Source organism: Camarhynchus parvulus, chromosome Z (assembly GCF_901933205.1).
Source record: "Camarhynchus parvulus chromosome Z, STF_HiC, whole genome shotgun sequence".
NCBI classification, from domain to species: domain Eukaryota; kingdom Metazoa; phylum Chordata; class Aves; order Passeriformes; family Thraupidae; genus Camarhynchus; species Camarhynchus parvulus.
In genome coordinates this window covers 59,618,457-59,690,545 of record NC_044601.1, presented here as the reverse complement: position 1 = coordinate 59,690,545, position 72,089 = coordinate 59,618,457, and the positions used below count along the sequence as shown (strand labels likewise).

General features: G+C 40.9%; 1 protein-coding gene across 2 annotated transcripts; it reads right to left on the bottom strand.

Moving 5' to 3' along the window:
* Positions 1-27,144: 27,144 nt before the first annotated feature.
* On the bottom strand, positions 27,145-71,866 carry NPR3 (natriuretic peptide receptor 3). 2 transcript variants are annotated; one of them, XM_030968468.1, is made up of 8 exons: positions 70,861-71,866; positions 66,166-66,288; positions 62,138-62,304; positions 45,350-45,485; positions 41,475-41,569; positions 38,508-38,643; positions 36,938-37,025; positions 27,145-34,062 (listed from the first exon to the last, which is right to left on the bottom strand). In XM_030968468.1, the coding sequence occupies exons 1-8, from the start codon at positions 71,555-71,557 to the stop codon at positions 33,951-33,953; spliced, it is 1,554 nt and encodes a 517-aa protein (XP_030824328.1). In that variant the 5' UTR covers positions 71,558-71,866; the 3' UTR covers positions 27,145-33,950. The 2 variants fall into 2 exon arrangements, with proteins under 2 accessions (XP_030824328.1, XP_030824329.1); XM_030968469.1 differs by having other exon boundaries at positions 36,938-37,022.
* Positions 71,867-72,089: the final 223 nt, after the last annotated feature.

The following is a 72,089-nucleotide window of genomic DNA, read 5'->3' as shown; positions in this document are numbered from 1 at the left end:
GTTGACATGTGGTGATTCTGAGTGCATGGTAAGGATGGTTTCCAAAACCAGTTCAAGTTACTTCCAGGAGCTGGTATCAGCACTGACAACCTCTATGCTTTTGCAGCTCTCTTTAGTATCAGCTTGTAAGCTCATCCCTGAACACCTGTAAGCAGTGATATCCTTGTCATACTTTTTCACTGCTCACCTGAAGATGATCTGAATGTGAATGTCATGGCAAATACAGGACACTCTTGCTGCTCTCACAGCCATTGCAAATCAGCCCTCAAATGAGGGCAGATCAAAGCAGACTTGAGCCATCCATGAGCACTTTGCTGTGATTTGTGACTGCACACAACCTGTTCCTCAATCCCCTCAAGGCCCAAATTTGAGATGCAGTAATCTCATCTTCACATTCGCTGCTCTTCAGATGATTTGTATCTTTAAAGGTCAGGTCCTGAGCAGGAGACATTACTGTCTTACACGGAGTTTTCTGAAATTACAGCAACTCTGGCTAAAATTGTGCAATGAAAAATGTCAGGCATAGGTGGATTTCAGAAGGAAGAAGATGTTAAGATGCAGAAAAGAGATGCAGAAGATGTTAAGAAACAGAAAGGAGTCAAATAATATTCAAATAATATAATGAATAACTCAGATATAGGCATCTTTACAGGAATGTGACATATTACAATCCAAGTATCATTCTTGTGGTGAAATATTTTTAAAACACATCTTAGAAGCATACAGTTCAAAGATGTAGAATGATATGTAAATCCCTTGGCATTTTTTTTTATTCATACCAAACTCACAGCCTCTTGTTTCAGAACTAAAAATCCTACTCTTCATCTTCCAGTGACAATGAGTGTCACCTAAAAAGTCATAATTCACCATGCCCTAGGACTTGTCCTCTGTTTTTGCCAGCCTTAATGGAAGAAAAAATGGAAAAAGGGCATTTATGCTCTATCAGACCACAACCTACTTTCCAAGAACTGCTGTGAGACATACATCTCCCTTGACATCACTGCTATATTTATCCTAACAATAAAACAAAACAGCAATGCAGTAATATTTCATACCTCTGTGGTGCCATTTAGATGTTGAGATCAAATGCTTCACAGTTAGACAGTACTTGCAATAGTAGTAGCTTAAAATAACCATGAAAACCATGGATTTAATACTGGCAGTGCAAAGAGGTCATGTGTTGGGTGCAAATAGTGATTTTTTTGGACTTTGAAACTGCTGGAATGGCAGAACACTTATTTTCACCTGAAGTTATCAGATGTTAAAGTGACTCACTCTGGATAGAAGAGCAGAAGATGGCCTTGAAAAAGCTAGCAACCACGTAAAAAATCCACAGATTTTCCTGGGGATTCTGCAGAGGAAAAACTCTAAACTTCAATACCTCAATCAGTGTTCATAAAGTCACTTCATTTGGTGTGGGAGGTATGAAATTATACATGCATGTAGTAGAACTGACAGAAAAAAGAGCATTGTATAAATAACCATCAACAAAAAGAAGATGGGAGAAGGAAAATTACATTATCTCTACTTCACATTTAGAAGATTAGAGAGATTAGGGATCTTATCCAACAAACTAGACCCTGGATTCCAGCCAACAGTCTTGAATGAACAACATTCTATTCCCTTGTCTCTGTTAATGTTCTTGTCTTTGATGTACCACAAGAAACTCAGAAATTGGTGGGGTTTTTCCACATGGAAATTAATAGGCTTGCAGTATTGCATCTTCTGAGCTCCAAGACTGAAGAGTAGAAGTTAAAAAGTTTCCTAGATCACATAGCAGACCAGTGAAACTGTGGCATCCCAATTACTAATGTCCTGCACTAACTATGAGCCCTTAGGACATCATGCCTGGCTGCTACATCGTGTCATGTCCAGAGCTGCTGCTGGGTCAGGATACGGAACAGCACAGGTAACTCAGATGGTTACAGAGTGCAATTCACCATCTCATAAAAGAATAGACAATATTAAAATAAGGCAAATACTAAAACAAACAGATAAAAAAAATTAGTCTAAAAAAATCAGAGTGAAAACCAGCAAATTTTATGTATGCAAAAATAAACAGACAAAACTTTCAATTTCTTACAGTAAATGCTTTCTGAAAGTCTTAGAGAACCGAATCCTGTCAAAAGGATATGCTTTACACATGAAACCGCACACCATTTTGAATGTCAGTATTCCTTTAAATTTTGAGACTTTCTAGTGACCCACACAACTGCTTTCTGCCTGTTCTGTATTGTCCTTCACATCCCAGAGTAAATGACCATGTATTGAGCTAAACCTTGTAAAGATAATGACTGCAGTGCACAGGCTTCCTCAAGCAAATCTGTAAGGATGAACTGTGTTTTTCTCTTGAATGAACTCTCTAACAGACACCAACAGAACACACAAGCACAGCAAACACAAACAGCAACTCAATGGAATTGACTACAAAACAACTCAAAAAACTCCCCCAAGAGCACAACACCAAACACTACAAGAAGCTATACAGTCAGGTTTGGGGACTAAGAGGTGGCTGGCACGGGGCTCAGTAAAGAAAATATCATCTCATCTCTCATTCAGGAAAACAGTCTTTGCAAATGAAAACACTTGAATCTGTTGTCATTTTCCTTGTAGCTGGAAGAGCTTAACATCTGGGGCAGAAAGCAGAAAACAAAGCAGAAAGATAAAATTCCTTTACTGCAGATGGGCTGAGGCAGGAGGAGAGTAAGCTCATGGTTTTAATGTTAACTGTGATGAAAAACTGCAGAGCAGGCACTTTTTCACTCATGACCTGACCAGCAGCTCCTCTTCCATGGCTGCTAAGCCTGGTGTTGCACAGACTCACCCACAGGGCCTAGCCTAGGTAAAATAGTAAAGCCCTCTCATAAATACTCTAAAAATTCTTCTAGACATTCCTCTAGAAAAGCCACAACAAAAATGGGAATAAGTCCATTTAGATTTCTTGTGAGCTGCCTTTTTTAAAACCAGTTTGCACAGTACTTTCTGAGAATCCTCAGTGGTTTAGTGTACATTAGGCACATTGACGATTTTAAATACAATTACATATGCTCGCATTAATTCTTATATATGGCATAGGCTTTGGCAAGTCTATCAAAATTAGGTTATTTATCAAAAGTTATACAATATTAAGGCACACTCAAGAGACATAGACTCCAGAAGGAAAATACAAATTCACATCAAAGTTATAATGACTAAGTCCAATTTTGATTTTTTCACTCTGCTAAATCTGAACCTTCTGATTACTCACAAGTCTAACAGCTGAGCCCAAATCAGGGTCAGCTTTATACTTGGAAATTGCCAGTGTTTAGTGCTTTTTTTTTTTTTAATTGAAGAATATTTATCACAAGCATTAAATATTACAAGCTCTCTAATATATAAACACTGTTCCAGGTTTTTGAGAAGAGCTTAAGTCTCCAAACAATTTCTGATTTCTTGGTAATACATGGTCCATGGTTACGCTATCTATTTCTGTCATGGAAGGATGAAGGGGAAGAGAGAAAAAACAAGAATCAGGCTAATTTTTTTAAGATGAAACAACACTTACTTTTTCTATTGTTGTTTTCCTGTGCCTTTCTTGGAAAGGAAGAATGCCAGATCATGGAATGAATGTCACTGATTTAAGCAAAGTTAATCCTGCATATACCATGACTTATGCCATAAATCACATGTTCACTGAAGAAAAGGAATGCATTAACAAAAACAGTGGTTTCCATCCCTGGTAAGTGAGGCAGGCAGAGTCTGAGTGTTACTATCATTTCCCTGAAAAATGACCAGACCTTCTGAACAAGAACACATCGCTCTGTAGAAGACCCAGCATAACTTACCATGTGTGTGGTACAGAATGCATGCACGCAGGCAAACCTCCTGAGGGGGCTGCAAAAAATCAGATTATTACATCTAGGGCATGGGATTTAGGCCAGAAGATTCTCTGTAATGGGCTGAATTCAGAACTGGGGGTATTGGCTCAGCCTCATTCATAGATTATGCACTGCACTAGGGAAATTGCCTTTGGGGACAGGATGATTTTTGAAGTTCCTGAAATCAAAAATATATATATATTGGTATACTTGTAAAATGTTTGCCATACTGCTGCTCTTCTCTGTTGACTGTTATGATGACAGAAGGTTTGGGTATACCTTGGGCATGTTGTTTGTTAGGCACTTTTGGGCAGCTGAAAATGAAAGATCACTCTGAGTTAAGCTACAGTAGATCAGCTCTAAACAAATATTAGCCTGTATGGGTATCTTTGAGCAAAATTTCAATTTGCTAGCCTTATAAAATTTGGGTTATTCTGTAAACTCAAATATAAGTACTTAAATTTGAGAAAAATAAAATGTTTGGGTGTACGCAAAGCCCTGATCTCAATCAATTACTCTTGAGGCAAACCCAGCATCTTACAAGAAGAAGCCCTAGCCACTTCTTTGTGAGTTCTTCCATGACAAAGGCTAGGCTGAAAACTCAGTTCCATTGTAAAAACTAGGAGTTCCACCATTCATTCTCTTGAGCCAGGGTGGATCTGGCTTCCATCCTGGTTCTTAATTTGTAATCTTGAAGAGTTGGTGCTTAGAAAATACCACAATGAAGTGTGGGATGTAGCTGAAAAGATATGTTTAAAAAGAAAAAGTGTGCTAAATGCTCATCTTTCACAATATATGTTCATTCTTGAGTAGATGTCACGAGGAAACATGAACACCTACACCTTTCAGAATAAACTAGTAAAGCGCTTAGGTAACCAGCCTGAGCTTAAGCTTGGGTGGCACTCCCTTGCAAATACAGCACCAATTGGCTGATGTTTCATGGCATTTTTGTATCACACAGCAATATTTTCATTGGGAATATGATCACCATTTTTGAAAGAGGTTAGATTTCTCTTTTACATGCATAAATTAACTTGTCCAAAATGATGTGCAGCCACTGAAAAAAGACTCAGGGATGTTTTAGTACTTGGATATTGAATACAAAATTCTTTAGTAGATGAAGCTCTAAAAACCCAGTTTGGGTCTTTTTAAAGGATTAATTCTGTTCAGCATGTCTGAAACCCTATGCATCCTACACAGAAAGCTTAATGAGATACAGGTAAAAGATACGAACTCCTGAAACAATTAGTAGTTGTTTATGTCCTGCTATGGGCAGAGTGGTAGAGACAGCACTCAGGATTCCCAAGCCAACTGATAACACAACCTTCCCATGGCAGTTCTAAGGCTGAAGATACGTCAGCATGGAATTGCTGAGGTCACTTCTCTCCTTTGTTATTCCCCTTTTTGGCTCTCTCCTAAATTCGAAATTGTTTTAAAGCTAACAGGATTTAGAATCATGTAAATAAAGGACATTATATTAGCTTGCATATCAGATACGCTTGTTTATTCTGTCCAAGGAAGAGCTAGCAATAGCATTTTCATGACATCAGAGGCGAAGCAAAGGAAGCCATTTCAACTAATTAATCTCAGTATTGTTTATAAAGAAATATAGGCAGCTGATTTGTGTAATTGTTCTAAGGAGTCACAGTTTGCACACTATGTTTAAACATTGTATGACTATTAAGGGCAACTTTGAGGATGGATTTTTAATTCATAAGTACAAGATAATTTTCAGAGTTTATCAGAAGTGTGAGGTCCACAATGGTGGAGATACAGAAAATTTTCAGACTTGTCTGTAATTAAAGCCCAGGTGAGTTTGTGGAAGGAATGACAAGCCTTGTCTAACACCAGTAATTTGTGAACTACATAGCGGACAGTTAACAGCAGGCACCAGGATTAAAATATTAAGAAACTAGAGTTCCTAGTAATATTACAAACTTTTGTGTAGAGACAGTAAAACCTAAATAATAATTCTGAGATATGTTTCTCATTTTCTTCTACCTGATTTTCACCTGAATATTTGAAACTTCCTAAGGGATTTGTTGAAACTGCAATACACTGGACATATACAAACACTGAAAGCATCACTGTGGTTAAAATGTGAGTTACATATGAGAATTAAATGAGGTAACACTGTTTTATGAACATCAAGTATTCAAAATTCACCCTTTTTCTCTGTAAGATTGAGTTTTATAGTGATTTGGGAGAAGATTATTTAAATTCAAATTAATTTTACCAGCCTTCTAAGAAATTGCATGTCAAAGTTTTGGTTTGTTTATTTAACAGATATGTTTAGTAATCCTTCATACTTCACTTTAAACTTCATTGAGAATTTTAGAGGAAATTGAGCTATAAATAGAGCAAATTGATACCAGCTAAGACCATTATGATTGCAAAAATTTTCCCCTCCTGTATTTAATCAAATAATCACTGCATCTTTTCTCTAGCTTGCTTTCTGTCAATACATTAGATCAGTGATTTTTACATGTGCACTGGGTAGTTAGTAGTATCTAGGTCAATTTGAGTTTAATTGTAGTGCTCATGATGCTGCCGAACACAGAACTAAACTCTAAATAGACTGGGGAACTATGGTGGGAGAAAGATAACTGGTTGTTCTCCACTGCCTTGCATGCTGTTTTGCAAGCAGAAAGCCTTTCCATCTAATAATTTATAAAAATATGTGTCTTTCACCCTCTGTACTGAATAAACTTCTCCCTCCATACCCCACTGCACATCCCCTCAGCCTAAGCTACCTGGGAGTGGTCCCTTTTCTCCTCAGTGCCTGCAGGTCAGGAGCTGAGCTCACCTTTCCTTAATGCCCCTTGGGTTTGGTGGGAACACTACCCCCACTTGCAGCTTCCCATGGCTCCTTCCAGTCGTTCTCAAGCCACATTCCACCTCCCCTCACCTGCAGCAGTTCCCTGCGTCCTCAGCCTTCCAAATTCCTTCACCAAAACAGTTGTCACTGCCCTGCGAGAAGAGAGGGCACACATCTGAGACAGCTGATTTCTTCCACCAGAAAGTAAGAAAGAATATACCTCTTTTCAATTCCAAAGATGCAACTGAATTTTTTTTATAATGTTTGAAAGACACCAAAAGTAATTCAGAAGAGTCGCACTTTGCTAGTCAGCATCTGCCAGCATTTAAAATGGCACCGCTCATTGACCTCAGCCAGGCGCCCAACAAACAGAAGCACACATCAAAAATCACTGTTGATACTCTAAATCTACTCTTAGGGCTGTTCAGTTGAAATTAAGGGGGATGGTACTTCCAAAGTGCCCACTGGCTTCTAAGGTTAAAATTTAGCCTTGAACAGCCACCCACAGGAGGGGCGGCCTTCCCTCACGCACTGCCAGCCCAGCCTCAGTGCCCCACTCCCGTCCATAACACCTTCCAGCTCTCACCCTGCTGTCTCCTCCCTGCTGTCTCCTCCCTGCTGCCTCCTCCCTTGTTCTCCTGCGCTGCACTCCACTTTTTCTTATCATGCACCGTGGGAGGACAGGGCAGTCATTTTGTTGTCTGTCAAACCCCAGGCAGTAAGGGGAGGTGGCAGACATTTTGTGTGTAACATAATCCCGGCCTTGAAAGCTTTCCTCTAGGTCCCCATGAAAATCTAAAAAAATCACTAGATCCACAGATGAATAGTAAATTCTGCTAAGACTGGCTGTGTTGTAACTTTTCAGAGAATTTCTTTCAGCTGCCAGCTGAGCTAGGTCAGAAACCTGCTCTCAGTGACCTGTGGCCAGCATAGGGCCACCAGACCTGTCACCCAGCCAGTCTGTCCTTGCAAAACCTGCTGAGGACAAGGAGCGGGGATGACAGTGGAATTCCTGTGTTTACATAGGATCTATTTAATAGAAATAAAGTTTTGCTGTCATACCTTCCTGTTTTCAGAAGTTATCCAGCTGTGAGCTTCCTAATCAAAAGAGATGTGGCAGCATGCCATGGAATAGCCTCCCTTCCACCCCAAAGTATTTCCAAACCCCAGACTATGCCTAGAAACACATGCCTTGCATGAAAATTTGACTTTTATGCTATGTGCATCAGAACATACATTCATTTAAAAGAAAACAGAGAAATAGCAGGCACCAATATCCACAGGCCACTTTGGAGAAAACCCCAATGTGGAGTGAAGCCAAAAAAAAAATCCAAGGGTTCATTTGTTTTTCAACAGATAGGTATCTGTCCATGACGGATACATCTCACTAAATTGCACAGCTGAATCTTCATATATTTAAATTAATGTCTGAATTTGCTTTCAGCACACTATAAATTCAAAAGCCTCATACATATAGCATTATAAATCTTTACTGGATGCAGTGAAAATGAGGTAACAGGTCCTCTGGGTCCTTTGGTTGGTGGCATAAGTGATCCTCGTCCTTTCATGCTTCACATGAGGTCAACATGAAGCAAAATTCCAAGAACATTGGAAATCTGACTGGCTGGCATTACTTCCAAAAGGAATTTTTGTTCCTACAGCATGGAAGCATAACCTATGGGGTTATGGTCATTTTTTCACACCAGCAATCCATGCCTAGATTAACTCCAGATAATGCTAGGGCTGTCCCGGGCCCATACTCAGTAAACTATACTTGAAATTCAAGATCTCTTCATCAATGAGCATATTTTCCATGAAAATTTTGCAATAAAAAGCAATAAAATTTTTATGTAGTTGCTAAAATTATATCAGCTCACTGAACTCAGTGGTACATTTGTTTTAATGGTATATAAATCAGATGATCACAACCTCACTATCCTGTTACTCAGGTGTAAAGGTTGAGGTTCAAAGGAATCCTTTCCTTGGCATCTGTGAATCTACAATGAGCTCATAATTTATTAGATTTAAATGCCATGCAAGTGTGGATTTGACTTAATCCCAGGTAAAATCTCTAGACACAACAAGGTTTTGATGTTGAAGTGAGCTCCATGCCCAGACATACCCTAGAAACTGCAGCTGAGCTGAGTCACGGGCACAGTGCTGGGACTGGAAAGCACTTAATCCTGCCTTGCACTCAGCAAGAGCCTTGGATTCCCATAGTGCATCTCCCAAAACTCTGCTCAACATGATTATTAAGGAAATTTCAGGCTGCAAAATTCCCACCCTTGTCAACTACCTACAAGCCTCAATTCAAAACCCTTCTGTGAAACTCTTCTGCTTTATTTTGTATAGAAGCAAATTGAAAATGGAAGAAATGGTCATGTGAAATCTTTTACCAAATCACAAAGATTTATCTACTCTGAAGTCAAGCATGATCCTTTTCTCAAAAGCCAGCATGACCTTGATATTGAGATCATATCTGGAAATTGTTGCTACCTTATTTATGAAAATGTTTTCCTTATAGCTAAAAATGAACAGTGCATGCTTGTTCACTTTCTTTCCTGATGCACATCTGGACATTTACATTTGCCAGCCTGGGCAGTGCTGTTTTAATAAAAATGTAAGTGTGATTTTTTGAGGCCTTGTCACACTTTCATTGTGTTGTAACAAATCTCCATAACAGAGGTTGTGGGTTATTATTGCAAGAGACATCAGTGATGTGGAATCTGTGTATGAGCTCATTTATCATTTTATCTCTGTAGTTGTTTTTGCCCAGGAAGAAAATGATGTGGATATATTAACCTAAACATGAATGAACTTTTTCTTGAAAAATTTTCTTAAAAAATGGACCACATCTGGACATACCAAAGCTAAGACTACCCACAATTGCTATCTTTCACATCTCTCCACAAATAAGCCACATTGAACATCAACAACACAACAGTTTTCAAAAATTAAAAGCACATTTGTAAATCTAAAAATAGAGAGAAACAGAATCTTAGATGACTAGCTAAACCTTACCTCCTACTCTAACTGTATCAAGATATAGTCTGGATTATTTATAGGAGTCTTTGAAGTACAAAGACTAAGAAATATTTCTTCTTTCCATGTTAATGAGGAGTCTGTATCTCCTCTGGGTGCTCAAGTGAAATCAAAGAGAAAGCTTGGCCTAGCCAACTGAAAAATCAATTACTTACACAGGGCTATATGCAAATATCTACAATTGAATTTTTCACACCTGATTGGTGAGCATAATTGCATGCATCTTCAAAAGCCTGTGAACCTGAGCTCCACTTTGTGCAGTGTTTACGCACATAAATTGGACAAGTAACTTATTAAATGCTAAGATAAATTTTTGCCTGGTTCATAGTTTGGTAGTGGGAAATTTCCATCAGTATCCATGGGCATGCCTGCATCAGACCATTTGCCAGGTTTACTCTTTCTGCCATTTTTCTTTGAGAATTTACTTGCCAGTTGGTGTGACTTTTTCTGACAACACAGATAAAGGTTCCAGTTCCTTGTGTTTTGCTGACTATTATTTGCTGACTAATCTTTGCATGTATGTATCTGTCTTCCAGAGTTTTCCATTCTCTGCTCTCTCTGGTTGGTGCTCTGTGCATCCCAATGATTCTTCTACTCTTCTATGCATGGCTGTTCCCTCATCCAGGATTGTGGAAGACAGTGATAAAGTGACTAATGAGGTATGGCCTAGTTATTAATCATATGCAGCTTCTCTTGAAAGCCAGGACTTCTTGTTGATGCAGTGACTCCCTCAAATGTTTACGACATCTGTGTAGAAACCTGAGCAGAATGAGTGTATCTTTAGCCTTCTGAAGAGCCAGACCAACTCTGTCTTTCAGTGCACAAGACAGACAGCATGGCAGAACTGCACAGCAAGAGCACAAAAACAGGCATTTCCCTTCCAGCACAATTTTAGAGGAGTTTACTTGATTCATCATTCTTGCACATTTCTTCAATCTTCTTTGTATTGCGAAGAGTCTTGTACTAATGTTAAATCCAAATATTAATACCCAAAAATGTAAGGGCTGCCTGCAGACATGCAGACATAGTTACAAACCTGTCCCCACACAATCCACCCTCCCCTTGCCTCACACTCAAGTCTGCTTCATGGTTTGATAGCTAAATATGTCCCACTTCACACTGTAAAGCCAGATGCTGTTGCCCTTTTGTCCAGACCATTACTTCAGACAGCCACTAACAGTATGTGGTTCCTAGTAGGAAGATTCATATTTTGGCCTGGAGAAAATTCAGCCTAAGCAAGGAAATTTTGACACCCAGAGACAGGGCCTTTCCTTCTTTTAACCATTTTCTACAACCAATACAAACAAAATGCCAAGACACCCAAGGTGAGCTCAGTTATTATCTGTGAACTATTAGCCTAGTGAGATGGAAAAAAGAAGATAGGCCAGAAATCTATCAAAATCACAGCAGAAAGTGAAAACAGAGGATACCTTATTCAGGAGGAAAGAAATAAAGTCAAGAATCTATGTGATGGCTTTGAGCAGCAGAACTCTTATATGAGAGAGCATTTACCTGCACTACAGTAGTGCCCACAGGGCAGAGGCAACCAGAGAAAGCTCTTGAAGCTGATGAAAAGCCAAATGATTTTGCACAAGTGTACTTACTACAGCTGGTTTCTCTGAGACCACAGCAATCTCAGGCAATGAAACGATCCAGCCAGAAACATGAGGTGTTGAGAATGCTGCCTGCTCAAAAGGGAGATTTTCTATGCAGCACCTCCCTCTGTGTATCTCCAGCTCCCTTAGTGGCAGACAGAGCTTCTGGGGATGGTACATGACCTGCTTGAAAGTTAAGTTTACAGTATGCTGCTGAACTCATCAAGAAACAGGTAGAAAGTTGGACCCTCCCCAGATCTTTACTCTTTTTCAGTGGTTATGTCCACTGATACAATGTTTGATTGATAAGAACATTGTTAATATCTGATTTGATTCTTGTAAGGCAAAGCACGTGAGTGGCTGATAAAAGCATTGATCCTCACACACATCAGCAAAGTAATGTATTGTGAATTACAGTGATCTCCACTGCCAAAGCAATATATTTAACCTATGCTGTTCTGTGAAAAATCATTCTATTTTCCATAAAAGCATAATTCCCATGCATATGATGCATCTGATGAATAAACTTTATTTTGATGTTCCATGCAGGAACACAAATGCTCTCTGAATTTGTTGTCATTGCCAGTTGTCATCTGGGAACACCTCTTGTTCTTTGACTCCATTAAATATGGTCTCCTTTTTTCACATCAATCTGAAGCAAGCAAGCAGGCACTTACAAGGGAGGTAGTGTTCACAATCAGTCGCTTAAGCACTCTTTTCCTGCTCCAACTCTTAAATACACTGTCTCCACTGTCAATCTGTAGTTTCCCAGGAAGAACGAATACATCTTTCTGTGCAAACTCTTGTTTAAGAGCAAGGGGAATGGCAGGGTTTTTTTCCAAAACAGTAGCAACAATTTAAACGCTGCAAGTATCCCCTTTGAATTTTGGAGCAATGCCTCTTTTCTGTTTATGGGTTTGTGACTGTGGTGTTGGAGAAGCCACCATACTGAGCAAGCAGGTCATCAAAACCTATAGAGAAATTTCTGTTTAACTACATTTCTTTGGAGTGTTTTGCAGCAGGCAAAGTACAGGTACACAGGTGCTATTAAGACATAAAAATCACATGGAAAAAACAGTAATTACACCAGGAATCTTCCATGCCTTTTATGTTTTATGGTTCATTCTGCTGTGCTTTTGACATTTCTTAAGATTGACATGGCAGAGATCCAAAGAACAGAAACCATCACAGTTCTTGTATTGTTATTGTCCCCACTCAGCATTACAGATCTGCAGTACAATACAGTTCCCCAGCATGTTCAATCTTTTACCTGTGTTCAGAAAATTAATTTATTTCAGAAACTGTTTATTTCTGCTTAGTATTCCCATCTTCCTCCTGATATCATCACCTTATCTGAGCTGCTAAATGACCTGTCAGAATCCTGTGTGTTTTCCACACAAAAATCCATTCAGCTCTTTTGTTTGAGAGGCTCCTAGGGCCATGGCAGAAGGAAGAGTTCCCTGATGGCAGCTTGAAAGTGCTTTCATTCACCAAAAGAAGATGAATCAGTGCAAATGTGTAGCTTGACCACAAGTCCTGCAGTTCTGGTTGATTCCAGCTGGCTCTGCAGTGCAGTCACAACACGCTGCAGGAGAGGATCCAGAACACAAACAGCTAGCTCACCATCTGGAAAAACAGCACAGGATTCCTGCCCAGAATAGGCCCCTGCTGTCTTTATGCCATTGTTATAGAAATTAAGTAGGAAACAGCTGGCCACGTGGACACAGTTATTGCAGAATATCACTCCTGCAATAGTGTAGCAAGAAAGGTCACTGAAAATGTCCATGTGAAATGAGATTTTCATATGCACATTACTTGGTCAGCTTGCAACATCTATTTTAGGGGTGGGGCTTGACTCCTTTTGCTGCTGTCCTTTACCTTCCTGCTAGGTTATACCTCAGCAGTAATGCCAAGAAAGAATTTTGGACTCATTACAGGGATAAGAATGGAAGATAATATGTTAAAGTTTTTTATGATTGTGCATCCAAATAGCATTGCAGAGAACTGTTGCTCAGGACAAAGTACTTCATTGCTGAGAGCCTCAAGACAGATAAATTAAAGTTAGATATCTTGTCATGGTAAAGTAAGTCTTTAAAAACTGCTCTTTTTCACTAGTGGACACTTGAAAAGTTTAGGGAAGAGCTTGTTTCAACTCTGTGCTTTGGAGCAACAGTCAAAGTATAGTAGGAAGAAGAAAATGCTAAACTCCTTAGAAGAGTAACTTAACCCAAAAGAATGCTTAAGCATGAGGAAACTAAAACAGGCAAATGTATACAGACGGCTTATTGTGTGTCTGGGTTTGGAGATCTCTTGTGCTACCAGAAGTAAAGATTAATATATTTGGATCTTTTTCAAGGCCTGTGTCTGCTTCCAGCATTGTGCATCCGTGAATGCATTAAGTCTAAGTCAGATTGCCCATGAAATGAAAGGTTGTGCTCAGGCACAGGGGAGCCTGAGGCTGCTGTACTAATCACAGTGTCTAAACTCAGGGACCATGGCCTTACAGCTCTCAGAAATAGGTTATTAAGCACCAAAATCAGAGGGAAGAACAGAATAAGCATTTTACTATTCTCAGCAACCTCAGAAATGTCAAAAGTGGTGGCTTGATTATTTTCTTGAGCACAGACACTTTGCAGAAGTCCCCTTTTGACATAGCATAAACCCCTTCAATTTTTCTATTCAGATCTTTTAATGAAAAAGGATGCTTGCAAATATACAAATATGTTGTCCGGTTTGCATTACCTGAGACATGGAGTTTTTCGTTCACAATAGAGTAATAGCTTTTGATCAATGCTCTGTAAATCCCTGCATGAGAAGTAGGTAGGATTTTTTGTTCTTAATAGTTTGGTTTAGGGTTGATTTAGATCAGTATGCCTACAGACAGACAAGTCTGCTTAATTGCTATAGATTGCATTTTAAGTTTCATGGATGTATACACAGAAAGTCTGATAAACAGCTATACATTGATATCTGTGAACCATAAATAATGCCTGTATATAGTTCCACTAAATATGTACTCCATGCATATGATATATACTTGGGTATTTATATGTGGAGTTAAACTAGCATTAAACTCCACATAAGTAGAAATTAGGGAAGGTGAGACAGAGAGGAAATACTGAGGAATATAAATGAGGTGACATTAGAATGAATGACAAGATGCTTCCAGGTAAATATGAGAGAGTAAAAAGTGATTTTGTGAAAGGGTCAGAGAGTCAGGGTTGTTAAAAGGGTAACATAGCATAATTCACAGGGCAACCAGCATGTGTTAGTTTTTCCATTTATGAAACTTTTTTTTTAAGCTGAAAGCCACACAGACCTGTTTGGATTAACTTCTGTATTTTCTGCTATCTGATAGCAAATGTTCTGTGTTGCATTTATACAAAGCTAGCCTTCTAGACACATAAGGTTTTTCAATTACAGCAATATACCAGCTCTCTATTAGTGCTGTGGGAATACATCCAGCAGACAGGAAATAATTTCTATGAGAAATGATTTGCACTTCAGCTTGATTAAGGGCAGCACCATCAGGGTCAGGTTTCTGTTGCATGACTTGCTGTCCTGACTATCATCTTCCTTCTACTTACATGAAAGTGAGAAATATTTTAAAACTGTAAAATTATGTGAGAAACAATCACCTCCAAAATTCCTCCTGGAATGGCTAGACAGTTTTTTTTTTTACAACACAAGGCACTGGGAAAAATCAACATGCATTTCCTCATGTCCATGTACTCTTGTGGAAGCTCCAAATCTTGTGGAAGATGTGCCATGGGACAGAGTTACTCTTGTGGCTTCTTGCTGTGGTTGTTGCAGTGTTCAAGTGCCTCTCTCATGAAAGCTGTAAGAGGTTTGCACAGCCTGCAACTTTCCTTTAGTTATTCTTCATGTTAGGTGTGCACCGTACCATGCAACTTTCACCAAGACCCACTGTGGTGTTTTAGCACAGAAAAGAATGTCCAGAGAGCCCATTTTTTAATTGTGCCACATCCCATTTTCACAGATTCAATATAAAATGGGGTTTAATTTGCTTTTTAAAAATACCCAAGGCACAGGAGTATCTGACAGAAATATTCTGGAAACGCATCACAGAAAATGCTGTCTTTTCACAGACAGATAACTGCATGAATTCAAATAGGAATTGTAGCTTATGTTTATGTATGAATCCTTTGCTTCAGGACAGAAAAAAAATCACTAATTTATACAGACTGGAAGAAATTCCTCCTCTGGGAAGGCTTTACGTGATGAGATTTTTCTCAACTTTCTTTAAACCATCTAACCACTGCAGAACATAGGGTAAATGCAATGAAATTAAAGATCCTTGGAAAATCTGAGTTCTTTCTCATTAATATTATTCTCTTGAGTAGTGCATATATTTCTCACTATCAAAAAAATAATAATATCCCTCATCAGAAAGAATCAGCCTCCCTGGTTTCTTTTTCCAGCTACAGCAATAGAACTTCTTTTATATTAATCCAATATCCACATCCAGACATAAAAATGAAATCTTGTTTCAAGTTAATTGAGACCTTAATTACTCTACAGTATTTTAAAAGGGAATAAGTGAAACCCAAAACAAATTTATGTTCCTTAGTTTTGTGTTTAATGCTGACTATGAGTGGTCAGAAGTTTGGCTGGCATGTTTTCTTTGCCTTTAAAAATGCTAAATATCACCCTCTTTAAAAGTTTTCCTCCTGCCTCCCTCTCAAGATTTCTTCAAACTAGCTGCTAGAGTGAATTCTCTTACCATTGCAAAGAAGAAAATAACTAAAGAAGGGTCTTTCTGTCCAATGGTCAGTAATTATTCAACAGAGAAATCCCATAAGAGACCTGATTCAGCAACTGTCCAGGACAGCTGCAGAAATCTGAGGCAGCAACTGAATTTTGCAGGCCAGGTTACGTTCTCCACGTCAGCAACATAAATCCTAAAAATTGTTTCAACTGGTAATACTTAGAGATTTCAAAAGCTCTATCCCTTCTAGAAGTACTGAGCTCTTTTAGCATGAACTCCTTAGGACAGGAAAGCCCATGGGGTACTTGCTTCTCCTGTGACTGCAGTAGTACCATTTCTAAAACTAAAGATTTGTGTTCAAAATCTCTCAAATCTGCAGGTTCCTATATGTGCCTTGATAAGTAAATCAAATTAAAGTGATGATTCCTCTCACATGCCATGTTACTCCACTCAGCTCCATCAGATTCATGGGGAGAATGTGGATAAAAATAACAGTCAGCACTGTGCAAAAATCAGTTCATAATATGTGTAAGGGTTTCCCCCCTAATTAAAGAAGTTAATTTAGTTAACAATATCCCAAACATTTTGCACCATTAAATTACTTATTTCAATTCAATTTCAAAAATCTCTATTAGAAACATCAGCTAGTATTTCTCAAGAGAAGGCTCTAACATAGCCACAGTTTAACTTAGCTAGGTGTTACTAACTTCCCCTGTGCTTATGTACTCCAGAGAGTAATCCTATGAAAAAATTCCCTGTTGGGTACTTTTCAAATCTTTCCTTGCATCACTGTATCAATCCAGCTACAATGCAAATGAAGGATTTTATTTGTGAGTTCCACAGAGGTGCTTCTCTGCTTCTCCTTTATTTTAACATAGATTTTGAAACTTTTCAGACCAGAAAAGATCAGAAAATACCTCTTGTAAACAAGAAGTGGTGAAGTATTTTGCTTGGAGACAGAGTTCCTACGTCTTTGGGAACAATGTTCCTTGAAACATTTGTTATCATTTCCTCTTTTAAACAGTTAAATAAAGAGACCTTAAACCAAGGGTTCACAGCGATACTAGCAAAAGGTTAAGATAATATTTGTAGATTATTTTTTCATCAATGATTTCAAAGGGGAAAAGCAGCATAATTTAATTTTAATTGCTGCTCCCATTTCTACAGAATGGTGCGTATTGATAAAACAGATGTAATCACACTGCCTCTGGACACTCTTACTCACTGTGGATGTGGACAGGGTAAATTAACCAGAACTGAATAGGAGGAAGTATGGGTTACATGAAAACACTTTAAACTAGTATGTAAATACTTTATCAGAAATGTACTTTGTACAATGCTCTTTGAATAATTTGGCAGCCAGTCCTCCAGAGGCTGATTCCACAGTTGCTCGTGGTCCCAGTGAGATAGAGCTCCAGGTGTGCTGGAGCTCTGTAGGGCAGCAGAAGGATCAGCTGCATCAGTAAATCACCATCTCCTCTCACCTTGGGCAGGGGCAGAGCTGCACTGCAGGGTTTTGCCTTCTTGTTGCAATAGCCCAAGGGGTTGTTAGAGTACAGCAAACCTGTACACTAGCCATGTCCCTAAACTTTCCCAAAGTGTCCTCTTTCTGCCATGAATTACATCTTACACTGAATGCAAGCCCCATCTCTGTGCTGAAGGAACCTGCTGGAATGGCGGGGGAAATAATTTGCAATTTACTCCTGGTATTCGGGAATCAATCAAAACTTGATGAGTCTTTCAGAAAAACAATTTGTATCTATGGCTTTAATACTACAAAGAAAAGGTCTCACAAGATGAAGAGAGAAAAACATGAAAGAGTAAGAGAGGAAGACTGGAAGCCACTGATGTGAAGAACAGATAAAAGATCCAGCCAAGCAACCCAAGCATATAAAGAAGCTATAATCCTGGGGAAAAGTGTAAAGGAATTTAGTGAGCTAAGTTTTCATACTACTGGGGCTCCATGCACAATCTGTCATCAAAAAAAAAAAAAGCAGATTCTCTTTCCTCTGAAGAATTTGGATTTTAACCTTTAATGAAAGAGTAGAATTAAATCATCTTGCAATATACGGCCCAGTTAATGTATTTTGTTCATTAGTGATTAATTAAGTGGCCTGAAAATATCTGAAGACAGAGAAGCAGATTCAGATCAAAATTAAATGAAACCAGATTGTTTTCCCAGCCAAGAGCAAATAAAACCACGAAAATATTTCAGGTTACCTGAAGTCTACTGCTAAACAGAAAATAAAGGGTTTTTTCTGATGATTACTTGGTTCCGTTCTTTTGCCCTTTTGTCCAGCTGCACAGCTGATAGAGGCATTTGACCTGGAGGGCAAGAAGTGCATTTAGAAATAAATCCAAGTAAAAAGCCAAGAACAAATGCTGCAATGTTTTTTGTCCTGTCTGTTTTTCTGCATCTCAGACAACAACCCCAGTCTTTAAGGAATTCCACCTTGATATCCAGATCTGGTTCAGAAATCTAATCTGACATATTTTTCCATGTTTCAAACTTCAAGAATGACAAAGAAAAACAATTATTTGAAAATCCCTATTAAAAACCTTATAATGAAACTGTTCTCATAAGTGAATGAATTAGGCTTAGAACTGGCCTGAAAAATTCCTTATGGGTTTACAAGTTGCAGCAAGTCTCCAGGGAGCTAGATTCTGAGCTATAAACCTGCCAAAGTACACAGATCTATGCAGTGTAGACAAGGTTTGGGAGCTGACAACTTTCCACATGTCTTCTGTGTTAAATCACACTTTGCACAGACTTAAATGTAAGGTAAAAATGATAAAGCTAGGAAGAAGGAAAATTCCAGATTGTAGTAGAAAAACAAAAATAAGAGTAGTTGTTCCCAATGTAACAAACTTAGGAGGGTTTCTTCCTTGTTTCCTTTGATTTGCAAACTCCTGTAGAAATGATTTAATGATTTAATGATTTAATGTTCCTTAGCGTTTTAAATGTGCTTTGCAAAAATGTTTATCCTTCCCCTTCCTTGTCTTTTTCCTCTGTTTATTTCAATGCCAAATGAAAAGTAATTACTCCAACTTACACTACCATTCAAAACTGTTATTGTGAAATGAGCCTGGGATGGCTGCTTGACCACCAGCCCAGCGCTTGGATTTGGCCTGGCTAGCAGCAGGACAACAGAGATAATAAATGCTGAACCCAGCTTTGATTCCTTCCATTAATAGACACCTTTAGCTGTTTCTCTCTGCCTCTCACTCTTATTACCTCCCTGAACTTAGCATTTGCATGAAATCTCTGAACCCCAAGTATCTTTAAGACTCATCCACCCCTCTATCAAACACAGTTGAAACTAAAGAACTGTTTCAAAACTTCCCACTGGTGGACAAACGACTGGAGGGCATAACCCCATTCCTTCAGTAAACAAGGTAGGCACAGGGGAGAGCATACCTACAGAAAAGCTTTGCTACAAAACTCTTGCTTCAACCTCTGATTCTTTTTCAGCAAATAATGTTGAAGGCAACATTTATCTTACCTTTTAGTAACTCCTATGTGTTCCATGCTTGAAAACAGCTGTTTATGGGAAAAGTAAAAGGACTCTTGCAGAAAATATTGATTTTTTTTCAGTGGGCTGAAAGAATTTTTTTTTTCATTGAAGAAGTAACAGCCTTTCCAAGATTTTGAAGGAAAGAGTGTTAAGAGCAGGGCATAGTAGTGTTTCCTTTTTTCCCTGAATATATTCACATATTTCAGGCAAGCTCACACATAAAACTTTTTAGACGTGATCGCCAAATCATTAGTAAGAATGGCAATAAATAGAAAACAAAGCAAGAAGTTTCATAAGCTGAAATAGGCATTGAAAAATTTTTAATTCTTGAATGTATTTCATTTTGATTTCACAAGTATTTGTGAGAAATCTTGCACACATATCTTAAGGGTGGGACAGTGGAAAAAATTCTATCAGAATATATGTATTTTGGTAGATCAGACCTCGAATAATTTCTAAAGCTCATCTTTCATTTTTAAAAGCTGTGTTTTCTTTTTCTGAATACTTTAAACTCTGAAGAGAGCTGTGCAAAGAAGGATGTTCCAGGAAAAGAGCCTTCATTTCCATTAAAAACTTGTTTCTTGACTATTAGTTTTCTCCCCAACTATTGGAGATAAATCTATATATATATGGAGGAGGAATGATTTTTATGGCACATGAAGCATTTAGGCTTGATATTTTGAAAAAAAAGCACATTGCTACTCAACCTGGCTCTGTTTCCACTATGTACTTAATGCGTGCTTGTAGTGTTTCCAATATTTATGTGGCACAGTCAGACAGAGGACAATGTGTTGTGCATGAGAATGCATCAATATAATTTGCCTACATTTAATAAGTTGCAGTTAAATACATTAGTTTTTAACTAACAATGTAGTACAACATGACCACCTTGATTTTTAAACTGGAACAACAATAGGAAACAATTTTTTGCAATACTACCCAGCTTCCTGCCTCCCACCTAGGATACTAACCTTCTTGAAAATCATGAAGTAATCCAGTTACCCTTGCAGCCACAAGGGAGCCTAAGCAACACACGAAACACAGAGCACTGGAGCAGTGTAAATGTAATGTAAATATGTGGGCATTTAAAGCAACCAGAGCTGCAGACCTGAAAGGTGATTGGTTTTGACTGAAAGCCCTGCTTCAGACTGCATTTCTAATGCAGGTGTTGTCAAGGTTTGTTACATCCACGGGGCTGGTGGTTCCTCATGTTTTGAATTTTCCTATACACTTTTTTCTTGCTATTTCAGTGTTTTCTCCCATATGTGCATTTGTGAAACTACTACTAAGAAGAAACATGTTGCCAAAAAAGGCCATAATATTTTTTTAATGTAGTAACTAAGGATTTGGGCATTTGAGAAGATGTGAGAAATTACCCCTTTTTTTAATACTTCTGTTTTCCAAGTGATTAGGTGATTTTGGATGCATTGTTTATATATGGGCCTGCTTGAGTCATCTAAAGTAAATGTGATTTTCTAAGTCTTTGACAAAGTCAAGTTACATCAAATTATCTCACAGTAAGCATCCTCTGCATGGAGAGATTTAAAGCCACTAGTTCTTTCTCAAAGCCTTGGCTACTACATTTGGAAGCATTTTAACCCAACCATGCTATTCTGATGCAAGTAAGTTGTAGCATTTGCCCCATAGTCAATTTCAATATTTAGCCAAATCAACAACAGAAATGCAAGGGCTGCATCAGATGCCTGATCTGTCATGGGGCAGATCAACTTATGCAGAGTTTCAGCTGAAGAACTTATTCCACAAGGAAAACCACACTGGCATTCAGCCAGAAGATTAAAACATTCTTTGGGAGGCAGCCCTGCTGATTGTCAAGGCAATGTGGTGTGTGCTGGTTGATGTTTCCATAGGATTTTCCTAACCTTGTGAAGCCCTGTGTAAGGAATGTTAGTTACTGCCAGGGTCTGAAACTCTTCTCCTGCAGTGCAGTTCTCCCTGCTGCCCAAACACAGAGCTGTAGCTCTACAGATAATCTCAGCTTCAAATTTTATAGGCCTCAGGGGATAAGGAGGATTGTGCTGGCACCATGGGCAGTGTAGGGGTGTGTCTTTGCCTCCTCCCTCTGTGATGGCACTATCCTGTTAACATTAGTTTGCCAAGTTAGGTACATCATGTTCTAGCAGGACACAGCCTCCTAATGATCTTTGTTTGACAAACAACAAACGTTGTTTCCAACAGGTGGTCTGTATGGGATTAAAGGCTGCTAATTGGATTTTGGTCATTCTTACATTCTGAGAAATCAGAGCAAAGCCACTTATTTCTAGTAAAAAGAAATTAAAAATCAAAATGCTCTAGAGAAAGTTGTGTTGTTTCTTACAGGAGAAAAAAAAATCATGACACTGTGTGGTATCCATGAATCCTGAAGGAATGGAGTTTTTTGTAGTTAGTTTTACTTCTGCTGGGGCCAGAAATAAAATCAGAGTCCCATAAAATTAAAGTCCCTCAGTATCAGCCCCTGCTGCAGTTGAGGGGGTAGAGCAACACTCAGAGCAGGCCAGGGAGAAAGGAGCAGGATGGAGCACCCCTCAGCACAGCCTGGGGGACACAGTGGAAAGAACGCTGCAACCGAGATTTGTTGTGTCAAGCTTCCAGCTTGGCTGGTGCTTTTCTTCCAGGAGTATGCAATCCGGGGGGCTCTTAAAAGTAAGTCAACAAACATTTTTAAAATGGTATTGAAGGAAGAGAAAGAAAGCACTTAGGAAAACTGGCAGGCAGAAGGAAGGACATAGGCTAGGTGTGGAGTAGAGGAATTGGAGAGGATGATGAAGGAAACAAAGGGAAAAAATAACAATGTGAAAACAAGTAATGAAAGGAGTGACTATAGAAACAACTGACAATGTAAAGGAGTGAAGTAAAATATAATCTCTTACTCAGACATTCACGATTAGGAAAGGTTATTTCTCTTTCATTTTTATTTCTTTGGCAGGGAACGGGGAGCTGTAGGGAGGAGGAAATTAAGTGTTTGGTACTGGTGCCGATGAAAAATTTTGTTTCAGCTTCAGCTCAGGCAGAGAAAGAATTTTTCCTGGTCAGACCCAGGTGAGGGGTTACAGAGCAGTAGTATCTCTGTCCAAGGCAGAAACCCTTAATATCTGTATTAATTTGTCAGGTCTTGACTTAGGAAAGCAATATGAATGAGACTTTAACATACTTGCCAATGACATGTGACATGTGTCTATAAATATTTAAGGAATGATGGGATCACTTAACCACTCTTCATTTCAGCCTCAGTTCCCATCCCAAACTGAACTGGAAAATTTTTTATGCACTTTGGCTTCTCTCAGTTAAATTAACACCCCCACCCCTCTTTCTATACCTCCTTTCCTGTCTAGTTCTTCTGAATCACTCTCTCGAGCTATGTCCAGGCTGCTTTCAGCTCTGGTGTTGAACTGCAGCTTGTCACTAAAGGCACCTTGGCATGTACATAAAAGAGAACTGAAGGTGGAAATGACCACCCATTAAATCACCTCATCCCTCCAGTCAGTGTGGGATTGTTCCTACAGTGCACTCCCCAGGGCCTGGGGTTTTAATGCTTTGAGCAACAGAAATTCTACCTCCACCCCCTTTGGGAGGAGTGCATGAGGGCTCTTAGATCACAATCTTATGCAATTTTTCCTGATACATAGCCTGCATTTTCCTTTGTTTGATGTCTTCACTCCATTATTCATATTTATAACTGGTGCTGGGTGAATCCCAGGTGATTCTAAGGTTTATTTCTGTTTAAGAAGGCATGCAAAAAGCCAGAGACTACTCCACATTCTTTAAACCTTTTGGTGCCTTCCTGACAGGCTCTGTTATTTCTTCCCTGACATTGCCCAGGACCCAGCAGAAAGCCCCATTTTTGTCTATCCCAGAAGGGTAGAAGATTGGATACTGGCCAGTCCTCTGCTCTGGTAAATCTATCCTTAGAACAGAGACTAAAGCCCTCATCTCCTCAATCTACAATATGCCTTTTTCTCATCATTACCCAGTAGCCTAAGTCCTCCAGTTTAATTTCCTGTACTCATCAGGCTGTTGCTGTGCTTTTTGTACTCCCTTACCTAATTGAGGGGTTTATCAACCTGTTTTTATTGCACTGCTTCCTTTGATGTCTGAGCCCAAGTGATACATCTTTAAGTATTTTTTCTTAAGAAAGAAGGTATTTCTTAAGCTGTTATTTCAGTTGATACCCTATGAAATGCTGCACTAATCAAAGGGGAGCAAGTGGGACCCCTTCATTTGTTCTGAGGAAATCTTGCTCAGCAGGATTTAGTCAGGGGCTGTGAATTATTCCTCTGGACCCTCCGTCCTGCACATGGAGCCAAATACTGCAGAAGAGTCTCAGGGTACTCCATGCTTTAAGCATGCCAAGCAAAAAAGTCCAACTTAATGGTTCCTAGCAATCCAGTTTAGCAGGGACACATTATACATGCGTGCAAGGCAATGACAGGACTTTCTCACTATCTGAAATTCTTCATTATGGGAGCAGGCTCCTCCCTCTTTAGATCCTGCTCTGTCCCTTCAGCCAGAGGGACTGCTCCTAACACTGTCATTTTAACAAATACCAGTCACCAGGGCTGCAGCAAGTGCCAGATCATACCTCTCTTCTGTAAGGGTTGAAGAGGGATTTAAATCCATGTTGCTGTCAAAATGGCTCCTGTGCTACTGCGAAGTCTGTCTGCTCACTCTTCCCCTTTGAAGATTAAATAATGATAAAAATTGTTCTGCTGCAGCAAGAGAAACAAAAAGTGAGAAATGTCTGCTGTAGTCTGGTAGTCTAAGCATTCAGATTATGGGAAAATTATTTTTAAATGCCTTTACCTAAGGCATTCTCATTTTTTATGCAACAGTAAATTGAGTACACACTGTTCCACAAATAGCATGTTTTATCTCTTAGGACACAGGAAGACTGCAGTTCTACACCTCATCCAAATGCAGGATGCTGGATTTCCTCCAGTCACGCCACTACTGCTCTAACGCCAGGCAGGACAGGAGGAAGAGACACAAGCACCACTTCTCCTATATGCTTTATTTGGTTAAAGTGTGCTTTTAGGCTGCTAGACCCCAAAAGGGGAAGCTTGCTGACTTACCGGCAGCACAGTGGTGGTTGTTGGCCTTTGGAGGTGCTCATGTAGTGAGCAGCTGGGGACCTGGTCTGTTTTCATACCTCAGAAATAGAGGTGGGAGAAAACCAGAGCTTACATAGATATGATCTTCCTATGTCCCTGTCCCGGACAATTATAAATACATGGTTACATTTTTTGCCATAAGCTCATTTTTGAATTATATACACAGGTATCAGAAACCTGAAAGCTGGGATTTATTGTCTAAATTAAATGGCAGTATCAAAAGTAACTGACACTGATAATAAACTGCCATGCTGCCAGAACAATTAACTGGGAAGAGTACTTATTTATAGAAAGGGGAATATGATTATTTTTTTTTCTGAGGCAGAGGACTAAAGGCCATCAAACCAACCCTAAATGACACAGGAAGACTTACCAAGAGTAGCATATGTACACAGAGAGACCCTTTTTGGCTCATATAGGCTTTACAGACTGTAAATTATGGTTATTCCTAGGAGGAAAGAAAAGAGGTTCTGTCAGTTGTACAATTACTTTTTATGGGCAGTGCTCTTTCAACTCAAGAAAACATTGGCTGAGGTTCAAGACCAAGATTTGGCTCAAATGCCACCACAATTTTTCAGAAATGTGATGAATGTTCCTCAAGAAATAGTTTCCTAAGGAAGCCACAAAAATGTGTCCAGCTAGGTTTCAGGATATCTAAAATGATATCCAGAAGTTGCTACCACTGAAGATCAATTGCCTTAAGTAATTTCACCAAATTACATTTCTACCTGTCAGACTGGCTGAGGCTCTCTGACAAAGGGATCTCTGACACATTTGCATGAACAGTTTCATAAACTTTGATGTATGTACACCTCTACACAATTCATCACACCTATCTCAAGCATTTATTTTGAAGGATAAGCTATTAAAAAAAAAAAAAATTACCCATCTAGTAACAGTGGAGGCCAGTCCTGTCACTGTGACATGTTGGCCTGAGGGTCATATACCAAACATAAATTCAGTCAGTGATCTCTCATGCCTGAGTGAAAAAATTCCCAAGCCTGAGTGAAAACTTCATTTTAGAAAAGCTGCTGAGACTTTTTTTCAATTGCGGTCAATGAAGGCAAGATGTCAAAAGTCTGTCTGCCTGCTGTCTGCCCTGAAGATGCATCCCTATGATACAGCAGGGTTAAAGCATTAACTACCCTCAGTTCTAGAAAATTTAGAAAATTAGCAAATACTAGTAAACTAATCTTTAGATTACGCTGACCTGAATCTTAAATTGCTAGAAAAGATGGGAAATGTTTCATTTATAATATCCACTTTTGTTCCCAAAACACCTTTAATGGTTACTGCAGTAATCCAGAAAAAAAAAAAAAAGGCTATTTGTACAATTTTTCTATGATGCTTTATACAGAAATACTGGAAAATTTCTCGGTACTTCCAGAGGATTCCTGTCTGTAATGGGATGAAGATATAAAAACATAACCATCAAGCAAAAGCAGGAGAAAGAATAATATTTATTTGTAAAACATGCATATAAGTATATCTATAAGGAGGCAGATTTAAAATAAGCTACATTCTAACAAATATTGGGAATATCTTTTACAATTTCAGAAGATTAGTATCTTTGGACTTTTAATCAGCTATACAAACTGGCATATTTTTTTACAGCATTGAGTTAATTAAATGTAGTGACATATGTAGAGATTTACCAGTGAAAAGCACTGCTGCTAAGATATTAGTTCAACCCTCCCCTAACTGAATGGGCCTCTCCAAATATGTATTTTTACTCTGTTTTTTTTTTCTTTTCTGCACTGTAGAAAGGTCCATAGTTAACCCAGAGGATTTTTATCTCTCCATCAACTCTCCAGTGAATTCTTAATACTTTGATACAAGTGTGACCAGATACTTCTTCCTCACACTCATTTCCAGTTATTTCAGAGTGTAAAGGCCTGGCATACTATCAAACACAGATCTTAAATCTGGCAACATTGCTCCAACAGACACATGCATACAGAAAGCAGAAGGCTAGACAAAACAGGATAATGTGAAGACTGTATTTAATAACACAGGAAATCAAAATTCCCCAAATTTGGTGAGATTGCTGCTAGGAAATGAACTTGTAGCTTAGTAAAATATATAAATTTTGCCCCTCTGCAGGCTATAAAAATTAATGCTTGCTAGTTACGGTTTCAATGCATTTCAATAGTTTGGTTCATAATTACTTGCATTTCTAGACAACTGAGAATAAATACAAAAATATTCAAAGTTCATTTGGAGTTCAATGACTAAAACCTTTCCCAGATCTTACAATGCAGTGGGGGAAATTTTTTCCCAAGGAAAGGTTAGATTGATTTAAGCAGTTGCTAAGCCTTATTAAAATCAGTGGTTTATACAGTTTCTTAGACCAATAATAACCCTCCTGTTATTAACTCTGTACTGTCTGACAGTACCTTCTTATGTGGAACAGACCAAGGATGTAGTAAATAGATGACAAAAGACACCATAGAAACAGGTGATAAGATATTATTATGTCTTTAATGGAAACATTTTGTTACAATTTAGGTTATGTGATATTCTTGCATTTTTAAAATGTGTGAAAGAAAATGCACAGAATAAAAAGTCAAAGGACACCAATGAATGTAGATATTTTAAATGACCAAGTCATAGAAGAAATAAAATACATTACACAAATAAACAAAGGTTATATCCACAGTCATGAATATGCACTCTCCTCTACACAAAAACAACAATAAATAAAATCACATTATATGCAGATAGTTCTACTTACATCAGTACAATATACTATGCAGCTTTCCATTTGTTTTCTGCTCAACTGGCACTAGGTTTCTCTTTTGTCCAGTATTTTTCCATTAATAGGTAACAGCATCACCGCAAAAAAGGGGACAAAGTTCCTTATATTGTCTATCCTGAGTCCTGTCAGTTTTTGATTGTTACACCCTATGCACAAGAAACACAGCAAATTCTACCCATTGCCTTCATCCTGCCTCTCCAAGTTTTCTCAGCACGTTCAGACCTGCCCAGTAAAGATTCTTTTCCAAGAGAAAGAGAAGTCCAGACCATCCCCAAGAAGAAAGCAATGCAGCTGTGCTCCCTGTGCCTGCTGCTAATGCACAACAGCAGTGAAACCTCTGTTTGTAGCTGGGGCATGGAGGGGGCAGAATTGTGTGCTCCCTGTGCATACCAGTTGACATTACAAAAGAAAGCCCTAAAATAAGATATTTTTTTTTTTAATACCGATTTTGGTACATTTTTGTTCCTTGCTCAAGTGTTCTCTAGAAACATTCATGTCACAGAAACACCAAGGAACAGTTCACACCGAGTGAATTTTAACCTTTCGAAGATTCGTCATCTAATGAATCCACCCAACATTTCTGAATATAGCTTAACATACAAACTGTAAGAGTGTCAGATTATTCAGAGTAATTTGTCTTTGATGCAGAATATTATTTTAGTGAGAGATTTTGAGGGAACTGTAAGCCTCTCCTTTTTGCTAGTTTTTTATGCTGTAAATTTGTTGTATGTCAGTTAGGACCTTCTAAAAGGTAAATTCTGGGAGAAGTAATAGCATAATAAAAGTCTCTATAGTGATACACTGGACACAATGAAACATTAACCCGAGAAAGCCTCAAAACTGTGGCAGCCTTATCTTCTTGATCAAAACCAGCAGTAGCTCCATAAAAAGTCCAACATTAACCTTTTTCCTTTCTTCCTCTATGCATGACATAAAGGGGGAGCTGCATTTACGACAAACTTAAGGCTTCACTGGAGCAAAGCACAGTGCTCAGGCTTTCTGCTGTTACTCTTTAGAAGAGAACAGACACTATTAATGTCTGCTGCACAGCTTGCTGACCCTGCAGACAGCCAGGTCTGATGTCTCTCACAAACAGCTATTTGTTTTAATTTCAACAATCAGTTTTCATCAGTCTCAGAGCTCAGATGTTAAAAGGTATCTGAGAATGGAAAACAATTCAGCCCTCAAGCCATTTGAATTAATTTCTGCCTCTAAGCAGGGATATGCACAGTGCAAACTCTTCCATTTCTTCCACTTGAAAGTTTTCACACACACGCAAATCTTTTTGTGCTTTCAACAGCGAGAAGGAAAGGGGAGGGAGGAGAGGTGACACACACACAACATATCTGAAAGCAGAACTTTTCCCAGCATGTCCTTAAAAATACATTCCAAGAGCAACGCCTGTGTTCCTTTGTTTCTAGAAAGGGCTAAAACTGACTCCTACAAAACACGCACTTTGAGATTTACCACTTTACAGCTCACTGTTGTGAGGTGAGTTACTAGGGCATGTTGCTAACGAACAGAAAAGATAATGTGCCATTAGAAACTGGTATTTCTGTTCCCATGTGCCCTGCCGTGGGGAAGGTGGCTGCTAGACTTGACATCATTTTATAGCAATAACCATAAGGATGAAAAAACCCAACAGGTAATTCTAGGTCTATAACTCTGATAGTGGCTGGTATGGCCATGCTGTGATGACACCACGAGCTGTGTTGACAGCTGAGCAGTGTTCAGCAATGAACCATGTCTGAAATGGCTCAACACATAAAAGCCAAGACACTCGGAGAGGAAGGAGCATTTCTGACTAAATGATAGAAAATGGCTGTCTTCAAAGTACTTTTGAACCTAGACAAAAGACTGGAAAAAAAGGGTAATTAAAGACTGTTCACTCGACTCTTGGAGCAAACGAGGAAAAATAACCTTTACTGCTTTACTGAAAGAACCAAAATGCCCACATGGCTACACTCTGAAGCACAGAGGAGGGCAGTGAAGGATGTGGAACTGTCTTGAGCTCCGGAAAAGGTGGACTGAATTGCCAAAGAAATTTATGACCAGGACTATTAGCTTCCTGTCTTTGATGTCTATTCTTGGCTTTCCAGAAGCATTATGGCATTCATGAGGTGAAAACATCACTGGAGCCAAGGTCAGCTAAGGCTGATGCAGCCTGTTCTACTGCAAAGCTGAGAAACTCACTCTGAACTGCTTCAAGCCTGCAGACACTCACTGAGGGCCTGAATTTACTTCTACTGAATCAGTAAGAGGGGGGTTTTGTCAGTTTAATGTGTGATTGTATTTCTAAGCCAAAAAATTAATCAGAGATCAACTTCCCAGTAAAACACATTGTCAGGGAGAACACTCTTTATTTTGTCCAGCACAAATGTTTTCAAAGCATTAGCTACACCTTAATAACTCTCCACTGAAAAACCCCAACAAAATACTTCCAATAATGCAATGGCACGTTGCTTAAAAACAAATTGAAAATAGATCAACATAGTTTATTTTCAGAAATTAATTAATACAACTCTTTAATAAACTGAATTCTGGTCACAATCTTCCAAAGTGCTCTCAATCACACTCAATCACAAGTTTTAGCAAAGACTGAATGTTTTCAGAGCTCAGCTAGGTGTGGTCTTCAGTGAAGCACACAAGAGCAGGAACTGGTGTTGGTAGTAGTCACAGACAACTCAGAACACACAAACTTTCCATAAACAAACATTTCAGAACTACCAGTGTCCCAGGACAAAGCACCTAGACATCTGACTCTGAAGCTGTGGGTTTCAGAAAACTAAATACCAGATACTTTTTAAAGTTCTTCTTCATCTTTGTCACTTGCAGTACAAGCCCAGGTGTTGAAGTTATGAGGGTAAAAAGGCAGGAAAACTGTCCATAGAACCCTCAGGAAGAGGATTCTGAGGTCAATCAGATATTAAGCTGACCATTGTTCAGTAATTTTAATAAATACAAAATTATCAGAATTTGTCAAATTTTAACAGAGTACGAAGCCACTGGTTAAATTTCAATTTAACAGGCACAACTTTAAGAATTAGCAATAAATATGGCCTACACAGTCAGCCTTTCTTAAATTCAAGCACATGGCAAATCTCCCTTTGGTTCAGCCACAGCCAGGATCATACCCTTTGGTCCCAAGTGAGTAAAGCACTTAGAAGCTGAAGTTGAGCATATTTTAAGTGTGTTCTGAAGTGCTGAGCTGAGTCAAGGGTCTCCTTGTGCTTCTCTGTAATACAGATGTATGTTTGTAATACGGGCAATTTGTTGAAGCCAAAAATGTAGGTTTTGAAACCTCTTTTGAGGATCAATTATTATTATTTTGATTAGACATTCCCTTACAGAGTTCGGAGCCTAAACATTGTGGCACTGAGCTAATGCAGATGAACCAGAAAGGAAAAGTGCAATAGCCAGTAAAGAATCTCTCTGCTGAATAATCTAAACTCAAGGCAGCTTCTGATCTCTGCTCCATGGAAGACTTGGGAACTATTAGCAAGAGGCCTGTGAAAGGCAGCTAAGAAGAGCAAGTTTATTTATGCTACGAAGGAATCTACTTATGTGAAATGTCTTAAATGATCTCCACACTTCCATGGGAAAAACACATATATTTGTGTGCATCAATTTGCAAACATTAAAGCCCATTGATCTAAAATGCTCTAAGGTGCAAAAGAAGGTTCACCTTTCTTGGAAGGTGCTGGGATGCACAGTTTTGGCTAAGCTAGGTCAGCACCCCACCAACAGACATCTCACAGGAACACCTCCTGAGGTCATGATTTAAAACCCTACATAAAGGTTTTAAAGCATTAAAATTAATACTCTTTTAAAAAAGTGACCTTTTACGATACTTTTTTATAGGTATCATAAAATGACATAATAAATAAACTGTCATGAGAATTTACTGTCCCAGCCAGATCTCCCATCTTCTGGTGTGACTCAACCGTGCATGGCACAGGAAAAATGGACATCTACACAATTGTCTTGATTCCAACCCTACCTGTTTGAGTACTAGTTCATACTGCAAAACAAGTCACAACAAAAACAATTTCCAAAAGAGCTTATGTTTCAAATTATAACCTCTTCTCTACACATTTAAAAATCTTCCTTGCCTTTTTTTCTGAGGCAGAGTAGTCAAATGGGTAAAAGAAAGGCGTATTTGCAAAACCAGAAGTAGATCAAAAATATCTTTAAAAAATCCCAAACTTTAAGCATGCCCAGGGGCTAGACAAACTCAACTGCTTGGGGAAAAAAAAATCCAGAAACTGATCAGGAAGTCTTTTTTCCTCCCCAAGTTAATTTAAGTATGAATACTGCTCTAGCCTACTTCTGGTGCCATGAAATAAGCAGAATACTTCAGAAAAGTGTCCACTGATCGGTGCTGCTTTGGCTAAAGCACCTTTGTAGAGGTCACACAGGCAGACTGGGAAATGGGATGCTGGAAATCAATTTCCTGTAGTGCAGCTGCCCTGACAGTCAGGAAGCTTTGCCCTCTGGCTGCCTGGGACATGGGACAATACATCACAAGGGCAGGTGATGAGCCCTCCATATGCTAAGAACAAATTGAAATATAAGGGAAAAAAAACATGTCCAACAAAAAATAAAAGGCAGCAGAAAGCAGACACGGTGAGTTTTTGCTCTTCACTCCCATGTATCCCAAAGTGGTTTCTCAGAGTTGGAAGTCTGGCCAACTGACTTTCAGGGCCTAGAAGTTTTGTAGAAATCAGGCTTCAGAGCCAGTTTTGAGATTAACTTGCAAGTCTGGCTAGAACTGCTGAGATCAGAAAGCTCTGTTTATGAAATCAGAACAGAATAAACCAAAATATTTAATGGACTCTTAGAATCATAGTCATAGGTCTGTTTCCCCACTAACAATACTTTTATGGATCTTCTTCACTACATTTGCAGTAAGCATGGTTCACTTCCATTTGTTGACTAGAAAGTGCAAAGCTCTCCTTTGTCTAGTATAAAATAACCTGTCAGTAGCTAATTCAACACAGATTCAGTTTTGCTCCTGGTAAAATAAATGGCAAAATTTCCAGGGGATACTGATGGCAGCAGGATTGAAATCAGCCTCAAATAAGGTTTTAACACATGATTTCAGAAGGTATTCCTGGGTGTTTAATTGTACACACATGGATATTTAAATCTCTATGACTTCTATAGGACTCTTTAACATGTGAAAAATGCATTATTTACAGCATCAGGGTGATCATCACATAGACAATTCAATAACTGCATTTGTGTTGTTTAAGCAACTATTTGAATGTTGCACATGCCTGGAGAAAAAAGTTGGGCAGAAAGTCTATTACCATCCACAAAATCATTTCTCCTCCCCTGAATACTGGTTCTAAAATGTATTTACAGCTGTTGACTTTCCCTGCATATTACTCCTATCATACAAAATATGTCTTCAAAACATCCTCTTCCTTAATTTTTAAACCTACCAAAGCAAAAATAGATACTTTAATAGAAAAATACAAGATTAAAAATATCCTAAAAAATAAAATGGTTGCATGGAATGTCATTTTTATACACACAAAAAAAATCCCCTTTTGAATTGCATCAGCTATACAAACACTTTCATATTTACAGTTATGGATGCAGTCCTGTGCTCACTGAAGTTAATGGGATTTTGCCATTGACTTCACTAGGAACAGGAGAAGGCTTGACAGGACTACATCTGCCCTTCTGAAAAGTCATGGCAGTGGACAGAAAAGAGTGTGGCAAAGCACATATAAGACTGAGGAATTAATCAGTCCTCTCTAGAGACCTGATTGTCTTCTCTGTCACTATTTCACGTCTATGAAACTCCTCATTCTTCACTGGAGTTTTTCCTAAGTCCCACCAGCTAAGAGGAAGAAACAGTGCTTTGGACTGTGGCACCACACAAACAAGGAAAGAATGGTTTGTGTGTTTCCACCTGCCTGACTTTCTCAGAGGAATTAATTAGAACCAAGTGCCAGTTCTCTCCCAGAACTAAGGCCCGTACACCAACTTTCATATCCCCTGTTATCAATATCAGTGATTCTGTGATGCAGGAACATACCCCAAACCCTTTTTTCCTTTTTTCCTTTTGACAGCAACCAGCACCTGTGCTTCTGAAACCATATTTGATACTCATGGGTGAGATGCAAATATGGAAAAGGTGGTAGAGGCTGGGCAAAAAAAAAAAAAAAAAAAAAGAGAACAAAATGAGGCATTCCCCATCAACTAAACCAAGATCTGCTAGTCTTAATATATGCCTTAGGAAATACTGTCTTTACATATTAAGTACATCCTATAACATCAAACTGCATAATTTTCTTTTCTCATGAGATGAAAGGCCATGCGGCATAACATGATTAGTAAATCATTCCTGAGCTTCTGAAAGAAATTAAGACAAAATTACTGCTTAAAGAGTGAGTTCTTCAAGAGCCACTTCTTTTTACACTGATGTCTTTGGTTGTGTCCTTTTCTCTAATTCTTTCTTTTCCCTAGGAAGAATGGGATTCTTTTTCATCTTCTTCTTTATGCAGCAGAAAAATGAGATCTAATGGAGTCTTCACGTAACTGCCGATGTTTCCCCATGTTACAGTCCTCCTGTTGAGTTCGTCTCTCAATAGTTATTCTGTATTTCTTTCTGCATGAAAGGAGAGGAACAGAATGAGAAATCCTTCTCCAGCTACAGGCTAACAGACATCCCTTATGAAGAATGCCTGTAGGGGACAGCTGGGTGCCATTTGAAAAATGAAACGTGGCAGAATGTGAAACCCTGGTCAAAGATTAAAGTAGTTTGCCTCAGAACATTTTACCCAGGCTCAAGAATGCCTGTTAATTTCTACATGGCAGTCTAAAAGCACTAAGGCATGGACATTTGCTTCTTTGAAAATTTCTGATCTAATGATTAGGAGTTTTTGTGAAGTGTCATGTGAAAAGTGTTACTTCACTGCTTTATATTGATCAAAGCCAATTTTCTTTTCAGTATGCTGGGTGGGGGGGAACCTTCTGCAGAGTTCAAACAACAGCTCTGACTATTCAGCTGCCTTTCTCACTGGAGCTATGTATTAACTAACTAATCTTCCCATTTCCCTCTGAGAAAGCTATGATGTTTGTAATGTCAGAGGAGGTAACATGATGAATTAAGAAGAGGGATGTAGAAGACAGATAAGAAATAAACACAAATGCTCATGTATCAGACACAGCTCTTCCGGTGTATCTTCCTCTAGGGCCTTTTGAAGAATTCTGTTATGCTTTGTATGTCAAACAAACCCTCTGACTGTCTTTTAGCTTCCCCTTTAGTACCCAAATCTCCCCCCAAAAATCATCAGATGATTCACATTTACATTTTATACATTTAGGTTTCGACTCTGTTTCAGGACAAATTTTTCAGAAGGGCATTACTCCAACCCCCATGTGCTTGTACTGCTGGAGGAGATGCATGGCAAAAACCTTGTATGCCAAGGAAAGCCCTGCTCCACCAGCACAGAGAGCAGGAGTCACAACTAGGTATGCAGCAGTGGAAGAAAGATTTTCACAACACCAAGGTTTTGATTCAAGCAACATGGCTGAATAGAAAGTGACAACCTAGAAGTTCTGAAAATATTCCCTCAATACTTGTGTCTGCATCAGTAAGCTCCAAAATAACTTGAAAAACCTGTGTTGTTTAAGTTCTTTATGTATTTTCAAGTCAGATCCTTACATGGGTCAGAGCATGCACAGTAGTAGCTCTTGCACAAGGACAGGTCCAGATTTTAGATATACAGGTGTTTTAAGTTAAAATCTGGTCAAAGTTACATGTCAGCACTACTCCCCAAACCTTTTAACTGTTTGCATGCACACTCAAAACTGTATTTGTATACTCATTTGTGACAATTACACATCCAAATGAAAGGTAATCAGACGGTATATTTACAGTTTAAAAGCTACAGAAGCTGCAAGTACAAATTACTTCAGGCACACAAATGCTAAACCTACATTTTCTGAAAATCTGACCCATACACCCTGACCTGTTAGGTTTCAAATATTTATTCTGATGGTGGAATAAGGAGGTTGTGCCTCCTCCTGCTTTGAGCAATTGCAATCAGATCTCCAGAATGAAATTCACCCACAGGTCTTCAGACATCTCCAACATATAGATCCATCTGACAGCGCCTGCAGATTTCTTCAGTAAACAGAGAAACAAGCACTAAGAGACCTAGTTTAGCTTTTAGATGAAGATGACGTGAACTGCAGAGAAGAAGAGTGCTCATTTCTCCCCTCTGAGCATACATAAAAAGACTGGGTCATGTTGAGCTCAGGTGTATTACATCTACTTCTACAGATACCCACCTTTGCTCACATGGATTTCCAATCCAAATCTTTGTGTCAGATGATAAGGAGCTGTTCTTACAGTGATACTTTGCACAGCTTTATACCAGACCAGAATATTTGTTGTTTTATTTCTTGTCCTTACAAACCAATTCCTTCCCAGTATCAGCAATGCTACAATCCATACCTAACAACTCTGATATCTCTGGTTGAGAATCTACACAAGATGCAAGAACCTCTGATAACATAAAATATGAAGACAGATTTTTATTCTCTTTTTCTTTTAAAGATAGTCTTTATTCGGTCCAAGCCAACTTAGTTGTATCCCAAATGCAAAAACCATACTATATAAGCACTGAACATGTGCAAGAATAAAATCACCTTGCAGAATTTCAGTTCTAAGTACCGGATGAATAAGCTTGGTTCTCTGAAACCCTGAAAGTGTCCTGGTGAATTGAAGCAGGCTTTGCCTGTTTCATTTTGTCAGCATTTTTTATAAACAGTTGTTTTTTAATGGATAGAATTATTTGATTCTTGTATGCAGAGGTTAACTCTACTCTCCTATCTGGCTTTTCCATAGCAGGAGGATAAATTACTGTACATAAGGTGCTGAACATGTATAACTAATTTATTCCATCAGTATAGGATCAATTATCAAGACTTTACATTTGCTGACTAGCAGTGTAAGAATTATTTTACTTAAACACGCATAAAACACTGATCACCCTGCACTGACCTCAGCTTATTAAGTTAAATGCACAGCTTTGGAATCCAAATGCTCTATTACACCAAAACAGAAATCTCTTTCTGTTCTCCAGTACAATTCCATTCAATACCAGGCAAATGATATAAATCTCTTGCAGATCACAGCCTGCACAACTGTGCTGGCAAGGAGCAGCAAACAAAGGCAGTTTTCAAGGCCAGGGCACTTTACTAAAGCAACTGTGAATGTCTGGAACTCACTGGAATTACTTCCATGAGTAACATTACTTAGGGATCTAAGTAGTTACAGGATGAAGACTCAAGTCAATAAAATTATTTGGATAAAAACAAAAGGACAATCAAAGTGTGTTCACTGTCTCTGGTGAAAATATTACCACACACTATTATGGTGCCTCTCTGTCTCCCACCAAGGATGTTCTGCCAGGAGCTGAGAAGTTTGGATGACAAATAAAAAGTTTACAGAACTTTCAATGAATTGGACTAACCTGAAGAAGTAAAAAGCCATTAGCAATCCTGCTCCAAGCAAGGCGCCCACAACTATTCCTGTAACTGCTGATTCTCCTAGACCACCTGCTTGAAAAGGGAAAAAATAAACAATCAGGGTTTATATTGAGAACTATCTGCATTCATGTATTGGAAAATACACACAATTAGGAAATTCTGACAAATATTAGATAATAACTAAAGCCTTTCAGAGCTTGGGACTCCATGGGAACCTGTTCCAGTGTCTGCATGTTTACTTTTGTCCTTGCTTACCTCGGGGCTGAAAAAGCCTCCAGATCAGTGTCAGATGAAGGCACAATTCTGGAGATGTGATACAAGGGAATATTGTTAGGTAACTGGCCTGGACAGCTTGGTCTGAATCATAAAACTGACCGTGGTTACAGTGACACACATAATGGGAATCAGCACTGAATATGCCTTGAGTCACTGTAACAGAAACAAGCTCATCTTACCTGGATTAGAATCATTACCCTCTATCACCCAGGTTTATTAAAATGACTATGATTATCCAACAGTTCCTCAGTTTTTTTCTAATTTTTTCTCCATTCCTGAAGATATGTAGTTTCAAGTTATGACTTTTGACTTGCTTCAAATCTCAACAGAAGCAGAACAGGGATACAGTGGATTAAGGGGAGCCCAAACAGGAACTGTCTCTGGGAAGTGCAGGGCTCCTGAAGAACAATGGCATTTTCATGTGCATATAGTCTACTCCCACTTCCATTCCCACCTGGGTTTGTGGAAAGGAATAGAGAAGGAAATCAAACTGCTCCCTTCTTTTCCTTCATCCCTGACCCTTCAAGGGGATTCTGTCTGTACAAAAGGAAGAAGACACATAGCTACACCACACTGAAGCAGGTGGTCTGTGTTCACACCAGTTTTTCAAGGGTTCAAGAATTCTCAGGCTGGAGTTACTTTTTCACTGCAGGTCTAGCAAGTTGTCTCCTGTGAAAAGTTAAGGCCACCTTTTGTCACTGAGGCACCAGTATCCTCCTACCCCAATCTTCCTGCAGTGTCCTATGCACTACAACACGGTCTGTGATTCAAGTGTGCTGGAAAGAATGGACACCTGTCCTTTGGAGGGTAGTCTCAGCCTCCTGAATTCACAGATTCACCCCATTCAATTGTCTTCACTCCTCCTCAGCCTGCAGAGCCCCTCAGAGTGCCTTCTCACAATGCTAAAAATCATTCTGCACTGGGAGAACACTGCTCCCACCAGCACAGCTGCTAATTATCAGCATGATTATTCTTCGCTGGGGTTTCAGTTACATCCCTCTTTCTGACTAAAAGGCTCCTGCAAAGACCTAAAGCCTCCAGGGCTCTGGCCTGTGCATGATTACTGTTACATTTAAATTCAGGGAAGTGATTCAGACCATGTACTACCCATGGCTGTCAGACCTTCACCTCCCAAGCAGTGGGGAGAGAGAGAGAGCCAGTCCCCATGTCTCAGCTGGACAACTGCGCTGAACATTTTAATATGGCCCATTATGTTGCAGCAACTCATGGATTCTCATTTTTGGAGCTGGTGCAGAAGCATTAAGTCACTAAACTTACATGATTTGCATGGTGTATTGTTCGTGTGCTCTGAAACCCGGCTTTCATCGAGGCGCAGCCTGCCGTGGTTCCAGGGGTATTTCACATTCGGTCGAATTTCAAACCGCCCCTCCTTTCCAAAGTAGTCCCCGATCACCTATGCAAAACAAGAAAGGAATGAAAATATTTTCCTATCAACTTAGAGAAATGAAACAAACAGGAGAGAAGCATCACTCACTGGACTGCTGTGGCATGATGTTGAATGTCAGAGAAGAGGGCTGAAGGGGTCTGTGGGAGGTTATGCAGTGCACAGCCTGCCCTAGGGCAGAATCAGCTGAACAGAAGCATTCCTGACAGATGTTTATCTAATCTGTCAATGAAAGCCTTCAAAGATGGAGACTTGACGATTTCTGCACCAATTATTCTGGAATTTAGCTAGCCTTACTGTCAGTTGTTTTCCCTACCATGGAACATAAAATTCTTCTTTTTGTAATTATCCATCACTTGTTACCAAACTGTCAGTGGTCATAGGAGCCCTTCCTTTTTGAAACACTGCTTTACATGTTCACAGGCTCTTATCTGATTCTGCCCTCAGGCTTCTCTTCTATATAAATCCAGTTTGTACAAGCTTTTTAACCTTCTGAATATTTGTCCTACACTCCCTGGGCTTTTATTCATTTTCTCCACAGTGCTCAGGATAGTCACCCAGCTTAAGCTAGACATGAGTCCTGACTGGGCATGAAAGGACCCAGAGCAGCCCTGCCCAGAAGGACCTGGGGGTGCTGGTGGGTGAGAGGCTGGATTTTTTCATGCCAATTCATAAAAGCACCTCAGAATTTCAGTCCTGTCTTCAGCAGTTTCAAGATAACCTATGTGGAATTTACTGCAGCAATATGTCTAAAAACATCTATGTACAGCAGCAGGACCATATACTGCGTCACTGAAGTGGTGAGAAGCAATAGCAGAAGCACACCAATAGATCTATTTGTCCTCCTACAGATAAAAACCAGGTATTATTACACTAAGTTTATAATTCATGGATAGCCTCTTCAAGTCTTTCACCCGAGTTTCATTTTGAAGCCAATGACTTTAAGGAATGTTTGCTCTGCCTAAACACACAAAGGTATATTTTACACTAAATAAAGGTATTTCTCTCACAGTTGAAACTGGGGATATAAATCCTTCGTAGAATGAATGTGTTCAACATTTGTCCAAAACTTAAGGCAAATGCAGTAAACTGGGAAAAAATAGAGACCATTCACAGGCATTATATTATTTATTAGGAGATTGTTCAATTCATCAAGCAGTGGGTGAGTCCTCTACTAGCACAACTTACTAAATAAGAAATAAGCAGAATGGTTTCAGAACAAAAAGCTATAAGCAGGAGCCACATCGATTCAGTTCAGAAGTAGGATATAGATTTTAGAAGAGCCGGAGTCGTTGATCTGTAGAACAAATATTGAGGACACCAGCAAGGCAGTCCCTGTGCTTTCAGTATCTCCAAACAAAAAATAAGTGCCTGTTCCAGCATGAGCTTTAGTCACATGTAAGCTAGAGGGCTCCATAAAGGTTAAGAAACCTGCCTGTGTCTAATATAGCAGAGGTCAAACTAGGAAATCCAGGTTTTCTCCTAGCTTTAAACTCTGTGAATAGACCTGGGAAAACAGCTCTGCCCAAACACCCATCCATCTGTCACAGTTCAGCTGAGAAACATTCTTGTACACAGAAAAAAATCATCCAGATAATAGAACAAGTTATCAAAGAAACAACGTTTTTATAGAGAGGTGTGAAGGTAGAAATTATATGGCATACAAAAGTAGTAAGTAATCACATGTAAAATGTTAATTGCATGTATATTTATGTACCTAATAAAGCAGAGGGAAATTCCACAATAAGTTAAAAGAATAAATGGAGCATTGAAAAAAAAAACTAGTTTAAACTGCAAGTGAAAGAACAATGGAGGGAACAGTAAGAGAGGGAAATTAAATTGATAAAAGAGATAAAAAGCTACTGGGCTGAAAAAACAGAAAAAACCACAGATTGCTCACACCAAAGTTATCCCAACTATTTTGTACTCCTACTGCCCCTGGGAGTGTCTGCAGTTGACTGGTGTAGTTTTTCTATCACTTTTACATATTACAACACACGAGACATCCTCACACTTTCAAAAGGGCTCCTTGAATTTTTCTCTGCTGCAGTACCAACAATGTAACTTCACTGGACTCAAAACCACACAAAGAAATGTCCAGCTCAGATATTGCTACTTTTTATTTGAGCTTGTTGAAATCAGGGAGACCAGCAAAGCTGAGGCAGATGCTGATTTTACAACTAACAAATGCATCCACTGCAGGTGGACTTAGGGCACTGCATGTATTAATAAACTCAGCCCAGACATGCTACTCTGTGTGCAGCTGCTGCTGTTTCTCACAGACTTTTTCACAGTCCATCTCTTCCAATCCTTCTACATCCAGTGGAATAACCTATCTGAAATACAAGGAGCTATCTGAAATACAAGGAGCCATCTGATTAAAATGTTTCTTAAACACTGAAAAGAAGGCACTCAGGAATGTCTGCCTGACCAACAAGGCCAGGCAAGGTCTGCACTCCTGCTTGTGGCTGACCACAGCATAAGATTTAAACACCGGTAGTTGCTGTAAGATTAATTTTCTTCCCAACAATAAATAAAAAGTCTTGCTCATTTCTCATTTTTAAACAATAATTTATCATATTCAAAATCAGCGGTGCTTAGCCAGTTTGTGAGAATTCACTCTTTAGTCAAAGGCCAGCATCATGTGAAGTTCTATTGTTAAAGAAAAGAAGGAAGTTTAAAAAACTTATTTTAACTACTTCAAGATAGCTATTTTACAGAAAAGATTTGGTCTTTGAATTGATAAGATTAAGCCACCAAGTAAAGAGACAATATCATGTTACTTTACACAGAATTACTAATTCATCAGTGGCCAATTGCAATGGTGTTTGTTTCCTTACCTCCTGTGTGCCTGCCTCCGGGTCTGTCATTCCAATCACAGAGAAATCCCCATATCTGTCTCCATTGGCATCAATGGACACCTGCCCTGCAATGCCTAAGGAATGGCATGTGAGGAATCAGAAGATTAATTAGTTAAAATACTGAGCCTTTCCAAGCAAAACATGAAAACAGTGGACAGGTTTTTACAGACCGATATGACAGGAAATCTCATCAGTCTCCCTGCATTTTTGTTGGCATTCCAGAAGAAATTGTAATTTCATCTCGGTGTCTGCATTCCTGAATTCTTAACATTTCTCCTTTTTAAATATTAAACGTGTGAAACTGGAGAATACGTGAGAAAAATCTAATCCAAAAATGAGCATGTAAGACTAAAACACAAATACATTTAATGTGAATTATTTACAGAGAGCCTAATCCTGAAATATCTGATGATGCCTCATTGAAGAGAGTCCAGCTCATATGCTGCAGAGGACACAGAGGCAGAGATGTAGATCCCACAGGCTGAAGGGGCTGCTGCACCCATACAACCAGTCCAATGCTGATTCCACAAAATGGGATACTGGAGATGGAACAGACAAGGGGCACCATGTGCACTACATACGCATATGGTGCATATGTACATTAAGCCCTGCATTCATCTACTTAAGATTAACTACACAATACGTTCAGTTTGGTTTATATTCTTAGAGCCCCATTCCACTTCCCTGTTTTACAATTTCTAGAAAACTTTGAGGAAACTGGGATTCATTGATTCATAGGATATGTCAAGTTTGAAGGGGCTTTGGAGATCTTGAGCCCAACCTCCAGCTCAGAGCAGAGTCATGCAGGAGACTGCTCAAGGTTTTATCTGCTCTCCAAAATCTCTAAGGATTTTGGAGAGCAAAAACTCCACAGCCTTACTGGGGCAACTTGTTTGACCTGTCATGGGAAATGAACACATCCTTGGATTCAATCTAAACCTCTTTTAAAACCTCCTTGTGTACAAAAAGCTTGGCTTCAAATTCTCAAGGTGTCAGTCAAAACAGATTCTTAAAATCCATCAAACAATACTAATTAACTATGGTGAAGACTTCTTAAGACTGCTTTTTCACCTCAGGTATTCTCAAACATGATCCTCCACTGCCTGACACCAAACACAGACAATTACACCCATGCAAGGCAAACAGGCATCACTGTACATCCATGTTACACCAAACACATGCCTAGAAAGCCAGGGAGATTCAGGCTCTCAGTGACAGTCAGTCAGAAAAGAGAGGTCAGATATTCAGAGTATCAATTTCCCCCAACATGCTTAGGGACAGTGAATGTGCAACAGACTTAACACACCTCCATTTATTCTGTATCTGTTCAGATTTAGTGATGTCAGGAACATTTCAGCTTGCTGTGGTTTTCAAAATACATAGTGATGATCAAAATTATTGTCAAGCACGTATTTCATTCCAACCACACAGTAACCAAGCCATTGTCAACTCAATTACTGCAGGGAAATCAAATTGGTGTAACAAGCACTTGGCTGAGACACTGAAAGAAGAGGCCACTGAAGAACTGTGATGTCCCTGTTTACACATCAATTTGGATTCTGGATCTGACAGGAGGCACTAACTGGAGCAGATACTTTTGTGATCTAAGAAAACCATAACTGTTTTTGGGAAGAGGTATTAAAATTGAAACTTGGAATTCCTGTGGGATTTTTTTTTCAGTCAGAAAATATTTATTTTTCAATTTTTTATCTGAATCAGAAATACAAATTTTAAAAGTTGCCATTTCCTGTGATTTCCTTAAGAAACAGAGGTAGGAAATTTTGAAACTACCTTAATGAAGAATTGCATTTGCAGGAAGGTGGAATGATTTTATCTCAACCTTCTTTCTGTTTTTTTTTTAATGTGAGATACCTACCTACAAAAAATTTTGCTACTTTTCCAGAGGAAATGTCAATGAATAGCAAATATTCCTCACCACATGTACCCTGAAGTTATACCATGCTGTCTTTAACAACCCAATCACTAAGAAATCCTTTGATCACCTCAGCCTTATCCTCTTCTAAGCCCATAATGTCTGTGCAGCTGTGGCAGGCAGATGGAATTCTGCAGAAAGCAGCATCTACATTCTGTTGGGAGTCCTGATAAGTCAGAGCAGGCTGTAAAATGAGGTGCCAAGACAATTAGATATCTACATGTCAGAAGTTAAATTAATGTCATTAGTGAAACTGGAGTTCTCATTATCAAGGCCTGCCAATGTCAAAGGGAATAAAAAAGCTTCAGTCCTGCAGCAGAATCTGATGGGTGGGCATGAACCATACTCTGTGATGCTTCATCCACTGCAAAGAGGGGCTCACAAACAAAATAAAGGGACATGGTCTTCCTTAAGGGACTGCATTGCAAGACACTGAGTTTAAGGCTTCTTTCAACATCAATTTTTACGTCCAGCAAAGTACTGCTACAGGGAGAAAAAGGCATATTGCTTACAAGAATTTTGACCAACTGCACCCTCAGCTGTAGCCCAACTCAGCTACATTTTCAGAATAGGTGGAACAGGTCAGCCACCAGCAACAATCTGGTTTTCACAAGTGGGGGAAGAGAACATTGTTCCCTCCTCCCAGGTTTTACAAGTAAGGTGTGAGAATCAACCATGGAGCACATGGCACTACAAAGGAGGCATGGACACACCAGTTGGTGGCTTCCTGGAGCACTGGAACAGGAGCAAACACAGGCTGTGCTGGGGCATCTGCTCATGCACAGCACAAACAAACAGAGAGGCAAATCTTTAGACACCAGATTCCCTCCCTTTTAAAGCAGAGTGTTTTGGCGAGCCACAGATATGAAGAGATATAGTGGACACCAAGTACAACCTACAGATGGTGCAGGGTTGCTTATGGGATGATTGCAACCAGCATAATTTAAAGCAAGCCCTTGCTTTAAAGTGCTTAAGTGTTCCCTTAAGCTGCCCCAAGTACTCTTTTGCCTCATGTTCACCCCACAATTTGAGAACAGAAAATTGGTTTGAAGCTGCTGCCCTTCTTGCCTCCTTACACAATGTCCAATGTGTTCTTAGAGCTGAGAACCTGGCCACTGGGGTTTTTCTTACACATGCAGATGAATCATTCACTTTTTATCTAGGGGAAATGTTTCCTTCTCTCCAGCATTCCCACAGGAAACCTTGCCAGTCCTACAACAAATGATTGGACTATCACATGAGATGGATGGAAATATTTTAAAAAGACGACAGATGAAAACAATAATCTTCAGTTTCTTTTTTACAATTCCTACCTGGCAAAAGCATCTGCGTTGCTTTGCATCAGCAAGGTGACACACAAATGCCAGTTGCAGCCTTGAGGATTAGGCACAGAAAGGCACAGTGGTGTTCAGCTGCTGCCTCTGAGACACCACACACAGCTCCTGAAAGGAGGCTGGGGGAAATCCTTCTAGGGCCCAAAGGAATCCCATTGAGAAACACAAAATAACCCCAACCCTGGCACCTGCTTGCTTCTATCCATTCCCAGGCTTTCAAGATAAAAAAGTGAAATGGAAAAAATGAGGCAATCTGAGAGCTAATAGATGAACATGAGCAAAGCGAGCAGCTGTAATCTTTTCAAAAACAAAAAAGGAGCCTGAGAAAATTATTGGTATTTCTTTACAACATCAGTGAGGGTCATTAAATTGTTAAGAGTTTTTCAAACTGAGTCAAGACCTCAACAGTTGATGCAAAAAAAAAGACAGCCTGGTGAGATATGTGAGCCAGTCTTAAAGATGCACATGGTTTCCTATGTTTGCTTTCCTCTCTCTTAGGAGTGGAGTAGGCATGGGTCCTTACTTTACACAGAACAAAGACCTGAAGGTTTTTACTCTGAAAGCTGGAATTCCATATTCACTCTTACCTTCGTATGTTCTGTTCCGTGTTTGTTGAACAATTTTTTCCCCATCTTTTTTACTGAAACCGATTTTCAGAACTTCCTGTAAAGCTAGAGCATAAAGAAGAATAGCATCATGGAATCCTTCCACAAACATGTTTGCCTGAAAAAAAGGAGAAAAAAAAATGGCAATTGACACGTAACAAAATTTTTCTTTCCTAGGTAATTGATTGACTAGAGAGAATCTACAAATTAGCCAAAGTGACTAATTTGGATAGTTACTTTCTTAGCTGCTGGAACAGAAGGGAATATATCTCAAAAAAAACTCAGGGGAACAAGGGGAACTTCTGACCCATTTTTAAAAACAGTTAACCACTATCTGCTACTCTGGACATTCATAATGTTGTGTCTGAATAGCTCTGCAGATAGGGGTGAAATTTGCAGATCCCAGTTCCCATGCCCAGAGGCACAAATTCTGCACTTGACCATGTGAGATTCTGTTAAGTGCTGAGCACCCTCATCCCACAGCAGCAAGCATAACTCCCACCCTTCGCACAGGGCGCTTAGCACCTCTCAGGACTGGGAAGTATGTTCTCTCATGATTTTTTTTGGAGAGCACAGCTGGTGGATTTGCTTGTTTAATGATTACCACTTCCACTTCTGGCCCTTGTTCAGCCAAGCATCTCTCCACGAGCAAATGAGCAACGGAGAAAACTACTTACCATCTCCAGTAATGCATTCTCTGGAACTGCCAGGAGAACCTTTTCCTGTCCTTTATAGTCTTCTCAGTAAGTTACATGAAACAAATGAAATAACCCTAATAACCCCAACCCTGCTTTATAACCCTAACACAAAAGAAGATTGCTGCCAATGAACCTTTGTAAGCAACCTACAGTTTTTGGTCTGTGAGTTACATTAACAGTTAACATGAGTGCCGCATAAACATCACAAGTTTGCTCTCAGTAGCCTGATGTGCTTCAGTGGTGAAGCAGTAATTATTTCTGGAGTGGAGTTCTAATGGAGATGCATCAGCAGAAGCTGATGCAGAATGACCAGAGCAGCACAGGTATACCTCTTTTGTAGGCAGCAATGCACGTTTCAGCAGTGCAAAGCACTCACTAAATGCACAATAATTCAGAATTAATTATCTTTTCAGCTGCAAGAAAGATGTTCCCATCCACTCAGAGTTTCATTACAATTAAAAAAACTCCTGACATCCTAGCAAAGGTGTAACCACATTATGGGGTCTCTTACTGCCACTTCCAGTGAACCACTCACCTCTACAAATCCTCCTCTGGACAGAAGTAACATTTAGCTTATCTTCTACTTCACTATATCTAAACAACTTTAAATGCCAGTAAATGAAGTCCTACTCTAACTCTCACACGTTTAGCTGGATGTTAAAAAAGTTACAAGACAAAACATGTGGCCAGTTAACTAAATAACTGTTCCGCAGATAAGAAGTATTACATAGTTGATTGGCTAAACTGAACTAATCAAACCCTGATAGTGTAATTACTTCCAAGACATTCCTTCACTCTTAAAGCAGCTGCCAACAGTAAGGAGAATTTCGGAATTATTTACTGATAATATAAAAGTTTACATTGCTCTGACATTTAAAAGTGGACTTTCAGTAACTCCAACCTATGCTGCAGTTGAATGCATCACATTCATCACAGGCAAGAGCCCATGGTGCTACAGGAGGGGCAGAACAGCTCAGCTCACTCTGACAGTCACTGACTACAGGGCAGCTGCAGTTATTCTGAACTAAAGAGAAAGCCTGAAAGAAGAGGTGAAAGACAGGCTTTTGGTGGAATAAAAAGAGCTGATGGACAGAGTGCATACTAGGACAGGCTTTGCCAGCAGGGGCTTTAACTTTTCAGAATTTAAAAAAACCCAACCAAACCAAGAAACCACAAAGCTCGACAACTGCTTCGTGTGCCAATGTTAGAGTCCAAGTGGCCTGTGGAAGATCAAACTTCAGCTTTCTTAATGTGACATTTTTTCTCTCAGGAGAGAAATTAGACTCTCCAGTAGCTATACCTCCCTGCTGGCTGATTTACAGTTTGTGGCTGGCATTTGTTTCAAGGAAAGCCATTTGTCACTTCTTTTGTCCATGGCAGAGACCGCTCAGTGTAACACGGCAACCTTCAGAATCCATTTTGTCAGCTAATTTGCTCAACCTGAAATCTACTCATGCCACCAGCCTGAAAACCCTTCTGTAGACACTGAAGATTTGCCAGATAAGCCCTGTCAAAATTCACTTGGCAGTTTGGAAAGTTACTGCCACAGCACCTTGCCAAAGCTCCACTTTGCCAAAACCCCTTACATTACATGAAAACTCATATTAAAAATTGTCAGAAAGTCATTTATGCCACTGCTCAGTTACTCACACACAAACCCCAGCATTTTATCTCATGTTGTCAAGGAAGTTGAAACTATGGATAATTTATGCCATTCAAAATCTTCTGAAAGAGTTGTAATTACTGTTTGCAAATGGGATTGCACTTACACTCCCCAGCCAAACCATATGCTGGCCACACCTGAGACTTTTCACATTAATCCAGGAACACATTTAAGCAGCAGTTCTTGAAAGGTGATACAGGATTCCATGAAGGGAATAAGGTTTTCCTGCATATCATCTTGTTCAATCATTTGTACGTTGCCACAATTCCACACAGACCACAGGTTGCATGGCGTGTAGGACAGAGGAATATTAAAATGTGAAGTAACAGCTGCAAAAATTTTTGAAGGGTTTGCTCTTTACTTTAGGAAAAGCATTAAAAAGGGCTAGACTAAAAAGTTTATATTCCAGGAATGCTTCAAATAGGAATGAGAATAACTGTAGAGATGTCTTCACAGGCTGCTTGATGGTGTCCATGGTAATTAATAATGTGTTAGTTCAACCTTAGACACCTGCAGGATAAAAACTGAACACAGTATAAAATCTATTAAAGGCCCACTAATCTTATAGGTAATTAAAAATTCTTTTAGCTGAGCTCTAATACAAAGCAGAGTCTTTTTATTGTAGCCTTTTCCAATTTTATTTAAGCTGCCTTTTAATTACAGGTGTGAGCAGAGCTCCAAATGCTGTGATCACAATTTTCACGTCAGAGCTACTGAAATGTTGCTGTCCAGGGCCACCCCCTCAACGTGGCAGCAATGCCACTGGCAGCAGAGAAGCTGCCAGGTTTGCTGAACACCTTTGGAAGCTGCAGTACCAATATGTGGAAACCTTTTTCTGAGCTATCTTCTGTATTACTTTCACATCCTGTTTTAATACCATACACCTAAAAAGCAAGTATGCCAACTGTATGCATAGGTGAATAAGACATATACCCCTTTTAACTTCCTGCCTTTCTACTCTTTAATTAATCATCTTCTATCAGAAAAAAGAAAGCAACCAAAACCCAACAACCCCTCTCAGTGGAAATCACATGCATAAATTTTACCCAGTTCGAAGTTATAGTTCCCCAAGCAGCTATATTGTGACCACACTGTTCATATATACGAAGGTGTTAACAGCATACACAGCAATGCAAAATACTACCCATGTGGAAGACAGCCAAGATACAGCTATGCAGGGCCCATAACTTTCCATATCCTGCCTACTGACTGTAAAATAAGATTATTCTCCTGCATCTGGAGCTGCCCAGCTCTGAAACACCGCAATTACACCAATTCATACCACTTCCATGCTTGGTGGGGAGCATCAGCATCATCACTTTTTTTCTATCAAAAAGGCAAACAACATCTCCCACACTTGGTCTCTGCATCTACTTTCCAGTACATCCGTAGTGATATTCAAGTTGACAAACCGTGGTTTCAGCCCCAGTCAGCAAGGACCCTAGGGAACTGCAGAGGGCTGCACACAAACATTTCGAAAAATGTTACCAATTTGTGTAGGTGATGTAATGCTCCTACTTCTCACACTGTTACAATGTGTCTCAAGAGAAGTATTTTTCTAAGCAGTTGCAATTTAACTGTCAGTTCTCCCCTTTTAATCCTCCTTAACCAAGCCAGTTATAATTATGGTCCCTTCTTTATGAGCTTTTCTAAGAAGCCCTGACATAACTAACTTCTCTCACATGCATTCCTGACACGCATCTTCAGTTGTCTTCTGCTGACTCAGTATCCAGCCCTATTCACTTAACTCTACAGCAGGGATTTCTTTCTTTAATACCACTTGTTGATGCTGCATATTCCCATTCAGGACACTGCCACAGCCCACGCTGTTTTAAGTACTTATTTACAGTCCTGAGATGGTCAGGGGCCTTCAGCATTTCTTCGATGAGTTGCCACGACCTTGCTCTGAGCAGCACAAGCCTAGAACAAGGTGCTCATGATTCCCATACAATAGATGATCAAAATATAGAAATGATTCATGTTTAAATTATTTTTAAGATAAAATATCATTATTACACATTTATTTTAGAAGTGTTAAACTTCTAGTTTAGGTAATCCCAGTGAGAAACTCTGGGTGGAACTGACGTGTAGATTGAGAATGTGATGCTGTGGGAAGAATATTCTTACACCTGATCATTATCTGAGGAAAGGTGAAGTGCATTTCAAACCATGTGAAATGCATTTCAAACCACATCTAGTTCCAGCTTTGCAGTAATGTATTAGTCCTACTGCCATAACACTACCACATATCATTCTGCATGCTACCACCCAAGAGTATTATCAAAGTTTTCACTAACCCACCATACATCTCCTCAGATCCTCACAGGATTTCTTCATTTGATTATGCAACAGAAACTCATAGAGCTCCTGAATATCATCTGTGGATAGCAGCTGGGTAATGCTAACATGCAGTGGGACTGGGATTTGAAGGACTCCCAAGCACACCAAATGCAAAGCTACAGGATACACCAATAGTCCGCTGTCGTAAACAGCATATCTTGGGTGCCTGCAGACAGGGATGCATCACTGTGGAAACAAAGCAGGAACTGGAAAGGAGAATAAAGCTAAAAGACAGTCAATCTGTACGTTTAGATGCCTAAGACTAAAAATACAGACTGTTTGCTAGGGCAACCATACTGCTCCCCTACTGGACCATAGTGCTTCAAACAAACAGTAAGAAAAAGGAAAAAACAATAGGAAAAAGCAAAAAATAATAGAAACACATGCTTTCTTCTGAGAAGGTCATTTCCACAATATTTAATTTAAAACTAAAAAGGAATATATGGCATTACACCAAGTTCTGGGCAACACAGCCGTAGCCAAAGAGAGCTTCGCACTCTATTCACTGATATCCAGACTCTATAAATACATAAATGGGCACCTACTCAAGAACACAAGGCCAGGGCTCAGGACTTGGTTTCCTAAAGATATATCCAAACTCACTTTATTATCTGGGGCTGGAACTCACATCTCTCCCTAGGAAAAGAGGAAGAGCATAACAGTAAAACCTTATGCATATATAAGAGAGATTTATTCAAGTACTGTTGCATCCATTTTCATGTTTCACAGGGAGACAGTGTTTATGTGGAAACCCCTAAGACATTTTTCTTATAGGAGAGCATGTGACTTTATTAGTGGGATTCTGCAGACTGAGGCTTATATTCCACTCTAGAATTTATAGCTTAAACATTCAGTTGAACAAGACTTCCCTTAAAGGAGGCTTCTTCCAACAAGGCTGCCTGCTTGTTTTCAACTCCTTGACACATACTGTTCACCTTAATAATTTAGCATTCCCTGGAGCAGCAGTGATGCTGAGAGCAGAGGAGATGGGCTGTGTGCTCCACCCAAGCACCCTGCACACCAAGCAACATGTCTCTGGCCTGAGGAATCTGCAACTGAAGCCCACATTTAGAGAGTCTTGGGCACAACATTGCTTGCAGCTCAGCACCCATCTCCACCATGAAAGAGCCTGCATGCACCATTAGAGAGATAAGATGTACAGTGAGACCCCAGCTTTTTTCTGCCCTTCCTGTTTGATTTGGACACAAAGATGCTGTGCTGCAATTAAACTCATTTCTTCGAGGGTGAGACCATGCCTCTGCCTGCCTGCACTGTTCAGCTGGTACACGAGCTGATGTGCACTCCAGGCATGCCAAACCACTGCTGCCTTTGTTCCACTCAGACAAGAGGATGCTTATTCCAACAGGACTGAAGTACCACCAGGGACAAACTCCAATCTACTTTAAAGCCAATTGTGGACCAGAAGCCAGCCCTTTGTTCCAATAAAAGCTCTGCTGAAATAAAATAAATTAACAAGAAGAAAATAAAAGTAAATTAAAAATTAGAGCATTATCTGTGACTCACTTAAAAAAGGCATCCAAATCCAGGGAGTTAAGGGTTTTGGCAGTGAAGGTCATTTTCTTGCTATGGAAAGAAAACTAACTGCAAAGCCAGCTTCTTTGCTATTGTATCTCATCTCATCTCATTCTTCAAGCCTTCTTCCTTGTTTTTCTTAATATCCCATTTTTGAACAACTAGTAGATTTACCCATACTCATGTAGCTGGGGCAGCCACAAGGTGCTCGATTGTCTCAATGGTGAACTGAAGCAAAAAATCTATTCAGCCCCAGACTACAGGGCAGCTGCAATGTGAAATATCAGCTAAAACACATCAGGCTACAGTGGAAACTGAGACACAAAGGTGTGGAGAAAACCTTCCACTGCCTGCAAAAGCTGCCCATTCTTTGTTTATTGCTTGCAACACCCTCCTCATGGTTATCTAAAAAATGGCTGTAAACTCCCAGTGCTTGCTGCTAACAGGCTGGGCAGAAATGTCCAGCTACAGCCAAAATGAGCTCATTCCATTGAACATAGAAAGAGGAACTGTCAGCTCAGCAGAGTTAGAACCTCACCCACAGTCAGTTCACATCAAGGGGCTCCAACTGCTGCACTTATCCCACAGCCTTACAGCACTGGGGGCTCAGACACTCCCCAGACCTCCACTGGCACGGCCAAAGCAGGGGCAGGCTGAGCTGAGAACTGCCCTGCTCCAGGAACAGGATGCTCTTCTAGACCAGATTTTCCCCCTGAAAACCTGTGTGGGATTTATTTCTGGCTCTATCCATTGTGTCCACTGATTCCTTTTGCAAACTGCTCCCAGCCACTTTTCCCCTCTGTGGTTTTGGCTCCTGCATTACCTTTTAATGTTGCCCTTAAAGGGGTGCAACTGATGTACCTAAGAAGCAGAACTGTTTTGTACCAGAACTCAACTACCTACAGAACAATAATTTTAGAGAAATTTCTCCTTTATGTATGATTTACACAAATACTATTCACCTTAATAATTAGCTCTAAAGGGCCCCAGGTCACCTATCAAGGAAAAGGATAGAATCACAGAACACATTACTGTGCTCCTGCAGCCAAGGTGAAATATCCCATGTTTATACTACATCTCTAACATCAGATAAACAGCTAATGCAAAGGATCTCTAGCACATAGCACTGTACTGTGACTGCCTGAATACTGAACAGATCTTAACCATAGAAGGTACAGCTGTCATTTATAAAATTAACCTTCCTACTTTTTTAGGACTTCCTGCCTTCTAACAAACTATGTGGCCATTCACATGATGAGTTCCAAAACTATCTCCAGAAATTACACATCTAGTCATAGTGGTGAAACACAAGAGATACTAAAGAACTTATTCTTTTCAGCTGAAAACACACAGACATACAGAAACTAAAATAAGCTTGTTTTAAATAGATTTTTCTAAGAATCCCCATTGGTAGTCTGATAATCTGTTACACAGTTGTAATGAAGGCTAACATTTTAAGCTGGCATTTAAATTGGAACATTTAAATTGCAGATAAACACTTAGAAGCAAAAAAATCACCACCCCCATCCTTTCATTAGATATTAAGTTTTTGATGTCAGCAGGCAAGAATGTTTTACAAGCAGGAACATCTCAGTTTTCAGGGTGACAGTCACTCATCTGAAAAAATCAGTTCCACTTGCTAAAGTAAGTTAAATTGGTTTAAATTAATGCAGAGATAGGACAAACAGGAAGGACATTTTTTTGTTAAATGTTTATCCTTGTGCAACGTGCAATTGTTTTGCGTTCTGGATTACTAAAATTAGCACCAAACCACAAAAATCACAAACATATTTTATTTTTTGTATTAAACACTCTCAAGGTCACATCAGCTCTCATGCAAAACTCAGAGAAATCACTGTATCACTTTGGAAACAACTCACATGTTCAAACTGAGTTGAACATGCTATACTAGCTGGTGGGCTGGTAAAATCTTGGATGGGGTAAAAAACACATCTGATGAAAAGGACCTTTGCAGCAGATTAGCAAAGATTACCCACCAGCGCATGTGCTTTACAGTCTTAAAGGCTGGATAAACACAAATGATTTAGACACAGCCAAAAGTGGTGCTTAGCTCAAAAGTATGCTTGGAGCTGGGATTAGTAAACTAAGATCTGTATTCAGTACCAGGCAAAAATTAGGCACACAAAACCAGGATTCATAAGAACAGTATCCCACCTCACCTTTGCCAGCAGAGGAGGTAGAAAATGAGGGATGATGTGACCTCTTATTCTCACTCAAGCAGATAACAACTTTCCACTGCATGAACTTGTACTAAGGCCTTCACAAATCCTCACAAGGCACCAGTGTTTTTAAATTCCCTGCCCCTTTCACCTAAAAGCCCTGGGCCTCCTGCTACTGAGTAAGCATGGGAGATTCAGGTCCAATCTCCGCTTTCAGAGAATCTGAATTCCACCTTTCCCCTGCTCTGTCTGCAGGCCATCCCGAGGTGGAGGCACTCCTGGAACTGGGATCCAGGTGCTGAGGGAAAGGTATGACCTGCCAAGACCTGGGGGACCTCTGGGCTGGGAGTAAATTATTTGCTAAGAGAGCCCACCTGAGGCTGTGGTTGCCATGACAAATGATCCTTTTATTAAATACCAGGCTAAATGGGCATATGAACTTGTAAATTTTAATGGCATGGAACTAATGCAAAACCTCAGGCTGCTATTAGTCATGCTTCCATTCCAAACAATTTAAAATTTAACTATTTGGTTTTGCTATTTTCTTTCAGATAGTGAATATCTGATGAAAGGTATTCAGCTGGCTGATTAACCACCCCTTTGCTGGCATCCCTGCAAGGATCCCATTAGCACAGGAGGGGCACAGCAGCTATCTCAGCAGATATTTGTGTGTACCTGTCAGCAAGCAGTAAGGTTCCAGCTGCACACCTGAAACACATTTTCCCGCTCTTCAGCAGCAGCATGACAGTTAATACCTCTAAATCTGAGGATTTGCAGCCACTCCAAGAAACTAAAAACTCACTCTTGTAGCTCCTTGCGTGTGTATTGACTGTCTGATCCCTGAAATCCTCCTTGGTTTTGCTCTTTGAGGTATTTTGTAGTCTGCAGGCTGATGGCCCAACTGGATGCATTGCACACATGCGCTTCCCATCAATGTCCTGTTCAGTGAATGTCACCTTGTTCCCAGCCACAGAGCAAAAGGTGTCCTCACCTACTCTCCTCCCATTGCCCATGCCCCTTCTCATGCCCCCTCATTAATTTGCTCTGGGACAGAGGCACTCCTTGTCTTCTCAATATGCTTTGATATATTCATTCTTTTCAGAATGGGCTAGACCTTCTCATTTTTGTCCCAGACTTCTCTTCCTAATGAAAAACATATCTACTAAAGAGGGAAGGAAAGTTTTAAGCATCTTCCTGCAGGTTCCTACGTCCCCTTGCATGCACAAGAACACCACTGCCTCTATTCACACAGCCCATTCTTACTGGATGACTACATTACCCCCTCTGCATTAGCAAAATTGCTAAATATCCCCTGGAAAAAATAATAAAAAAATCAGAGCTGGCACATTGTACACTGGCCTTTTCTTACAGCCCAGCAGAGTGGAGCACACCCAAGCCCTGCTGCCTGTCTTGGTTCTGCCAACATTCATACACCAAGGTGACCTGACTCACCCACGGGACTGGCCTGCCCTTCTGTTAAAAGATTTTTTTCCCTCTGGAGAATGAGCCTTTCCCAGAGCCAGGTTCACCTTAACCTCAAGCACTCAGCCATAAGAAATGAATGTGATGACACAGCAGCAGATCTCAGACTTGAGGTGTTCATGATTGCCACTTACACTGGTTTTTTTAGAAGACTTGTCACTTGTGAACATCACAAAGTTAGACCCTGCCCTGCTGTTATTCAGGATCACCTACACCAACCAATACCCCAGATGAGTGCAAGAAAGCTTTCCTGGACCACCTCAGTCTGGAGACAACAACTCTTCTGCCCTGGTGCTCTCAAACAAGGAATTCACATTTCTTGCCTCGAATAATTGCTCTTCCTTTACATCCCTAAAGAAAAAAAGCATGGCTCCTTCCCCACACCTCCTGCCACCTTCATAATCAAACCTTCTGATTAAACTGCTAGGCTCAGATAGAAAAACCCAATCTGTGTAACCAGAGTGTGAAGGTACCAGCACAGGTGAGGTGAACCCTCCACAGCACCCAAGCTGCTGAGGCTAGAGCATCACATCAGCCATCCAGCAAGAGCAAAACAGCTCCCAGCTGCCTGCCCAGGACCCTGCTGCTGGCTGCAACACCATCCTGATGTGGGACAGACTCACCCAAACCCCCTCTTCATGCCTTGTTGAGATGAATATTCTTTCAGTAAAGAAGGAAACTTCAAATTCAGTTATATTTTCATGAGATACCCAGAGAATAAGACACACAGAAAAAGAAGGTGACTGCTAAAAAGTCTGTTAGGCAAAGGTATTTCATTTTTCAAGTGACATTTTATACAAAATGATAGTCTACCTTTTCCTTCATTCAAGCATCTCAGAGCCCAGCCTGAAGATCATTCTATACCAATGTCAAAAATCTTACAAATTTACATTAAAACAATACCTTAATGGGACAAATTAGCTTTTGGTTTGCTTGCAATGCAAACAGCATAGAGAAGCACTAAAACCAGAAATAGCCTTTGAATTTTGCAGGAGGACATATTTTTCACCCTTTATTAGTGAAAAATAAGTTCTATTTCTAGCAAGTACTTCAAAGAGCGCCTTACCCATAAATTCCTGAGTGCCTGTTTAGTAAAGTGGAATGTGAATATCAGTGAAATCCAAGTTAAAAACATGTGGCTATGGAAAATATACAACATAACCATGAAGACCAACTCTAAACTTTTACATTACCAAAAAGTTCAGATGTTTCTATTTCTAGATATACACACAGTTTTACACTATCTCCTCTATGGTTTAAGACAGCTTCAAAAATATGCTTAGATAGGCTAGAAAAACTAAACAAATCCACTGGAAGAGAGAAGAATAATTTCTTTCTTTTACTGGCTTTTATGACATCTGTTACTGGCAAATAACTTTCTATTACACTGTAGTTTTGCCTAAGACCCGGATGTGGATGACACTGGTCTTTCATACACTGAGAAAGCATTAACTTCAGGGGAAAGTGTAAAAGTGTCTGCTGTATTCACCAAATTTAGCAGTCCAGAGGTCAGCACTCCTCTTTTCCTACAGAAAATAAAGACAGTCTCATTAATTCCAAGGGGTGAAGGGTTGGTCATGAAAATCCTAAATATGTTTTACTAATAGAATTCATCTTGTTAATAAACTGGCATGTGAAACCGTTTTTTCCGGCTGCTGAAAGCAGCTTGTGGTTTGCCTTTATTCTTTCGAACACAATTAGCAAAGCACTCCAGCAGCTGAATAGAACCATTCATTTGAACAAATTATTCCCTGGCAGGGTTTGGGGGTTCTTTTTTCCCCCCCCCTCCCCCTTAAATCTCCTCGAAACTCTCTCCCATCCTTATGCAGTCAGAAGACACAAAAGACTGCCTGACATTAATCTCGCCTGCCTGTGCCTGAAAAAGACAAGTGAGAAGGACATTGCTGAATAAGTTACATTTTCAGCATCATAGCTACAAGACTGAATTGCTCACTTCTCCCAGCCTTATCTTAGCTGGTGTGCAATCCTAATTAAAAGGCTGACGTAAGGAATACACACAGGGAAGAGTCTGGCACGGATGTTATGGATGAGATGATAAACTTTACGAGCACAGCTACCTCCCATGAAGCTTTTGTAGTTAACTGCTGGACCTAAAAATGTTGCTCTAGAATGCACTTTTTCTCCTTTCAGAGGGCTGAAAATGTTAAATAAAACAGAGCTCCCCTTTCTAATAGGGAGTAGCATCTTGCTGATCTAATTAATCTACATAGCTCATTCTTTCATTGAGATAACTTTACTGGCAAATCAGGCTCCAGCTCCCTTCTCCCAGTGCTCATTTTCAGGGTGAAAAAGGCTCTGGGTAGGAAAAAACCCCATGCATCCACCTTGTGAACAATGCTGTCGTGTAGTTAACACAGCAGAAATATTTGTTTAATTAGTTACATTTTCAGCTTTTAAATGAGAAGAAAAAACAAGCCATGGGTGGTCTGTAACCTCAGAAGAGCAAATATTCCTGGCTGTAAACTCATCTGAGCTCAGAATACTGGGTTGGACATAAAAAAAGCATTTATTGAATCCTAGGCCTGAGTCAGGAACAGAAGGTGCATTAAGAACTTCCAAACTGCACCCTACCACCAATTCATTAAGTGTTCAGCATTATTTAATAAAAATGGCTTATGCATATACTTCAACTGAAACACTGTTTATTCATAAACATTTTTAACTACAGTATGTGTTGGGAATTATTCACACACCCCTTTAGAGACAGTTTTAAATTCTTCCTTCAAGTAATTGCATGCAATTCCCACTGCTGTCTGCCTCAACTAGGCTATAGGTCTGCAAGCAGAGCTTGCCCTGTATTTTGCAATTAAACCAAGGATGTTAGTTGCTTTACAGAGAACAGGACTCCCTGCTGTTAATGTCTTGTTAACGCATTAACATTACAAAAGTAAGAAAACTGCCACCATTTGTATAAAAACATTAAAGCAATTCTACCACATGCTTGAAACCCAAATTTGATTGGATTTTTGGAAATATTCTTCCTTTTATCAGAGAAGTCAATCTTCAGGTAGGCACAGAATAAAATGGTCAGACTTTCTACAAAAGTACAGGATGTTTCTTGAAAAAACGTGAGACACTTGAATGCTGAAATGATGGCTGAGCAGATTTATTGCTTCAGCCCACAGTTCTTTGGGTTATATTAACATAACAGTAGCTGCTTTCACACTCAGACTGGTGAACAAGCAAACTAACAATATTTGCTAATGGATTCAGGGGCTGCTGCAATGGGACACTGCAGACAGGGAACATCACCATTGCCCCATGCTGTGCAACCCAAATATTTCTAAGATGCTTTCTCAGAACCTCTCTACCACCCTTGCTTTCAATGCTGTCTAATTAAAAGGTGCTTAAGGAAGCTTCTTACTTCACAAGAGAGATTCCTGGAGAAGTTGCTTTTTCCACACTTTCCTGCTCCCTCATAAGGCATAGGTTCTCCCACCTTCCCCATTTCCAAAGCATAACACTCATGCAGAAACACTAGAAACTTCTGAGCTGGGAAAGACCTACCCAAAACACGTTTTTCTCTTTTCTGTGTGATCTCACAGCTGGAGATGAAGACAGCCAACACTCTTTGACCTTACTCCTCCAAGGGCCATATGTGTTCTGCATCTGGCAGCGGGACAGCTGCTGCTTTAGGACTTTGCCCTTTCTGTCTCCCTTATCTTTCCTTCTGTCATCTGCTTATTTTCCATTTTTATTATATTCTTTTTTGGTAGATAATAATGCCTTTAAGATTAGTGCTGGCAAGAGGCCAGGACAAAATGGCAGCACTAATGATTTTTGTTTGAGTTAGGGTCACTGTGAGATAATTTAGACCATGGGCCTGGGGCCCCATTTTCCCATGACATTGGAAAAATCCACACAGAAAAGCAGACACAGTGAATGCTTCAAATCCAAACCTCCCTAAGCATCTCCTCTTGGGACACAGCTTGCAGAAAAGAATGAGGACTATATTTCAACACCCGTGGATATGACTTGAGATGGGCTGTACTATTGATTATCTTTCTACATAGTTTTTGTTTTCAGGAGCAGAATCCAGCAGAGCAACATCCATCTCTGTCACTTCCCACCCACTCAGCTCAAGGACTTTTCCTTCCCTCTCTTCCCTTGGAGGACACAGCTTTGCCTAATGCATACCCAGGGCACTTTTTTTCCCATGTTGCCAAAGAAAGCACACTTAATGGGTGCCCACAAATTTTTCAGAGGGGAAGGAACTGGCCTTCAGTCTAGCTTTTTATTTTTCCCCACTAGTTTTCAGAATGCTTTTTCTTTCTTAATCCTGAAGGCTGCCCCAAAATGTTTCTCCTCTGAATAGGGCAGCAGGACAATCAGTTAAGGGAATATGATGCATGTCTTTTCCACTGTCTAAAGTGGGGAAATGTATAATTTATCATAAATGATGCAAAGCAAACCAGAAAGTTAAAGTTCACACACCGTTAATGAAGGAACACAGCTATGGGGTTTTTGCTACACTCAACCAGAAACTAACTCTCTTAGAGACATTTTACTTTACCATTGTTAGAAGGCTGTGAAAAAGCAGGTGGGGGGGGATCTGCTGAGGTCTATTTTATTTAAGCATCCATCTAAAAGCAGGATGCTCTGCATTTGAAACCAAACCTCCTTCCCCCATAGCTATGATCTGTATCTCCTCTACAGAGAGCTGCAGATGCCAGTGGCCTCCACCATGGAGGCTGCCTGTGAGCCAAGGGCTGATGTTTTAGATGGCAGGATCCTGTGGTAGGTGTACACAGATCACAAGATGCTCTCTGTGTCCCATCAAGAACAGACAGGGAAGCAAGAAGAAAGCCAAATGGGAAAGGAAGAACAGGAAGAGGAGTAGGGCAAGCAGCAGCAGGAAGAGGCCTATGCAGCTTGCCTGGCTCTAGCAAAGGCTCAAGGTTTTCTGTGAAGAAATGCTTGGAACAGGGTGAAGGACCTTGGATCACAGGTGGAAATGGGACACAGGGAGAGGCAGCCCTGTCTAAGGGCCAGGCAGAAGGTGGTCAAGCATGAGGTGGTAAGGACCCAGCCCCTGTTGTGGGCCAGGACAGCCAGGAGCAGTGACAGCACACACAGGAGTCATGTGGTGAGGAATGACAACAGAAGTCTTCTGGCAGTGGGTGTGCAGCTGAGGGAGTCTCCCCAGCAAACACATCAGCCTGCAAAATCTCCCCCATGCTGGCACAGGGGAATTTGCTCTCCCCTAGATCTGGTTCTTGTTGACAGAATAAATGCCCAGAACAGGGCTTGTAACTATGCAGCCCCAATCAGCACTGCGCAGGGTTCGCAGTGGGTCCTCACCCCAAAGAAGAGAAAAACATCCTTTTGCCTGCCTCCAAACAGCCCACAGACAACAGCCTGAGCTCTCAGCAGTATAAGGCTTTTCTTATCTGGGGAGATATCACACTGCCCAGACTAAAAGAAAACCACAACACCGCAGATGAATGGATGTAAAGTATTTAAAATCACATTTCTCACCAACCACAACCAAAGGCACATAGCAGGTTTTCAAAGGACATAGTTTGCTAAGTGAAATCTGACAAAGGACATATGGAGAGAAAAGGGAGCAACAGCACAAATTAAAGTCCCACAGCCTTCTTCAGAACTCATTCAGCAGGTTCTTCAGAGCAGCACCTTGAAACTGTGAGGTGGGGTTTCTCCACTAACCCAAGACAAAAAATGCCAACAAAAGACTAAGACTAGATTTTGAAAGTATCACAGGAATAATACAAACCACTGTTGTGATTCAAATTTAACATTTTAGGTAATATATTTAAATCAAATGCATTAAAGTTCTAAGAAGCACACATCTTCTAGAGGTAGTCAAAGTTATACAATAAACTGCAGGAAAGGTTATTCATTCTTTAACATAACATTCAAGCAGAAGGTGATGAACTAAAGATGGACACAATGCCTAAAGCAAAAGGGATGAGATGGAAGCCTAAGTGAAAGCTGGAAAATGAAGGGTTTGGGTTGCTTTCTTGAGTTTCAGGCTCTCATTTCCTGCAGCTAAGGACTGACCAAACTCTCTACAAGCCTCTTTTTTTTGTAAGAGTATTTGGAAAGCTGACACTGCCCCATGGAGAAGGCTGACTGTCTGGGAAGTACTTGTATCAGCATGCAGAAATCCCTGCAGGTATTTGCTATACATTTTTGCTTCCACAGATGACTTTTCTATGAAAATGCCTAATGACCCAGTTTAGCATTAGCTCAGCACTAGCTCAAAAGCAACTTTCAAAGGTGTTTTCCTCCTACATTTTGAGAGGTTATAAAAAGGCACAGTTTCCCGTGTCCAGCTCTGGAAGACACTGGCATTCCCCAAGGCTTAAAGCAACTTGCAAGGACTGTTGATATTCTAGACAGTTGAAAATAAAAACAGCAACTACTTAAATATTCTTTTTTGAGAAATAATACCACTTTTCTCCCTCACATCAGGAATGACTTCACTGTAAGCAATACAGACAGTGTAACTTTCTCAAGACTGGATTCCAAAAAAAATTTAATTATAGGGAGAAAACAAAAAAGAAGGCTCTATTTCTTTGCCTGTTAAGAAGACTTATCGGGGTAGAGTGAGAGACACCTGCCTTTGCCTAACCTTTCTGCTGATGAACTAGGAGATGAGCATAGGAGAATTGGTCATGGGTGCTGGTGCCCAGATATAGTGCACCTAGACCAAGCCTGTCCTTGTAATTTGCATTATCCACCAAAACCAAAAAATTATATGTGGAACAGCACACTTTTGCAACTGAGCCCAGGTGATTCTATCCTGATAAAGTCTCCCTGCCACTTCTGCTTTAATTAGGACTATGTTTTTCAAGATGCTATGATCTGAAGTCTGTCATCAAGTACTTACATAGTCATCTTCATGAAGACCTTGCTTCTGAACAGAACTTTTCACCTCCAGGGAAAACTTCTCAAACTCAGGCTTCACAGTCCTCAGCAGAGTGACAGTTTGGAGGTATGAGTATGCTTTCTTGGCTTCAAGGTCATGCTTGTCTCCTCTTCTCCAAGAGCCATTTCCTAAAGAGGGAAACAAGCATATTTCCAAACTAGGTACCATTATGGGATTCCTTTTTCACCCAAAAGTCCCCTTTTCTGATCATTGGAGAGATGGTAAAGTACTAAGGAGAACTGACCCTTCCTCAAGGTGTGCAAGGAATAAATAACTAAGAAGTGAAGGTGCACACCAAAGGACAACTTTACTCCCACACTGTCTTTGCTTATTTTAAAAGGGTGGAATAAATCCTAAGTGTGAGATGGCATCTTGGAGCCAAACACATATGCCAGATCCCAAATGCAGAAAGATTTAAGTGAGAAGAAGTGAGGGAGGATTCATGCACAAAGATTTTGTTACATGTCACTCCTCTTGGACAGTCAGAAAGGCACCAGTAAAGTGAAGGGCATGATCATCCCCCCGAATGGGAGGCAGATGGTGCAGCACTCCCACTGTGGTCAAGGACAAAACTATGCGTGCCATGGCTGCCAGACCAGCCCTGTTTTTAATGGGAAAGCAATACATAGAAATAAAATGGAATCCTGCGCCTACGCTAAATTTACACGTGTTTTGTGTCACAGCAAGGGAACAATTTAACTCAGACCACCAGTAAAGAAACCACATTTTTAAAAAGCAGGATAGCTGATTGGTTGTTTATTAGGAAAGAAGTCCTTCTTACAAACATACCCTGGCCTTAGCAGGCCCTGAGATCCTGATCCAAAGCTTCAGGAGGTCAGTGGAAAGATTCATGCTGTTCTGGAGCAGGTTTTATGCTATTTGATGTAAATGATAACTAAAAAGGCTAGAGGGAACAATGGTAGCCCTAAGCAGTGAGCCTTTAAATGTTTACAAGTAATTAAATCTAGACAGCCTTCATTTTTTGAGCAACAGCAACAAACCCCATTACGGCCAAATGAGCCAAGACAAAACTAAAGCTAAATTCCCAAGGTGACCCGGAGGCACATAGGAATCTGAAATCAGAGAGGATGTGGTTATTTTGCTTGGGTTGAGGACCATATTGTCATTGCGTCTTTAGACCAGGAGAAGCAAGTTGTAGAGATGTTAAGGTAGATGGAATACAGGTAAAAAACCCATGGTGCTCCCTGCACAGTGCTTCCCAGCTGTATCACACAGCTACAAGGACAAACTCTGGCACCTGAAGCAGGTAAACAGAGCTTGCTTTTCGTCCTCCCAGCACGGCTGCTGGGACTTAACTGGAGATTTGCTCTGCTTCCTCAGACAGCACAAGGAAGGAGTAGAGGCCCTGCACTTCTGTGGGGGATAAGCCCTTTCTCCTGCAGTTTTTGGGTCCAGGACAGCTCCTGTCAGTCCCTGCGCAAGGCAGGAGACACAGGAGCACCTTTCCCACATTTCTTGTCCACCCTTGGAAAGCCTTATTTACCACAGCCCAGCACCACCTAGGACTGTAATCTTTAGACACAGCAGGAACTTTGCTATTTTTTTATAGTGATTTAATTTTTTTAAGAAGGAGATCTAGATACATATGCCTTGCTTGAGGGATTTATTTCCCAACACAAGGTCAAAATCACTTACACAGAACCATATTCATCACACCCAGGGGAGACACTGGATAGCAACTCACATCCCACTGTCTGGTTTGGCCACTCTCCCCTGCAGTGCCTGCACCTGACCTCTCCACTGCTCTCAAAGAGAAGGAAATGCACATCTTGCTACCTTCCCAAAAGAGAGTACAAGCCTTGCAGATGCCTCAAAGCTGAACAGCTTCTGCCCCAGCTGGGCACCTGCATTTTGGAGGTGCTAGATTCAAGGAGTGCAGCAGAGACTACAGCACAGAGGGCTTAGCCATAGCCTTGCATTTGCAAATGGACATAGCTAAAAAGCATGAGATTATAGAAAAAAAAATTTAAAAAAAGTAGTAGTGCTAGTAGAATGTAACTTTCTGTCCTGGACACTATAGATGCTCCTTCTTTAAATCCCAACACTGGGACTGGGGAAGGTTCACTTGCATAACAGCGTTCCTAGAATAATTTACATATTTAAATTCCTTCACGGTGTATTTTGTGGGAGGTCATCTTGTTACAATATTTGTGTACAATTATTGCAGCCTTGGCATTTAATAAGCCTGGTCTTCTGAAAAATTAGAAATATTCAGAACAGAGGGCAACAATGAACTGCAATAAAGTCATCTGAACACAGAGACAGTGCCAGTTGCCCAATCACACCCACTCTTAGGTTTTATGAAATACAAAACCTAGTATCTCCAGGCACTGGGAACAAGAATTTTTGGGAGAATTTATCTACACTTCTCTTGTGTTTGCTTTTCACATGCAATGACCATCTGTGCAAAAGTCAACTTTTGATGCACAATCATTTCCCACTACATGGGAAACACATCCACAAGCAGAAAATTGGTCTAAAACAAATGTCAGGAAATGCCACATTCTAACTACACTACATGAGAAGCCAGACATTTTTCATCCTTCAGAAAAGCTACAAGAAGGCTGGACTATCTGTGATGCAAAGGAGGGTAGTAATGAGGCTCTCACATTGGCTTTGATCTTGATCCACAACTTCATGTTTTAGATATTTGAGTGATTTACTTCTTACCTGGCAGAATTTGGCATTCTTTAGCTAATCTTGATATATGTAGCAGAATCTGTACTTCTGTACATATCTAGATCTCTGAATTTATACAGTTACATACCTTCATCATACAGTGTGTCACACAGCACTGTTTACTGTGAAATAATTTCAGGGGTAGTAGATGAGTAACAGAAAGCTTATACAAAAGAACTTCCAGTTAACAGATTAATTTTAAAAAATCATCCTTTTCTAAATTCAGTTGTTTCTGTTGGTCAGCCTTTGCACCTTTAAGAAAGAAAACCCCCACCACACTTCGCCTTTTTTCTCAACTTCCACTTGGTTTTTAACTTGAAATGAATTTGTTATTGTAGTTAAAGCAGTCTGCACAGAGGAAATTATTTTCTCTACATCTGCAAAAGATTCTACTCCTTTTAAGAGCCACATTATACTTCAACAAAACTTGCCCTGGCTTCAGCCATCTGATGTTTGATCTCAGCAAACACATAGCTCCAATATTACTTTGAATTTAGGTGAGACAGCTGCACCAGCTGAGAGCAGGTATAGTCCCTGCCATGCACTGATGTAACATGCAGTTACAATTATATTTTGGCATACAGGTATATTAGGTATATTTCAAAAAGAAAATACATTTAATTTACATTTTGAAGCCATATTTTAGATTGACAAAAATGACTCCTTTTACTTATGGGTGTAAACAGCCACTTTTATTCACTCTGCTGTAGAAAATTTGGACTGCCTGTGTCCCATCCAGTGATCTCCCTTTAACACAGCACGGCTGAATATTTTTGCAGACAAAGTCTGTGATCAAAAGATAAATAAATTAGCTGTGTAGATAGCACAGAGGTGATTTCTGGAGGCCCAAACCTTGCAGCTGCCCAGAATGGTGGCTAATTACTCCTTCCAGCCATCTGCTCAGCCCACAGGTCACCAGGCTGCCAGGAATGCCCTTGCCCTGAGAGCTGGCAGTCTCAAGGCTGGGGATGGTGTAAGTCACCCAGACCTGAGCACACACACTGCAGAATGGGGTACCCACAGCATAACCAATGTCTGGTGCTACTTCCCCAAAAAGTAATCCCTGTAGCATATTTGGCATCTTGTTACCCACCCAGTAGCAACTATAGCCACAAGGTCTGTTTTATTTCCTGCAACACCATAGCCCAAGCGGAAGATAACTGCAACAACAGGGAGAGACAGTGGTGCTCTCTGGGACTCAGTGCTGCGTGTTTTGAGGCTAACAAATCTAAAAATACTACCACGCTTACAAAAGACTTTGCAACACACTTGGGCAAGAAAAACATTACCATATGATGAGCTGTTGAAGAGTTCAATATTGAAGAAAGCATAGTCCCCGTTGGTCATTCCTTGCCGATGAGCAGCCAACATGATGTTCCTGATAGTGTCACCGCTGGCACACATGATTACAACTGGAAAAAAATGAGAAATATAGATAAAAAGCAGCTCAAAAACTTCAGAGAACAGCATGTGAAGCAAGAATGCTGACAGACACTGACCCCAGCTGTCCTCACAGTTTTGCAACAAACATGAAAACACAGATTGCAAACAAAGCTGATTTCCTAAAGAGCTGACAAGACAGGTAGTGAACACAGAAAGGCTTCCTCTTCCCTTGTCTCCTCTGAAGATAATTAAATAGATCCTCTGTGTGGTCTGGGTTTTTACCGTGCAGAATGTGGTAAGTTCTGGTTCCAAATTCCTTTACCTACAGGTATTTGTAGACTAGACCACAATCGCAAGCTTCTGTTGTTATTTCTAAGCAGACATAAGACAAAGATGGAAATACCATGACTTACCACTTCCATTCCATTGAACAGTTTGATGTAGACCAAACTTGCCTATACCTCAGCTACCTAATATTTATGTACCTGACCTAGATTTTGCTGCCTCTCCGCACTTAAGGGACAGCAGCACCTGTGCAGCAGGGACAGTGGTATGAATCTTTCCAGAACATGACCTCCCCTCCAGAGACCATGCAATAAGCCTAGGCAACCACCTCTGATGGGATGCCTAATGTTAATAATTGGAAAAAACAAGCACCATTTTACAAGCATGAGGATTAAACGTGGGTAGAAACACCACAGAGCCCCATTTATCATGGGCCAATAGCTAAGCAGAGGCTCTGCTGCTACGATGAGACCTACAAGCCCACAGGTGTGCCCCTGTGTGGGCACCGTGACCCCACTGTGATGATTGTGGTTGCTAGGTCTCTTCCCAGATCTGCTGGGCAGGGGGACTACTGCCCTGGCTATTCCTTGCTTCTGCAAAAGGAAAGGAGAATCCTAACAGGTGAAGTCTTCAACATCGGGGAGAAAACTCCCACACAGAGCAAGTAACATTACAAGCTTTTACACTGGTTTACAAGACTACAGGTATGAAGATCCTGATATCAGAGGGAGGAGCAAAGTATTTTATCAGATTGTGCTTCAGGAGTGTATCCTAAAGCAGAGACATAAGAGATCCTGTCAGAAGGGTGATTCAAAACCAACTGCACACACGTTTCCAAGAACGCCGTCACGCATGGCAGGACTCAAAAGCTGCAATAATGTACGCAAATATTTTCAACCCAACAATAAAAATGAATCAAAACCACATTCAGCTCTTCTGGGTGGAAGTGTTTTCTATTATAAGAAATGAAAATGCCAAACAGGCCGAATCTTTTCGCACACAATGAATCTTCTCCTATCGCCTTTCTGGTTGGATGCCATCACAGGCAGAAACCTCCAGATGTGCCGCTGGGGTGAGTCATATTCAGTACAACCCCACGCTTCAGGAGAATTACACCATGCATAGCTCTGTCCTACTGATGAGGGCAGAGTAATATAATAATTTCCAGAGCAAGACATATTTCATGATCATTGTGAAGTATATTAGCATGAAGGAAAATGAACACAAAAAAAAAATTACTTGCAATAAAATTTGGACCAAATATTTTCCAGATGCACATCAGGAATGAATTTGTCTCACTGTTCTTAATTTCAGTATAGGTGAGAGATTTCCTTTTGAAATGTTTCCTTGCTGCCCTCCCAATTCTTCCTTGACTCTGCCTTTGTAATTCACTTCTATCATAAAACTGTAATCTGTAGATGGAATCAAAGGGATTCCCACAACACCAATAAAAGACGTTGAGCAAAAGGAATAAAAGAAAGAGAGTGTGTGGTGAACTACTTTAACATACATTAAATCGTATTTTGTAAGCCTCTAAAGGAATGTAAGGGAAGTAATATTAACTGTCTGGAAGGGGTTTCTAACCCAGCAGGAAAGCAAAGATTACATATTTCAAGATTCTGAAGCAAATAAGCTATGGGTATGTTTCTCACAATCTTCCAAAAATGTAAATTATGCATTTAATCTGCACCTGTACCTTACCATTGTGTATGTACAAACATGTACGTGCAAACCCATACAAAATATTCTCCCTCCACCATAATACACACAGACCACAGTAATTCTAATACTAATATGCTGAATTTATTGACTAGGATTATTGACTCATCCTGAAAATACTTTAGAGTTTGATTCCAGTTTAAAGGAATAAGTGTTCCTTTTGCTACACACATCCCTTGGACTACGTGCTTATACATTAATCACAAGCCTGCATTTGTGAATCCCACAGTAAACCTGAGCCTACAACAAGAGCTCTGCAGCAGGCTTACCTGAGTCTGTAAGGAAGCCTGAACTACTAATCAAACAAATCATAGACAAGCACTTAACTTTACTTATCATATTTTCATCATTATTTTTTGTGGCTCCAAGACTTCAGTCATTTCACATGGCTGCAGGGACTGAACACGCAGTCCCTGGTACATGGGGTGAATGGGTGAGTGTGCCTCTTCCTCCCAGGCATCTGAGAAGTCAGTGCAAACCCCCAGCCAGCAACAACCTCACCCCCAGGGCCAGCCTCTGTCCTGCTTCCCACAGGACAGCTGGTGGGGCAGTTTCTGTCCCAGCTCTGGGAGAGTTTCGAGCAAGAATCCTGTATCTGCTCAAAAGCCCACTCCCAGTCAGGGAGTTCAGCGAGTCAGAGGGGACGCCAAACAGCAGCAGGCTTTGAAAGCTAGAGAAGGTGAAGACTTAGAGCCAAGGACAGTATCACAGCAGGTGTGACACATGAGTCATTAAAAACTGGAAACCAACCAAGCAAAAATATTTCTAGAAAGTGCTCAGGACAGTGTGCTGCTGCCCACAAGTCCTGCTGTCCTGCTGGGGGGATCTCCACTGAGTACCCAGAACAAACAAAGACTTTGACTGATCTTCAGACCTCATCTGGTGCACCCTCCACGTGGTGTAGAACTCTTAAAATATTGTGGTAACCTGAAAGATGCCATGAGCAGCAGGGCTAAAGGAATCTGCCAGGTGAGTCCTGCAGTCAGTCTCTAAGGTCAGAAAGGCACAAGTGGAAGCTGGAGGGCCCCACCTGAGTGGCAGGAGTGAGAGAACAATTAAAGAGGTGAGACAGAAGGAGGGACCCCACAGGTCACAACAAGGAGAAAGAAGAGGGCTGCTTCTGTTCAGTCATTTGCAAGTAGCAAGAATTGTAAAAGATCAAATGCCTCAGCTCAGCACAGCATTTCAGACCAGGCTGAAAGCAAGCCCTCTTCCCTGACTGTCAGCATAGTGTGAAGAGTGGGGCTGGGGTGAACACTTGTCTTTTCCTGCTGTAAGCATGCTGTAATGCTCTCAGCATCAGGAAAGCCACACACACACACTTGACAAGCATCTTTCCCCACACTGTGGTTTCCTCCAGCACTGACACATTTATTTCTCTCCATTCATTATATTTTCCCAAATGATACTTAAAAGGAAAGCTCTATTTAAAGCACCTGCTTCAGTGAATAGGGAATTAAATGCTAGATCTCAGTTATCTCACACACTCCTGCATGTTAATGATTTCACAGCAGCGTAACATCAGCAGTGCAAGGCTGCTCCATCCACAGCCTACAGCACCATAATACCCATGCTGCCTGCCACACACAGCATGATCTTTATCTGTCCAATTCTGATGCTATTTTAACACTCTACAGCAAGATATGTAAGAATTGTACAAAGGGCTTTGTACATCCATGGCTTTCTTGGAAAATACCTACGGACTTTAACTTCACCCTCCAGTTCACTCCTGGAATACATATTTTCTTTTTGCATTACTTACTGAGGAAGCCTGTGGCTGGTAAAACCCTCTAACAGGAAAAGTGTTTCTGATAAGCCCATAAATCAATCCATTGCTAGGCAATATCTCACTTTAAAGCACATCTAACTACAAAACTGCACGTTCCAAAGCACTTTGCTTTGCTGCTCCATGATGCAAAGCCAGTTCATCCAGCCCAGACATGACTGTCCCAGATGTTTTACAAGCCATTTATCTCCACGGTCTCTTGCTAACTGTTGGCGACAATATCACGGCATGCACTCAGGTGTTTCGCATGCACACATTCCCCGAAATTGCCATTTCCCCTAAATGCATCTATTATTTACGAGGTACTTGACGGGGTTCCCGATGGTAGAAGTCGTGAAAAGGTCTCTCGCTGCCAGGCACAGCGGGGTGAGAGGAAAACATCTTTGTTAGTCCCTGAACCTACACAGTGTCACTGCAAAAAATTTCAGAGAGTAAGCAACAGATTTGCTGCCCTGCAGACGTGGATAATGTTGGGTAAACCAGACCGCCAGCAGAAAGCTGATTTCTCACCACGCCACAAAGCCCTCCTAAGGTGGTCCCCTAGGGCAAACCGCTCTTTACGCCGTCGGGAGGCAAAACTCTACCTCTGTGGGCAGAGTTTTCACTCCGGGCTGCTGTGCCCATCCGTCGGAGGATGCCTGGCCCCGGGGCTGCCGCCGCAGCGCCGCAGCACCGCAGCGGTTTCCCCACGAGCGGGGACGAGCCGTGACTCTTCCCCTCCCGCAGGTCCTTCCCTCCGCGGGATTCCCACCGCCCAAGCCGCCACGGAACGCCGTGGAGGAGCCCTGCCGGGCACTCCGCCGCCACTCACCCCTCTCTCCCGTCTGGAGGGCGCGGACGACGTCGTCGATGTCGAGGTGCCGGCTGGTCTCGTCGAAGCTGTGCACGGCCATATGGAAAGCCTCCTCCTGGAAGACCACATGGACGCCCTCCATGGCGAAGTAGCAGCTGCGCTCGGGGTTGCTGTCGCTGTAGAGCAGCGTGGCCCGGTTCCACTGGTGGTGTCGGAAAAGGGCCAGCAGCATCTCTCCCATCTTGGCGTAGGCGGGCGCAACGCGGGTGAGGTGCGAGTACTCGCCGCCCTTGGCGCCGAAGCCGGCGGCCAGCGCGCCCGCCGACAGCATCGGCACGTCCCAGTGCGCGGCCAGCCGCGCCACCGGCGCCGCCGCGTACTCGCACACCGGCCCCAGCAGCAGGTCGGGGCGGCGGCGCTGCAGGGCCACCATGTCCACCAGGCTGAACAGGGCGCGGTTGCCGCACGCCGAGTCCTCGTAGGTGAGCTGGAAGGCGTAGCCGGGCGGCAAACCCGCGCCGCTCTCCCGCAGGTTCCGCACCGCGTATTCGATGGCCGGCCGCACCCGCCCCAGCGAGAAGAGGTAGGCGTCGTCCCGCGGCAGCAGCACCAGCACCCGGATCAGCTTCTCCTCCTCCTCGCCCGCGGGGCCGCCGCCCAGCGCCGCCCGCGCCGCCAGAACGCAGCAGAGGCTGCCGAGCAGCCAGGGCGGCATCGCGCCCGCCCCCCCGGAGACGCCCGAGCTCCGGCAAACTTTTCGCCCCCCCTTCCCCGCCCGCCTCGAAATTGTTCGGTCGTGCTTTATTTCTCAGGTGTTTGGCGGATTCACAACCTGCCCCTCCCCACCCCGCTGGCGGGTCACGGACGGAGCATCTCGGCTCTGCTTTTCTCGTTCTCTTATAGATGGACGACTATTACTATGATCACTTTCGCCCCCACACCGGATCCCCCCGCGGGGCTGCCGGGCTGCGCCCTCCCCGCTTAAGTAGCGCGGGATCGGCGGCGGCGTCTCCGCACGCCCGGCGCGGCGCGGCCGGGTTTGTGCGCAGGGAGGAGCCGGCCCCGGCGCTCCCTCCCGCCCGCCCCTCCCTGCGGCCCCCCCGCCCCGCACACCTCCGCGGCCGCGCTGGGGGTGTCCTTATCGCACACATCCAACATTCACGTGTGTGTGCCTTCCTGCTCGGTTGCTGCCCTGCCTTGCCAAGCGAATCCCTGCGGTCGGGCCCGGGGAGTAAAGGAGCCCATTG

Coding starts and splice junctions, on each gene's coding strand:
- NPR3 (XM_030968468.1), bottom strand. CDS start 71,557: ATGCCGCCCTGGCTGCTCGGCAGCCTCTGCTGCGTTCTGGCGGCGCGG. Junction 41,570..45,349: donor ACGGAACAGAACATACGAAG/GTAAGAGTGAAT, acceptor GCCATTCCTTAG/GCATTGCAGGGCAGGTGTCC. Junction 38,644..41,474: donor CGGAGGCAGGCACACAGGAG/GTAAGGAAACAA, acceptor TGTTTTGCATAG/GTGATCGGGGACTACTTTGG.